This window comes from Eurypyga helias, unplaced genomic scaffold (assembly GCF_000690775.1).
Source record: "Eurypyga helias isolate BGI_N326 unplaced genomic scaffold, ASM69077v1 scaffold23457, whole genome shotgun sequence".
Lineage (NCBI taxonomy): Eukaryota > Metazoa > Chordata > Aves > Eurypygiformes > Eurypygidae > Eurypyga > Eurypyga helias.
This window is the reverse complement of record NW_010263998.1, coordinates 56,246-117,747: the sequence shown is the minus strand read 5'-3', so window position 1 is coordinate 117,747 and position 61,502 is coordinate 56,246. Positions and strand designations below refer to the sequence as shown.

At 41.2% G+C, this 61,502-nt stretch overlaps 1 protein-coding gene across 1 annotated transcript; it reads right to left on the bottom strand.

Moving 5' to 3' along the window:
- Positions 1-5,693: 5,693 nt before the first annotated feature.
- On the bottom strand, positions 5,694-37,432 carry PEAK1 (pseudopodium-enriched atypical kinase 1). Its single transcript, XM_010156255.1, has 4 exons — positions 34,278-37,432; positions 23,846-24,042; positions 13,967-14,715; positions 5,694-6,851 (listed from the first exon to the last, which is right to left on the bottom strand). The coding sequence occupies exons 1-4, from the start codon at positions 37,430-37,432 to the stop codon at positions 5,694-5,696; spliced, it is 5,259 nt and encodes a 1,752-aa protein (XP_010154557.1).
- Positions 37,433-61,502: the final 24,070 nt, after the last annotated feature.

Below are 61,502 nucleotides of genomic sequence, written 5' to 3'. Positions count from 1 at the left end.
ATATATATATTTTTTCAAGAAAAAAGGGGCAAAGAATGCTTTTGGGTTACAAAAATCCATATACATACATATATATATTAAAACATGCCCACATGCACTCATATATATATATGTATGCGTGTTTATATATGAACAAATATTTCCTCCATATAAAAAAAGTTCCAACCTCTTCCAAATCCCTGAAGTCTTCCCCTTGGATTTATGGAAAAAACCTAACCACCTTAAAAGTCTGAAGTACAAACCAAATTCTCAGATTCTGTAGAGTGGTAAAATGCTTATGTACAGGTACGTTGAGTATTTCATTTCTCACTGGCAACTGATCTGAAAGCATCCTGTGGTTTCCAACTAAACGCTGAGTGGAGCACCAACACAAGGGGACCGAAAGGAAATGATTTAAATTACATTCTACATCTATTCAACATCACCATCCTTCTAACACTGCATCCTGGTGAAGAATAAACCCCATACAGATGCCTACTAGAAATTCTCTGCAAGACAGCAGTGGGAAAGACTTGCTCCTCCTTTTGGAGTTGAGGGTGCCTTAAAGAAATTTCTCACCAGTATTTCACTTCAGAAGTATTTTTTGTGTATTCCTCCCTCGAGGTGTTTGCAATCCAGATGATTATTTACAAAATATTTCCACAGGTGTATTTTTATAGAGGTATTTAAAAATTCCATTCTGCACTTCTTGGATGTTACCTTACTGCGTAACTAAATCATCATCACATCTCTCCCTGCGTGGACCCAAGGGCTCTGATTGTGCTCTACGCTTTACAGGAGTTTTGGCAGAATCAACACTACCTCTGCAAAATCAGAGTAAAATAGACAGCCTAGTCCAAGCAGGGAGTAACGGTCATGTACTGTTTCTACAGAGAAACAACTTAATTCCTGTTTTGGGAAACGGGGAAGGAAAGTGCGTTAAAGGGTCTGATTCAGTTTCCATTATATCCCTCAGAAGAGTTACAATTCATTTAAATAAACCCAGGACTATTTAATTTATATTTACATATGAATTTAATTGCTATTACAAACAAACAAAAAAATTAATTTAGGTGGAGCATCTCAGCACAAGAGTTTAGAAACAGATACGCTTTACTTCAGCAGCAAATACTGTTTTTTACATGCTAAAGTTAAGGACCTACAGTGTGAAGCTGCCGAATAAATTCTCCAAGTAGCTGAACCCTAACACACAAGTGATTTATTTAAATAATATACTTTTATCTCTAATACGTGGGAATTCCCCTGTGTTAAAATGTCAAGATGATCCACTCATACCTTCTGGGTGCTGCTGGGATGTGTGGAACATAACAGATGTAAGGTGGAACACTGCTGTAAATGCTATGTGCATTCTTGTTTGTGGACCACTAACATAATACCCTCGCTTGCGTTATTGATTTCATCACGTCTGATTGTTGAAGTGAGACCAGGTTCCTATATTTGGACATTCCAGAGGCTCCAGAATAAAATTCTGGGCTCTCTCATTCCTGAAAATTTGTAAGCAAGTGTTTACTAGTAGATTCTCTTGATATTCACCTGCTTATGCATATTGACTGGGTCAGATATGAGGCTTGAAAGATCAGTGAGTACATAATTCCCATTTAAGAAATAGAAAACAAACCCATTTTCCATAACACCTCGTGAGTAGTTCTGCAGAACTCCTGTTTTAACAGAGGTTTGCATTTCGTACCGCGGAGTACGGTGCGCAGCAGATCCCCTGCCTACTGCAGGAGCACCACATCTTACCTTCACCGCTTCTTCCAGACTAATCAGATTCCTCATCTCCTAGAAGCTGAGTGTCTGCAGCAGATTGTCAAAGCAATAGGCTTCTTTTGGTGCTGTGGTCAGTCTCGACCAATTGACTTGTTATCCAGTACGAATCTTCCTGTGCAGAGCCCGAATTTGAAAGCCCACAGTTTGGTTACTTCATGTTTATGCTGTACTACAAGCAGCTTCAAAGCACTCATTCACGTAAGCTGCAAAACCAAATCTTATTGAATAGATCAACTCAGCATCATAGGAAGTACAGCATTTAATTCTGTCAAGTCTTTTGCATCTTAATGTAGGCAGTATTATTTCTAGGGCCATTATGAAAAGGATAAGATTTCTACCAACCGACCAGCTACATTTTAGTTTTTTGACAAGGCACTAAACATTGTGACTCCAATCACTGTGCTCTCTCTGTAAACTAGAGAGGTTTTTAATGGCTCTAATAGGATCAGAAACCACTCGCCACAGTTCTTCAAACAAGCATTTGATTTTTCCAGAAATTAGCTTCCACTGGAAAACCTTTAGAGTTCATGTTAAAAATATCTGAATGACAGCTTTTATTAATAGAAAAATATATATTTACAGTCAATACTGTTATCTTAGATTTGCAGCTCTTCCTATTTCTTGAGCTCAACTGAAAGTGCGACACTGCTAAAAAAAAAAAGGCAAGATCTGTGCACATATTTGAGTCAGTTATAACGTGCACAGCCAGGGGTTTTGTTCCTGTCACACACAGGATCCCAGTTACAAACAGAGTGGGTTTTTTTCCTTTTGCTTAGCAATTATGCTGTAGCATTCTTAGGATTTGTTTACAATCAGTTTAATGCATACATTCTTGGATATTTATGTGGCACAATCAGTTGCCGGGATGGAGAACCAAACACAGTTACAGTCATCAGTTATGGGCGTATCTGCAAAGTCAGCTTCAAGCGCCTCGAGGACAGCTCAGGTCCGATTGCGTTTGACTTCTTTGACCATTCTTTCTTTTTTAAAGAAAAAAAAACCACACAGCATCACAAATTGCTAAAGTTTACCCAGTGCTGCACAAGTAAGAGATTGGTAGTGAACATCTATCCATGCTTGATTATACTGCAGAGCTAGAATGAGCATTGGTTCATCACAAAGGATAAACTGAAATTAGAGATACAAAGGCTTTGGACCAGCTGCATTAAATATGTATGGTTGCAAACATTCAAAATTCAACTCTGCGTGTGCACGTTGACACGAAAGTGACACTGAGAACACGTGTCCGTAAACACGGAAACACCTACCGGCTTCAAGGAATGAGCCCACCGCAACGGCAAGTGGTCCAAGAATTGCTCATAGAGCCTATATGAGTTAGGCAAGAAGTTAGGTGCGCACGCGCGCTACGAAACAAACACAAAACCAGACCACAGGGGAGAAGAAGCCCTACTCGTAGCTCAAGGCGTTGTAACAGCTAGCAGATAGCATGCAAGTGACTTGTCATGCTCCGTGTACTGAAGCTATGCGAGCATTGCCCTCCTGTGTCCAGATAAAGCAGGGCTGCACTCAACGTGCGAGTCAGTAAAGGTTCGTCTGTAAAGAGCTGCTCAGCAGTAGTGCAGAAACTCTTTCCTGCTGTAGTGGAAGTACCTCAACTACATATATTGCGCTTGGGCTTCTAATGCGCTGCCCTCTTTGTCTGCATCCATGCTGCCATCCTAACCTTTCTGTCGAGAAAGAAAAAAAAAATATGGATCCCATTATATTATCCTTATCCTTGCCCGATTCTTCACTGATACAGGTGAATCAAACAAAAGAATAATAATCAGAAGTTTCAAAACCAAATCTTTAGAAAGGTCACAGAGTCTATACACTACGGCACAATTGATGTAGGCTTCCACACGCTATTCAGCTTAGCTCCGACAGGTGCCAGCGGAAGAGTAATAGACATTCAACCCTTCCAAACATACGGTGTGAATCCAGAGCTACTTTTGCTGACTTTAAGCCTGCAGGACTGTTCGTTCAGTTTCCATGCATCCGGTCCAAGCATGCATATGCTATATAAAGTGGCTATTTGTTTCAAGGCTGAAGTGAATTGATTCCTCACAGTTTTAACAATTAAAATGAAACATCAATCCATAAAAAGAATACACGGATATCTGTGCATTTATGTGCCAGGAAAGTAAAGTAAGGGGCTGCAGCTCTAGCATCAGGTAAAGGCTGGTGTGTAAAGTGAACACTGTAATGTACAGCTTTAAAAATACATACAAGAATTGCACATAGATCCATAGGGGGGAAGCACAGGCTCATAACTAGGGCTGTCTGCCTTCCATCACCCGGTCAGCATGTTCGGTATCACTTTTTCCCCTGCATCCAGATCAATTCTTCAGAGTGATTCAGGAAACAACTCCGAGCCTAGCAATGCTGAGCAAAGATACCGCCTGTACAACCACGGCGGTTCCATAGGAAACTACCGTTAGGTCAGGGAAGTCAGCCAGCAGTGGCCTCTCAAAGTGACAAGCTCCTTCAGGTCGAGTTCTTCAAAATTCTGTCTCTTTAATCCTCACTAATTCCCTCTGTACTCTAAAACTGTCTGCAATGCTCTCTGAGCTACGCTGGCAACATGCTGTTTTTAGGGTGTTGTCGATAGCAACATAGAAAACACTAGTTACAACAGACAGGAGAGATGCAGCCAAACACTGCTGTGGGAAAAGTGGATCATGGTACTGATAGCTGTGGCTGCCAAACTCAACAGCTCCCTCCATAATTAAACAACAGGGTTTTTGCCCCCTTGTTTTTACCCTTCAGAGAAGTGTGTCTGCAGCACAAGTGTCTCCATGTGGCCTGTTAGCTACACACAGACAAGCTCTAAACACTTCTATCTCCTGCCAACATACCAGCAGAGCCAGTTTCAGTCCCACTTTGCAATATGGCACAAGTGACAAGAGCAAACCAAAATAAAAAAAAGAGCTGGCTGTTATTTTCATCCCCCATTCATAGCAGTGATTGTCAGAGAAGGTTACATACGTCCTACCCATTTCAAGACAGGCTTTAGTGCCTTTTGCGGTGGAAGGGGCATTTCAGTTGCCCACCACGTGTTGTACGGTACCTGTACGAACGCGGTTACAGCTGCAGTCCAGCAGCACTCCAGGCTGGCACATGTCACGTAGGAAATGGGATAGACAAAGTGTGCATATTCTGCTTTCTAATGCAGAGGTCTTAAGCTAAGGGTGCCAGTCTGAGTAAGGCAGCCTTGCTGAAATCAGGGATCCGGGGTTAGAAAGGATATGGGTAGGCAGTGAGGCACGGGAGGGAAGAGGACTGAACACAGATGCTCACTGCCCGCTGACACTTGCCGCAGTCAGCAAGATAACCACTTCTGGGGAGGAAAAAACGGTGGTGTAAAGTGTAAGATCTGTTTGGTCGAGACCAAAGGAAAGGGGAGTCCAGCTCACTTGTAGGGGACTGACGGAGCCGAGACAAAACTTTGCGTGGTATGTGGAAAGGAAACAAGAGTGTTTTGTGGTGTGGTGGATCATTCATCTCACACGTACGACGAATCCATTTCTGCTTGTGGTCACTGCTATTCACTAACCAATGCTACACACGGAAATGACAGAAACTACCCAGAAGAGGAGGGCAACTTGTTTACTGCAGTGGTAGAAATAGTGGTATCAAACTTTGCTCTCCTTTTCAGCCAGATATTAATCAAGTTACACGCTGTCTGATCCAAATGCAGTCATGTATTTGTAATCAGTCCCTAACAGGCCTGGCAAAAAAGTAAAGTTTCTGTCACACTGTGTACAGGATGCAGTTTCTCCAAAGAGAACCCATTTGCTCAGAGTTGCTGGCTTTGATATCTAGGCTATTTTTTAACACGTGTACGAAGTGTGAGCCCTAGAGCAGGCTGGAATGAGGGTTGGGGTGGGGGGTGCTTCATGAAAAGCAACAAGCTTTACCAACTAGTGCTGCTGCATGATTCTCACGATGCGATGAAGTGAGTCTATAGTGGCAAAAGCCAGATATTGACAACAAAGCCAGTCTTCCAGAATAACTCCACAGTCCCTGTCCAAGGACTTTTCTGCAAACTTGATCATCAGCAGCGTCCTTTTGATATCCAGCCAGTTCTGAAGCACAGCATCTTTCCGGGCAGGGTTGGAAGATGTACTTAGCGCATGGAATAAGTCCTCACGTGGACCCCAAAGCAAACACTGCAGGATTCCCTTGGCTTCTGATATCAAGATCCTCTCTGAAGGGTTGGGATTCAGCAGGCAGCTGGCAAGTTGTTGAAGCCCTTGAGAGTAGAGGGAACGGCAAGGGATCTTGGGGAGATCGGCACGAGTATACTCCTTCTCCTTCAGCTCCGGATTCTCATCAAAGGGATTGGGCAAGTGCAACATTTCGTAGATGAGGATGCCAGTCTGGAACTCATCACACTTTTTGTACTGTGTTGCAGTGATGATTTCTGGAGCCAGGCGGGACTGATCCCGTAGGACCTCAGGATCCACCATATGGCTCTTCTGCTTGGCCTGTGAGAAATTGCTCACTATTAATCTAGCTGGGCAAGCCGTGCTGGGACTAGGCTCCATGGACTCAGAGCTCAGAGGGCTGCCTCCTGGTCTGGAATGAACCATCAGCAGGTTCTCTAACCGCAGATCACAGTGTGTGATATGATAGGGTTTCAGGTGCTCCAGGCCCAAACATAGCTGCAAAAGGAGTAGACAGACCTGCCTCTCGTATAAATCTGGGCTTTTTGCATGGCGGGGAGCAGATTCTCGCACAAAGTCAGCCACTGTTAAGTATGGGACCTCTCGCGTGATGACCACAACACGGCTGCGTGGCCTGCTGATGGTGCCCTGGTTGCTTGAGCTGTCTTTCTGTGAAGCCTCTGTATTGGAAGGAGTGTCTCTGTTCTTTTGCTCAGGCTCTTTCTCCTCTTCTTCCCTCTCTTCTTCTTCTACCTCTGGTGCATCAGCATCCTCCCATGGAAGGAGGCGAACTGGCACTTCAGCAAGGAAATGGCCACAGTCCTGCTGGATGTTGAAGTTGATAGCCAGACTCTGCCGGATAGACAGGCTGTGATAATACTGCTGGGATTCCTTGGCTTTGCTCTTACAAATCTGGAAGAAGAAAAGAAACAGAACAGACTCTTAAATTTGTAAAATATGTATCTATTTTTTAGTATGTACCTTGTCCATGGGTATTCACAAAGACAAGTACTGAAAACCTTTTTACTGACCTGACCTTGGCAGACCATCTGAAGGCACATGAACAGTTTCCATGGGGTAGTAAGCGACTGCAGACCAGTGTGTGTAGGCAGCTCTCCCTGTGCTTTCATTATTCAGTGGAAAACACAGTTCAGGCAGGTTGCAATTTTAGTCAGAATAGCAGCTGATACATGCTAAGTTCACAGTGAAGCTTACTTTACAGTTACTTGTTTATTCATATGCTTTTACTTCGTGTTCTCCTCTCAGCTTTGTGTGAAGCATGAACAAGAAAAATAATCAACAGCAGAAGGAGATACACGGAAACTTGCACAGAATGTTTGAGGATACGATCAAATGACCGCACGTGACTGAGTTAGCATGGCACAGCAAGTTACTACCTGTCAGTTAAGTGACCGATGCACGCTCCCTGCCCACTGTAACCAGAAAGTGAAATCTACCAGCTGTAGTTGTGTCAAGTGAACACATCCTGTCTGCAGCGAGGGGTCTATGTGTGCGTGGCAGGGGCTGTTGGCAAGCACACTTGCTGTGGCTCAGATGATGAATGGAAATTCATTAGAACATGGTACCTTAATTGCTTTCAATCATGTGTCAGATCGTGACTATATGCTTTTAATTTTCCATATACAGCTGTATTTAATTTCTGTCAAAAAAGATCTTGTTCATATGTACATTATCACCATAATAATTACCCTCATGGATTGTTTGCAGTGCATAACTGGCAGCTCCAACCCCCTTACAACAGCCACTGGACAACCCCTATGACAGCCTGTGTTCTAAGGCATTTACTGATTGAAATTACAGCCCTACAAAGAATCAGTCACATTGACCTTTGCATATTAGCCCTGGTTCTAGTAACTTCAGTGAGACTGTCCAAAGCGTGTAACCTCTGCAAGGTTAGAGCCCAAGTATTCAGCTGGCATCATGCACCAACAGGTCTTAACTGCAAAGCGCAGAGGAAGAACATTTCTCGCTGGAAAGAAGTTGCAGCTTCCCTTAGCCCATCTCTGAAAGCCAAATAACGAAGGTTAGTAAAAGCCAGCACTAGTTCTACACAGTCACAACCACCAAGGGGCTCAGATCTCATGCTAGCCCTAAATACAGGCATAAGGTGACTTGCATCCACCGTTCTCATTTTCCCCCTTCTCAGTAACTTAGGTAGGGCAAGTTACAAACTTAACTTTTCATTCAAAAAGATACTTAAATTCATCTCTTCCTTGCTTATGTGGTTAAACTCCACACAGTTTAAGGGGAGATTTAGTCTTTTATGCTTGCTGATCAGAAAAGTGCATTGTCAGATAATTATATGAAAGCAGACCCAAGTAGTAACAGTATAGTGATTGTCCTCCTGCCTTTGGTATTGTGCATGTTCCCATCCTTCGCAAGCATGTACATCTCCCTACGTACTATGTACACTACAGCTCAAACTGCCTGTTTATAACTGCCTTGCACAAACAAAACGCATTTGAAAAATGCATTTCTAGTCAATTTTCCGGGAGTGTTGGTAGTTACCCGCTCTACAGTGGCTCTTGCCAGTTTAAATGTATTTCAATTGTATCTTATAGTTAGAGGTGAAGTGAGTTATCAGTGGGATGTTCTCTCTCCCCTCTTCTCTCAAGGGTTACAGTACTAAAACAGCATTAATCTTTGCATTGTATATGACAAGCAAATGTCAGCTGATTGTCTTGGAGACTGCAGTGCCCAGATTTATTAAATACTTCATACTGCACAGAAGACAGAAGCAGGAAAGTGTTGTACAGACTCTACCAGCGTGTATCAAATCTGATTAGAACAACTATTAAGGAAAATGAGAATATTTTTTGTCTTTTATGCCCTTCAAGTCCACAACCTTTTTCTTGTACAGCTAGCCATGGGGATAATCAATTCCAACTGCAGAGAAGGTTCAAGTGGGTTGTAATCCAGCCTTTTGTTTTTAAAAATACTTAACTGACGTAATCCAAAATAGAAACACACTCTGAAAGAGTTTCATTTTAAGGTCAAGCCTACTTGCTGATAAGAAAAGTGCAAAAAAGCACTTACCCTTAGCTATTGTGCTGTATTTCGTGTTAGCCAGAGAGGATTTCTAATGCCACCTGCCAGCTAAAAATTATATTCTATTAGGAGTATATAATGCACAGAGTATTTGCTCTTAAAACAATTAATACACCTGAATTTGGTGAATACAAGTCCTTTTTTTTAAAGTACAAAAAATGAAAAGGAAGCGAGACTTATGCCACTGTCTGATTTTAGTCCTAGGCACAGTCTTTTTCCTACTTACTTCAGAAAAGGGCTCTCAAATTTATTACTGGAATTTCAATTAAAGTAATAGGAGGTAGGCTCTGCACCTCTCAAAATCAGCCTCGGTTCACTCATTTTAGACAATACTGCCAATCCTACAATTCTGACACTTCAACAGCACACTTTCATAGGCCTCCATGGATGTAGTAATGCTTCCTGCCAATTTGGAAATGACTGGCCATGCATGCCTGCACCAAAAGGCATTCAGCTATTAGGGCAGAGTATGCTGCCTTTGCCCCCATTCCCTCTTCTTCTGAGCCAGCAGAACTGGCCTGCAAGGCAAATCTGATTGGTATGTTGCCAGCTGGATCATTGTGAAGAAATGCCTTTCCAACCTATTAAAAACACCCCTAAAGAGTTGTCCTTCTCTATCTCCTCCTTTCTCTGTCTTCCTGCTTTCCAATACAAGTATATATTCAAAAATAAATTCAGGACAAAATAAGTTTTCTTACTGATATGTTCAAAGACAGTTTATAGAATGTAAATTTTATTTACTGACATATTTGTTGTACAATTTTATCATTTTTCTGAGCTGCAGCTTCTACTCAGAAATCTATTTTAATTACCAGTTTGCAACAGAGTAATGAATGCTGTTTAGTATCTTTAATGGGCAATAATGCTTACTCTAGCATTTTATATTGGAATAACTCCACTATCACCTATAACTATCATCCCAATGACCAAGATCTAAAATTTTCAAAATGGTTTTAGTTATAGGAAGTTATGCAACCAAAGCATATATTGAGATCTGAAAAGATGATTTAGACTGCTTGTGATGAATTGCTGAAGGAATGGATACCGAGCTTTTTTGTGTGTGACAGTTAATTCAATGTCAAAACTGTGAGTAAATATACAGCCCGGTTTTCTCTGCATGATTTTTAAGCTTTTGGCTGTTCCGGTCATCTGCTCCAAAAAATATGGAAATCCTGTTGCCTTTTACATATATAGTATGTTGAATTCCTAGTTTGGGGCAAAGGAGAAGAAAAAGGTGAAAATACTCTAAAACACTAACAGAAAGAGGGATCAATCAGTTATTTACCATTTGCTTTCATGAAACACAGTCAGCTCAGCTCTGAAGAGATGGTATGTGATAACAGCTGAAGGAAGGCTGTTGATAAGGGCTGGCAAGCCTTATTTCTAAAGCTGATAAAGTGCTGGTTGTTCAAAAGATGAAGCAATGTTGGTAAAAACCCCTTCCGCATCATGCAAGAAATAGGAAAAAAGGAGAGAGACAAGTAGGAAAGAACGGAAAGTTTCCATCTTCCACTGTGGTCATGTATGTTTTCTTTAGGGTATGCTGATGATACAAACTTCCATCACCTCTACAGGGGCAGGACAGGTTTCTTTTTATCCTGCTATTTCCATTTTCTACACACGTGCCCGCCCCCATCCCTAAGAAGCAAGACTTGAATGTTTCAGAGCTTCTAAAAATTGTTCTGCATTAGCTTTTGTTTTTCCTTTATGAGTCCAGAAGCCTACTGTGCCATCAGCTGACTTCCACTTTACCAGCAGGGAATCTTATTTCCCCTCTGTCCTATGCATTTTACAGGGCGTCAGTGAACTTAAAAGAAAGATGAATACTGTGGGAAACGAATTTACAAGTGCTGAAAATGAGAAACACAGAAGATCACAAAGACTGCACCATCTGTGCTACTTTGCTGAATTGCACAGAGGGACATTGCAAATGAAATTCTGTGTAGAATGAAAGCTGGCTAATCCCAAATTGATAGCTTGTTCTTGGCACAACCTTGTTTTCCAAGGAGGCCAGTTTGATCTCTGATTGACCTCATTTTCTTGATCTGGCCTTGGAATAGAGCTTTGACTTTTTAATGATGTGCCAAAAGGCAGAATTCTACGCTGCTATGACTGATCTCAGAATGGGCTAAAAGTTTAACGTACATAGCTTTCTTTTGATCTGAAGCATGAAGTTCTGGGATGACCCTTAACGCTTTGGCAAGAAGCTCCACTAGGAAACAGAATAACCAAAACCACACCTCAGCACACTGTGACAAACTAAGTAGAAAATGGTTGTCAACTGCTACTAGAAAACAGTCAGCCAAATTGTGGCCCAATAAGATTTACTTCTACATTACTCTATTTTTTACTTGGGACAGGAACCTTAGCAGAAATCCTACAGTTTTACTGCTACAAGAACTTCTGCTGCCCTGTAGCAACCAAAGCAATAAATCTTTCATTGTTCCTTTTGAGTTGTTTGCACCTTGGCAATTCCTGTTATCCCACCTGAACTGCATTGCAACACATGCCCGTGGCCAGAACGCACACGCTGCAGGCCATAACCCTGCTGGTTTTTACATCGGTCCTGCGCGGTGTGGACTCTGATTTCGGTGTGTCTGTGACACTGTTCGGTGACTTCCTTACGAGTTTAAGACTGAAAGTGGAAGTAGTTTCCTCCATGTCGCTGACAGTAAGTAATCTCTTCTGGACTAGTATTTGGAGATTGATCCTTGTCAGATCACTGCCTGACTCAGTCTGCCTGGGGATGCTTCTGAGCTGAACTCACCCAATCCAATCTGGTGTTCTCTGCTGCTTTTACTTTGGTGTAACCTTTCCACCACATACTTGGAATTACTGATAAAACAACTGTGGTTTCAGGGGAATGTTTATCTATATTGTCCCAGATCTACCAAGAGTTAGAAGGTGGTACTGCACTCAGCGAAGGAAAAAAGCCTCAGGGAACAGAATTTTATGGAAACCTTCCTTGTAAGGAAACTTCTGGTTTTTTCCATTCTAAAAAGTAGTTTTCTGATCACGACTTACTTACTGGTTTTATTTATGATATTTCAGTCAAAATAATTTCCACATGGCTTCCTGCAACTTGTTTTGCACAGGGTGTCTACTAGCAATAAGGTGAGAATGAAGCAGAAAGCACAGTACAATGATTTGAAACAACACACCCCTATAAACAATGTTTCCTCTAATATCCACACCAGCAGAACAAGCTGGGCTTGTTCTCAGCCAAATCTATCAGAGCATCATTTGCCGGTGATAGCCCCAGAAAGTAAAGGTGCCCTGGTACATTCATCTGCACAAAAGGTTCATTCTTCTGGATTTAATTCAGCAGTAGTCAGATAGTTAAAGCTTAAGTTTTAACAGCACTTTTGTAATTCTATTTTTGGAGGTACAACATTAGGATGCACACTTGTTTGACTTACTCGTGAAGACTCAGCACCGCTCGGGTGCTGTATCTGACACTGCTGCGTTCTTTCCTCTCCCTGGCTGTCTACAGGAGAGCTGTATCTAGGAGGACAATAGTTAAGAACAACTGTGTAGGTGTTGCCTCTCAAGAACTAATTTAAGGGTGTACTGACACCGTGCAAAGAGGAACGGCTTTACGGACAACCCAAAATACCACTTTGGGTCCTAGAAGCAACTATTTTTGCATCGTTGTATTAAGGCCAAAAAACCCAAACTAAGTAATGCCAGACTGTTGATTCTGTATCAGAGTGGATTGCCAAATGCATTCCTGGTCTGGTTCTTGGCTGTTTTGTACCGGATGTGGCATCCGTAAGACATCCATATTTCATTTCACATTTTTTCACAAAGAGGTCCATGATAACTAAAGAAATACAAACGGTTATGCCCACAAATCTGCCTAAAAAAGACGCCTTTTGAAGTTTCCGAAGAACGTATCCGTTGCAACAATCTTACCTTTTGGTTTTTTACATCTTTCTTATAAACAATCCTGCAGGAATGGTAACATCTTGTTCCTGTAAGGCACCACCCTTCTGAGAAAGTCAACTTGCTCTATAGGGAATAACCCATGAGGCCTCACACACCTGTCCTGGGTAATAAATGTTTTACCTCATTTCAGGACGGAGTCAGCAGTTCAGTGATTTGCTCAAGGTCACACAGGAAGCCTGACAGAGCTATGAGTCTCAGCCCCTTTCTCACTACTATCCTCCCAGATAAGCACGGAGAAGTTTAGAGACACAGTGCTCAGACAGAATTGCCTACATGCAAGTCCGTGAAGTAACAACATCTAGTGACACAGCTGCCAACCAGTCATTATTATGTTAGCAGTACAGCCAGCAAATCTTATTTCTGTTACGTGTTCGCTGAAATATAAACTAGACACAAATCACTCGTTTGGTTAGTAAAAGGCCACAAGACTAACACTGGCAAGTTTTTAGTAGATCTTACAAGGCAACATGGCTAGGCAGAGCTTTTGAAAGGCTGGTGAACCCTGGGGAAAATATGAGACCTGGTTTGGGAACATAAAGGTATATTAGCCTAGCATTTACATTTAGAACTACATGGCTCTGAACATCGAAAACTTTGAAATCTTTCCTAAGAGCGATGATTCAGTAACACCTGCATGCATGTGAATCAAACGACTGCTAGGGAAAGTTTTTTAGAAACTGCTGACACAAGTTATAATAATACAGCTTTTTCTTCAATATTTCATTAAGCAATGAGCATGGTAAAGAATGAGTGGTGTCGATTTTTGGTTTAATAATTTTGAAGCTGCAATAAAAAAAAGAAATGAAACAAACAGCAGATAACAGCGCGACACATGGTTCTTGACAGAAGGAAGACCCTTTATCTTGGGCATCTTAGTTTTCACACGGTGCTGCTGGAAGCAGCACACACATCTGTAGGACCTGTCTCTACTGGGTGTGTTGCAGATCATGGTTACTGTAGTTCATTTTGCCACTGATGTCTAGACTTACCCTTTTTCAAGCCCCTCTTACCTTGACTGCGTAATTGTTGAGAGGATCTTTTGCGTAAGAAGCTGGGTAGTAAACTGCATCGCCTGCCTCACAGCATGGCTTGTCACTGGTCAGCCTGAAGTCCGACCAGCTGTCCACCCCAAATCGCAGCTGGTCTTTTTGCCCGGCCATGAACAAGTCTTCACATCTAAGTGCCAGCTTCTTCAGCGAATCTGCGTGAAGGCTTCGGATTTTACCAACCACCTCTTCTCGGTTTTCAATTCCCCGATAAAGTGCTTGCCTCTGTGGCTTTTGGACACCTCTGCCCTGCTTAGTCTGCGAGATGCGTCTCCCTGTTAGAGACTCCATGCTGTTGGAACACCGGTCCTTAATACTGATAGTGGTTAGGCTGGAAACACTGTTAGTTGCTGAGGTGGTTGCCCTTAGTTTTTCTGTGGGCCTGTCCAAGGAATCTCCTGACTCGTTGTCCAGAACCTTGAGCTCCAGGCTGACGGAAGAGCAGGCGCTGCTTGCTTCCCAGTTGGTGTCAATATCATAGGTGGGATTGGCCACAAGGCACAGGTTGTTCTCCAGGGCCTGTTTCTGGAGATCTCTGGGAGTTGGCTCTGTGTTAGCTCTCAAAATGGTTTTCTTGGGCAGTGGAGGTGGTGTTGGCTGTAAGTTGCTCATTGTCTCCTGGTCTACTAGTCCTCCAAAGGCAATGGCATCATCCAAAGCTCCCTTCGCTTGCCTTGGCTGCTTTGGTGGTATCATGGCTGCTCTAGACTGTCCTGTGTAATAAGAACAGGAACAGATTAAAGAACTTGGCATCTGCTGCTCCTATTTGCGAAACAGAAAAAGCTAACTAGGATGCCCCCAACATGAAGAACATCTAAGTACATACCTGAAACAATGAACTAATTAGCCAGCAAAATGACCCAATCAGCATCACGTACGTACCATCACACACAGCCAGTCTTTATTTGGCCTACATATGAAAATCAGTTTAAGTGCTAGCAATGCTGGCATTTTCTGTCACATGGATTAAAAAGTGCAAGCAAAAAAATCAAACGTCAATTTTGGCACTCTGAGGAAATTCCAGTTTCAGTAATTATACCCCGCCTCCCGTAATTCCTTCTGCAGTCAATCACCTAGAACGTCATCCCTTACTTCCTACTCAAATGTGCTAAACTAGGTGGATGTTGCTAAGTGGCTTTGTGTGCTACTTCTCTTCGAGCTGCACTGCTCTGACAGGTGAGGTTATCGTCGTTACTACATCCCCATAGCAGCCTGTAAAGCACTACACACAAATACAACACACCGACAATACAAATGACCAGCGTGCTGCCCTGGAGCAATTAAACGGCTGTTACTCATATCAAAACGAAATTTTACCACTCTTAATAATCAACTGCTATTTTCAGAGATATTATTTTGTAAGTTCTCTACTACTCCTGTGAGGTTCTTGGCTGTAATGGTAAGGTGAGAAAGCATTTACAGTGGCAACACAGCAGACATGGAACGGATGCTCCGTACAAATGCAGCCGGGCGTCTTCTCCAGCAAGGAATCAGCAAGCAGAAAGACACTACAGCTATTTGGCTCTTTATAATATGTGTTGAATCCTTGTAAAGAGAGGACTGAACTGGAACACTGAACCAAACTGGGGGATCTCAGATTCAGATTTGAATTACATCAGTCTGGTCCGTAATTAATAATAAATGACTTTGCCATCTATGAAAAGATAGCTTCCTTTAGACTTTAAGATATGCTGTTACAGTTTTTATGAGCAGTCCAGAATCAAAGATCCTCTTGGCCAGGATGCACAAAACCCTGGAATGCTGGGTAAGAATGCTGAAAAGGACTTCCTAATTTCAGAAGATAAGAGGACTGTGTTTTTGAGTGTATCCGCAAACAGAATAGCCTTGGCTCTTGAATTCTTAACAATCATTCTCTTTTCCATCATTCCAAGGAGACAACATCACAAATGAAAGTTACATCTCTAGCTTTTCTTTAAGTTCAAGAAACCCTCAGAAGAACCTTATGAATTTTTTTATAAGACTGGATATCGCAATGTTTAAAAAAATGAATTTTGAGCAGGAAATTCTATTAGCTTTGTACTTGCCTGATCATCAAGGAAGATTTCACAGGACTACTCCCCCGGGTCATCACTTCCTAGCTACCACAAAATAAAAATCTTCAAAGGCTAGAAATAGCATGGGCTGTATCCAGAGAGAGCAGTGTGGCCAGCAGGTCGAGGGAGGGGATTCTCCCCCTCTGCTCTGCTGTTTTGAGACCCCACCTGGAATACTGCATCCAGTTGTGGGGCCCTCAACATAAGGAGGATACAGAGCGTGTGGAGCGAGTCCAGAGGAGGCCACGAAGATGCTCAGAGGGCTGGAGCCCCTCTGCTATGGGGACAGGCTGAGAGAGTTGGGCTTGTTCAGCCTGGAGGAGAGAAGGTTCCAGGGAGACCTTATAGCACCTTCCAGTACCTGAGGGGCTACAAGGAAGCTGGGGGGGACTTTTTACAAGGGCAGGGAGTGACAGGACAAGAGGTAACGGGTTTAAATTGAAAGCGGGGAGGTTTAGATTGGATATCAGAAAGAAGCTCTTCCCGATGAGGGTGGTGAGGCACCGGCACAGTTTGCCCAGAGAAGCTGTGGATGCCCCATCCCTGGATGTCTTCAAGGCCAGGCTGGACGAGGCTTGGAGCAACCTGGTCTAGTGGAAGGGGTCCCTGCCCATGGCAGGGGGGGTGGAACTAGATGGTCTTTAAGGTCCCTTCCCACCGAAATCATTCTGTGATTCTTGGATATTGGGCAATCCCTGAATACCTTTCTCAAATCATTGTCAAGGTTGCTTAAAAAAAAATTAACACAAGATTCTCTATTGCTCCATTCTGATCTCAGTATTGCAGTGAGCGAGGTCTACAACGGCAGCTCTCCCCATTTAATGTGCTGCAGCATATAACACTGGTGCCAGCTGAACAGAACAGGGACACTATCAGGTACATTTTGCAGAGACAGAGTGGCATGATTTCAACTCCAAAGCAGAACTGATGCCTGCATGCCAGACACACATCCAGATGCCACAGTCTCAGGGTTATGCAAAAGACAAGTTCATTTCTACTTCGTATCCAGTCTTCTTACTCATCCAAACATGTGCTGTCTTCCACAATTTCTTACTCTTACAAAATCTGTGACCTATGTACTTCTCCCCCGGCAACATTCTGTGTCAAAGATCACTTGCCTATTTTCTCATTCTTACCCTCTTCCCCACTGTGCTAAGTGGCCTAATGGCTGGGGTTTTGAGAAAGTGACTCTATTTCAGGAGGCAGTTTCCTAATATGCATTGCTTGTGGGATGTGCTAATCCAAGGACTGCACAGATGCTAGAGGGAAACAGCGAGCAAACAAATGAGAGCAAGATGCACATCTCAAGAAGTGGCAGCAGAAGCCCTCTGCAAGAAAGGTAAGATTCCTAACAGCATTTCTTCTTGAATCTCTTATTTTCTGTCTGCTTTAACAGCCCCGTCCTCCAAAAACCATTGATACAGAAGTGTTGCGACGGCAGCAGTGACTTTTGCTACTTGTTGCTTTTGCACAGCTATTGGAACTGTGACATCAAAATGTAATTGAAGGTTTTCATAACCTGAAGTTGTCTTTGCCGATGTCTGGTGGGGGTGGCAGGAGCCAGAGAACTGCACGTACAAGTCATTATGCAGTTACTTTCTCAAGTATTCTCAGCTAAGGAAAATGAGTTTGTAAAACATGTCATGCTACGGTATCGCTTCTCCCCACAAGATCAAATTTTCCATATTGACATGTATTCATCTATATTATGTGTTTGAAAAGCTTCATATTTGGACCTTTTATATGCTGAGTTCTTAACACTATACGTTTCCTTCATGCCCACTGGGCCAGCCTTTCCAGCTCGGCTGTCCCCAGGCACGGCATGATACTGCATGTTTCGGTTTTTTAAATTCATTGTCCAGCAAGAAAAAGGTTGTCTTAAATCTTGTTCCTGTTGAAGGCACAAGAACGCTCTTTTGCATATAAGTACTGGCAGAAAATTTGATTCTTTTTGTTGCGGATCATTTCCTCCCCCCCGCCCCATGCCTAAACCCCATCATTTCCTTACCTATGGCACAGACTCTCCAACATTACAAGGTTCTGCCTGAGCTACACTCTCGGGAGGAAAACGGAAAGGGGGAACAAGCACAGTACTAGGCTACCACTTAGAGAGGTCCTTGAAGTTCCTTCCAGACTGCTCAAAGATGGAAAAAAATTAACTCTTCATAGATAGCAGCTTCCTAGAGAGTTTTAAGTAATTCTACAGTTAATAACATCTTCCATTATAGAACCTCACTAAACTATTAATACTTAAGTCTACAGATACCACGCAGAGTTTTGAAACTCTAAATGAGCCCTAAAAACCAGCATTTAAATTATATTTCTCCAAGTAATTGATTTATCATTAGACTTTGCATCGCAACCTGTTTATTATGTTAGCTCATGAAACTATCACATCTGACACACTCAGCTCCAGTTTAATCCAAATTTATATTCCAAAAGCATGGTTTTCTGAGAGTAATGACATGCATAATTCTTGTTTAGATTTCTTGATAGTCCATGTACCTTTCCTTTTTGTTTAGGCCATACCAGCAATTTACATTTTCAAGAGATTTCAGAACTGTGAAGGAAAAAGCTTCTTTAGTTGGGAAAAAACCTAACGGTGAACGAGGCAAGCCAAGCGAGTGACAGGCTGCATCCTTCCACAGAACTATTTCTGAGACTATGGGGCTCTACAGTACATAACATACCCTAACCTAACCCTAACCAGTACACCCGTGACAGCAGGCTGCCTCCGTGCTTTCTCCAAACTCACCTGACTCCTGACACAGTAATCCAGCCTATGCTCTCCTTCATTCTCAAAAGTGTTTTTTCTGATAGTATGCCATTACCATCTCTCATCCAAGGATAATGTTCCTTGTGGGAAGATGTGAATTGGTAAACAGAGCTGAAAACAATATGCTAGCATGCAATAGCCTAGTCACTAATGTGAAATAATTACCAACTCTGCTCTCAGTGTCAGTGACCACTACAGTACTCCTTAATCTCTAATCCCCTAGTGCAGGGATTTAGATGAATGAGCAAGACCCAAAGGGCTAAAGTGGCCAAGTGACTCTCATGTCTGCTGTTCTCCAACTTAGCACATCAGTCTGACAAATAATTTCACATTCTGCATTGCCAAGAACAGCAAAAATTACTAATCATGCATGTACAGCATGGGTAACCAAACTCTCAAGACCACATCTATCAAAACCCCAAGAGAAAATCAAAACAGTGGACTCCCTACAGTGGAGACCAGCAAGGAAGAGGAATTTTGAGTGGCTCTTACGTGCCCCTCTCTTTTCTGCAAGACAGGGCTGGGCTGATCACACAGCTGGATCTTGGAGCCATCCAACTGCACTGGCTTTGGCAGCCTCTGCTGAGCTGTTTCTGCCCACTGCCAGGAATGGAGTCAGACATCCCAGAAATTCTCATGTCAGTACATTCCCATTTCATGTTACAAAGTCCACTTACAAAGGTCTATTAAGGTATTCATGAAGTAAAATGCATGGTCTGGTGACCTCCACTGTATAAATTCCCCCTCTCTACCCTTGTCGAAGTACCTTTTCCCCTCTTTGTACTCGGATATTGATCATTCTTTGCCATCTGTGTTTTTATTATGATACAGAGTCTGGAAAAGATTTCTCTGTTTAAGAGATCAGCTGTACTGATCTTTACTACCAGTACAAAATACATCATGCCCTAATAAACTCTTCCCCGACTCATAAAAAGAACCAAACCATGAAAAAACCCACAAATGCGTAAAAGTATCTTCCAGCCACTACAAAAGCAGCAGTGTGCTTCACAGCCTCGGTTCCAACAAACACAGCACAGGTACAACACTTCTATAAAACTCATCAGCACACACACTTACATAGTTACTGTCGTTAATCCTGTATTACACTCAGTTGTTTGCATGTTTATCCTTAATGTAACACAGTCTTACCAGAATGCTAATGAATGTAACAGAAGGGAAAGCTGACATCTGTAACTAGCATTAGTGATGCTCCCTCCGTTTCTCACCACCAGTTTGAGGCTGTACACAGAACTACAGTAAGATGGGCTGCAAGTACTAGACAAATAAAAATTTCAGATGCAACAGCTCATCTGCCCTGGTGACGTGTCTTGCTACCCGCCCTCCATTACACCCTGTTCAGGGTATTACCTGTACTAATTATACATTATACAAAATACAATGCATCAGGCTGATACTATAATCCCTGTCTGTCACTGAACTGTCCGTTTTAGTCAACAATGATTTCATTACCTTATTTATAGCCTGGCTAAAGCACACTGCCCTGGTCTAACTTACGGACTGAGCCGTATTCCACGGCAGATGCTGTGATTGGGATTTTTTCCAATGCCTGAAATCATAAAACCTAGAAATTTAGCCTCAATTTTTTCACCTTTTCTTTAAGTGTAAGGAGGAAAAGAGCTGATAATAAAATAACCCTTTTTAAATGAGAGAAATACTACCCTGAGTATATTGAGAATATCTTAATCTACTTAGAGCATGAAAATTCAATCAAGTCAATTTCCCCAACAAATTCAGACAAAGATAGAAAAATTTAAATAGATAAAAGGAAAGGATTTTAATCATCTAGTCTACTGTCTTCCTTACAATAAGCTACATGATTTACCTGAATTGGCTTGTTAGAATAAGGGCACATCTTAAAAGGAAGGAAAAAAAAAAGAAAAAAAGAAAAAAAAAGAGAGACACCCAGGCCCTACCTTACACATCTGAAGCTTTGTTTGTGCATCTACATTGAACTGGCAGCCCCTGGATTTTCTGAAATCCATTGGTTGTTGATACCAGAGGTAGCCCTCATCACGTGAGCATCCACACCGTGATCAAGCCAGACTCTCTTTCTTTGATCAGCTGAACAGATTCAGCTTCTTGAGTGAGCACCTTTGAAGTGCCTGCCACAAAACTAAACAAAGCTTTTTTTTTTTAAAACCTGCACATTTGTTTTTTAAACACTGTCCTTAAACTGTGGCCACCAGGGCTTGGCTATGACCGTAACAGTTGCACACTAAAAAAAGCTATACATAACCTTTCCACTCCTACTGAAGTTTCCTCCTGTTTATCCACCCAGGAACATTCTGGGCTCTTTTATCCTATCGTCATGGTGGGACCTCAGGTCTCCTCTCTGTGACAGCGACACACACTTGCAGTTTTTGTGGGCAGGACCGTAAACTGATGATGGGACAACTCTTGTGGGAGCAGGGAAAGCCAAAACCCAAGTCTATGTGTGCACTATGCCTGACATAAACCACTATCTGACTGTAGATGAAACTTTACCAAAGCTGGCCGTTATTTCTGTTCTTAAAATTTCATGTGACATCTCACAACTGAGGATTAGAGAGTTAAAGAGTATTATCTGCTTTTCAATAAAAAACATAGAATATGTATTACGTTAGTATTTAAAAAGTGAATATTGTGCATTATGCTGCAACTTGTAACGTTCACATGATGTATTTTACAAATTACAAACTGTTGTACGTAGCTATCAAAAGGTAACTGTACACACAAGTGCAGCTGAAGAAGTCAAGTGTCATGTAACTTAATTATATTACATATCCTTTCTTTCTGTTAAACACACCAGTATTTGTTAATTCTACAAAATTCTAGGATTTTCCTGCTCAGGTGATGCAAGATGTGAAAACACACAGGAATTATTGTATACCCCTACCCAGTCATCTCTTGAGAGCTATCTGAATCAGAAACTGAGGCTGCTCGAATAAACCAGAAGAAAGTCTGAACGGCAGCCAGAGAACTCCGTGCCATTTAGGGTAGCATTACTCTTAACAACAAGCAGCAAGCTTGCCAAGACAGACCAAGTCAAGCCTAAAAGTCACTTTAACTCTTTTCTTACCTAAAATTCACTTTGGTGACAGCAAATCTGTAAGTGACCCAAGGAGGAGGAGAAGATTTTGCATAAACTGCTGAGAGGTTCAGTTTTAGGTGGTTTTACATAGGAGCATTCACCCGACGGAACAACATGGACAAAAATGAGCTCTGATGGTCATCACCACAGAACCATTTAGGTTGGAAGGGACCCCTTGAGATGGGCAAGTCCAACCTTCTCTGCTCAAGCAGGGTCAGCTGGAGCAGGTTGTCCAGGACCATGTCCAGTCGTGTTCTGTGTGTCTCCACACACGAAGACTACACAGCTTCTCTGGGCAACCTGTTCCAGTCTTAAACGGCATTTTATTACATTTCCCAGGAGTTTACTACTCCCAGTATGTAAGCTGCTGTGTGAAGAATGGAGCTCTACAGACAGAAGCACATCTAACTCTGTACAGGGAGGAAGATGCCATCAGGTGTAACATCCTGCATAGGAAAATTGAGCTAAACTGAGCAAAAATTTAAACAGAAGATTCACGATGTCATTACTTTGGCCATGAAATGTAAGTAATCCCTTGACTGTGTGAGCACCCTGGCTAAACACCAGCCATCTCACCCTGAAGAATAAGTGATATTTCATAAATTAAGTGACACCTTTACTTCATCCTTTTACATGTCAATCTGGTTCGGAAAATGGGCTAACCATGCTATAAATAGTTTTGATGTAGATAGATCTACTGCCTGGATTCTATCTGTAATGTACCTTTGTACTAAACACAGGAAATATGTATGTGTACAGAAAAGAATTCATTAGATCTTTGAATAATTCCACCCTAAAAATACAATTTCAGTTTACCTCCTTGAAGTTACAATTTTTTGGTAGATGTTAGCACCACTCTTGAGCAGGATATTTTTTCTTTTCAAGCCTTATAAACAATACCTAATCAATTCCGTTAATTTCATTAACAGAACACACTAATAAGTTCACCACTAATTCACATTTACGTCAAGAAATGCAACAAATATCACCAAATGTCTCAGGAATGTATGCACCTGAGGGTTTAATATTTAGTCCTTGATCCCTCCAACCTGTGTGGACATGCCAAATCCCTGTATTTGTGAGCCATCTCAACGCAATCAGTTTACTCTTGTCCAAATGCTTAATAAATTGGTATGTTTACAGGATGGGAGCCTTACTGAAAAATATGTAGTCAGATATTCTTGAACATAAATAAATGCAACATTTTTATTCTTCTAGAAAATTTGGCTGTAGGCATTCCTAAATTTGCATTCAAATTTGAAATCAAAATGCTTTAGAAATCTAGGCTGATAATATTGATACAATGTATCACGAGATGCTTCCAGAGAAGGCCTGCATACAAATATCTTTTTAGTATGAGTCAGCAATGAAGTGATCATTGAAGAGACTGTGCAGTGCCTTCAGGACAGTCAGGACAGCCTTAAACTTTTCTAAAGGAGCGTAAGTAAACTCTCAGACTAGGATAAGAAAGGTTTTAGTCACTAAAAGATGACGACAGATATCTTAGCAGTTGTTGATGCTCTAAAATAAAAAGTCCCATCTTTTCTTGAAGTTTGGAAAAATTTTGAAATCTACTTATTTTAAAAAAAATAGGTGATTTGGTCTTTATTTTAAACCTTTTGGATAAAAAGAATCTTCCAAATAGATAATGTGTCTCATGAAAGTATTTGAGATGTTTACAATTAAGGGAAATTAAAACATAGTATTATAATCATAGGACAGAAAACCTTTGAGTTGGTTGAATCTTCACTTTCAAGGATGTGTCTCTCAGAATGAGAAAATATTTTCTATAAATTGTTTGTTTTTAAAAACTAACTGTATGCAAGTGTATTGAGCTGTTCAGAAGACAAGGTTCTACACAGCCTGGAAAGGTACCCAAAATCTGGTCTAACTTAAGTTTTTGCCTACAAGAATACACCTACCTAAATTGCTGTATGTAGCACTGCAAGGATTTACATCAGGAGAATTTGAGGCTTCTTCCTTTTCTTCCTCCCCTTGCGGGAGACGGAGGGATGACACTGGTATGACTGAAGCACTGCCGCCATTGTCCTGCTTCACAAACACGGCTCTAGGAACGCGAGGGGAGAAATCCTCCAGTGTCGTGTCGTCGGGCACTTGACTGAAACAAACAAGACAAAATCACGTGGAGACCAAAGCTACTAGATCCTACTGGCAAAATACCAGATTAGGAATTAAATAGCTTCAGGAAAGGGAATAAACTGGTAAAGTAATAAATTCCTTTCAGCCTTTTTTTTTTTTTAATATCAACTTCCTACAATATTTATTTTCCTTAATAAGGAGAAACAACTTTTGACTGGAAGAGTAACATGTTCATGCCTTTCCTATAAAAGGGCTAATTAAAATGTTTTACTGCTGACTACAGTCAACATACATACGTGTATATATGCAGGCATGATTCTGCATAAAACATGCAGGGCTTGGGACAGCAGCAGTTTAAGACCCTTTTTACCAATCAGTACAATTTTGCTTTAATAAATGATACCAAGGTATTGTAAGAGGGCTGTTAAGCTTTAATAAATGCATAAAACTTTAATCATAAACTGGTAGGATTTTGGGAATAGACACTTTGGGAAACAGGCAAGTAGCACATCTAAGCCAGTAATCTATTTCCCATATAAAATTCTCCAGGATTAAAATCCATCTGCAATAGGCCAGTTGCAAAAGGCCATGAAGATATTCCTCTCTGCTTGCTCTCAGCTGTTAAGTTTTTAATCAAACGGTGATGACTTAGAGAACAAAACTGAAAACCATGGATTCGCTCAGTTTCCATGGATATAGTTACTGCAGCGTGATTTAAAAATTACATATGTTATAATTATTTGAAAAATGTTCAGGTTTATTAAAAACCCCCAATCCTACTGAAAACAGATCAGCAATTGCCAATAATGTGCCACATAAAACATGTCAGAGCAAAAATATTTCTGTGCCTTTATGGTCTCTCACTGACAGAAACAAATACTCCTTATAGGCCAAATCCCAAGAGCATTGTCCTGTTCACTACATCTCACTGCCTGATCAAATAGAACTGCAAGAAGTTTTAGTTCTTGTGACTTCCATAAAGGACAGGAGTAACACGCTTCCTCCAAAGGTTATCACATCATGTATCTGTACAGGTGTTCGATTTCTGTGGTAAAGCTTTCAAGTTAACGTAACTTCTGATGAACACTAACAAAAATTACACATTTTTAAATCGGCAGAAGAGCTGAGTTCTCATAACACAAATCATTAGAGTGCAAAGAGGTATTATATATCCTTAAAGAGTTAAGGCCTATGTCTCTCTATGCCAAAGCCAAAATACTGAAAATCATGATACACAGTCTCAAACTACAAAGGTTAAAACATGCCAATACTTTGCATAACACAAGACCCCATCTACGGTGCAGCGCGCACATGCTGTTTCTACTCAGACTCGTGAATTTTAACTGCAGGCTGATACAAACAGAACTCATTAGAACTTGTTAGTAAAAGAGAAAAAATGGCATAGGTTCAAAAAGATGTAATCTTTAATCAGCATAATATTTTTTGTTCATTTTTAGTACCATGCATAGGAATGGTGCGAAGAACATTCGATGTGTCGTAAATATATCCACATTAAAGAGTTCACCTAATATAATTTCAGAGTAAAGCGTACATGAAATTAAAGCAGTAACAAGGCTCTCAAGATTATAAGAAATGAAAGACTTGCAGCTGCTGTAAATCACAGACATACCTGCATTCCTCAGTGAGAAAGTTTTCTCTAAGAAGTAGTTTCTAGCAGCTTTACAGTTCTGTCATTGCCACAAACCAGGGATTACCACATCTGAGAGCAATTTTTTAGTATCGATCGGTGAAGGTACAGAACAGACTCATTCTCCAAACCAGACACATGCAAGCACATACACTAAACCTAAGCTCAGAAGCATTTTGGCAAAGGAAACCAACAGCTAGAAGGGAAGAAAGAAAAAAATACCAACTCACCCACTGTACTCACTCACACAATTCCCCATTAAAGGAAATTCTTTCAGGGCCTTCTTGAGTCTTTTAATCATGTCTTGAAACTCTGGCGAGCCATTGATTCCACAGTGTTCTGATGTGCTACAAGTTGTGCAAGCTGTAAGCAACAGGGCTGAACTCTGCACAGAGTGATACACCTACTGCACCTTAATGTTTACCTTAGGGGGTTGGTCCCGGGGACTTGCCAGAGCGCCCCAGGAAACCAGTTAGTTACAGCCCTGCCTTCTTAACTCCTCCACTGCCTTCGTGGGTGAAAAAACAGTTCAGTCTACTACATCACTCTTGTGGTATGACAACTATGGTCTTAGTCATGTTAATTAGTTAAGGAAAAGCAGGTTCAAATTTCAAGGAGAGTTAAGAACTAACCTACTCTCAAAAGCGAGTGACTATCTCAATTCTGTGTTCCAACCGGTTTTAGTGTCCGAATCCAACACATTTTATATCACAGCATTTAGATGTCAGGCCTCGAGGTCCATAACCGTACAGAGGGAGAGCTCAAGCTCACGTACGCAGTGCACCGACTCCACGAGCGAAATGTCAGCTCCTCATCGGCTCCGACATAACACAGAAAGGAACAACAGGGAAAAACATCCTCAGGCAGTAAGCTATAAGAATCGAATTCCCAGTTGCTTTTGGTTCCTGGAATAGGCTAAACAGTTAAAACCACTACTTTGCGAGAAAAGCAGAGCAGCTGATAAAGACACAATTGCTGAGATTAGAACCATTACAGCCCGATAACTTTGTGTCTGCTTGTTGACAGCAAGCGATCCTCAAAGCTAACTCCTTATTTGGGGTATTTATGGATGTTTTGCCAGGATGGATTCTTTGATGCCTTGCAAAAGAGCACATTTAGCTTTTACCATAGTGGGTGCAGCCTCCTTGGTCCAAGTTTTTTGGTTTTTCCCTTTTTGATTTCAAAACCAAACTTCATAGGAAATACAATCACCTTAGAGAACTCTGCTCTACAGGCACATGTGACTGAAACTAAACTCAGTTAATGGAGGGAGCAGCCCCCTGCACACAGACAACACACTGGTTTTCCTAAGAACCTGAGATTATGCGCAGCAAAAAAAAACGAGTAAAAATGACTGCCCTTGAGAAAACATCCCAGTGAATTCACAGACCTGTCACTCACAGGCGCACCAGCTCAGAATCGGTTTAAGTGTTTGTTTCTGCAGAGGCACATACCCCTAACTCCCTCCCTCCGGCTCTCCCCCTTCACAGTTGCTGGAGGATAGCCAAAAGATGACGTGGTCTAACTTGCCTGGGTCTTCTGGGAGTAGTAACAACCCAGAAAGCAGCCTGCGCAGGGTGTTAGTTTTTGTAAGGACAGTGGAACCACAGCTGTAGTGAAACCTTCGTTTCCCTCTATTCAGAGCACGCCTTCTCCATGAGAGTGATTAATAAACAGCAATGAAAACGAGTCAGATAAAGTGGAATACTTCTGAGAAGTGATTCTGAGAGTGCATTCCTGAACGAGGGTCAGATCCAGAGGTCAAGCTGACGGCGTGCAGCGCTGTGCAAGGCAGCACATAAACCCAAGTGGCAGAAACAGAGAAACGCTGATGTGGCCTTAGATGCAACTGAGACTGGTCTCTGCCCTGACTGGACATCAGCAAAGCAGTAATGCACGGCAGGTGTACAGGTTGAGATGACAGAGCCTGACAAGGATGATGACGTAGTTTTACACACACACACAAGCCAACCCCAAAACAAACCCACCAAACCCCCAAAGAACTGTGTAACTTTTGACACACGTCTTTCAAAGAGATCTCCGAGATCCCCTCAGGCCCTACACTTTAAAGCTAATAAAGCTAATACAAAGCCCAAAATGAGTGAATAATGCTTGAGGAAAAATGCAGAGAAATTACTGGATTGAGGGTAGTCAGAGGCCACCTTACCCTGGATCCTCCACTCAGAGCACAGACAGCTTGATTTCCGCAAAACACCAAGCAAGGGTGACAAGTGCCCAGATCTCAAGCAGAGTACCTGACAGGGACAGAAGACCCTTGCCAGTGGCTGACGCAGTTCAGTTCCTCCTCACCGCTCTCAGCCAGAGTCACTTAAGAGGACACTGAAAACAACTTCTCAAATGACAATCTCAAATAACTAAACCATAATAAAGTTTATTCCTAATCCTTATTATTCAGCAGCTGGCTCAGTCCTGAAGCATGAGAATTTATACTCTTTTTTTAAATCTTGTATAATGCGATGTTTGCAGGATAATGGGAATACATTTGATAATCCAGTAAAGACATCCGGCTAAGGTCTTTAGTGCCAGTGACATTTAATGGCAATGAGTTCCACAGATTAACTGTGCATTACATAAAAAACCATTCTCGACACATTTTAAGTTCTGTCTTTCCATTTTACAGACTCTATTAGAGAAATTAAGAACAATAATACATGATTTACCATTTCTGAATCTAAATTTATAAAATAATCAATGGTAACATCCCTTCTACTTGATTCTTTAATAGACCTCAGTGTTTACAAATCTTCACATAAAATTTTACCTAACTTTTTGCTTAACAAACATGCATTATTTCCAATTCTGTTAGTATATAGATATTCTAAAGAAAAATCTCACAAAAGTTTTTCTTTGATGAAACAGGGTAAGATCATAGAATCATAGAATGGTTTGGGTTGGAAGGGACCTTAAAGATCATCTAGTTCCAACTCCCCTGCCATGGGCAGGGACACCATGGATGGATAGTTAATGCTCTTAAAAGCATTGTTGAGCACTGCTGAGTAAGGTAAATAAACCTGGCTGATATCTAGAAGAAAGCAAATCAAGACAGATTTGGGGAGAAGGGGGAGTTGATAACCTGAACTTTTCATGTGAGAATTTCTCCCATTTCAGTCGACTTGCTCAAGCAAGAATTTTCTTTTCAGCTGTTTGAAGCTGTTTCTTGAATTCTCCTCACCAATTTATGCAAGCTACATGTAAAAGGATTTGGATTCAGGTGAGAACCTTTCCTTAAGAGTTACACAATAGGTCCTCTAAACTAGAAAGGACTTTATTTCAAACAAAGCCCTACTGTGATTTAAAATATTTTGTTCTCAAGTAGTTTCTGAAGCAACTGTGGGATCTGCAGGATTGGATCAACAGCCATGACAAAGTGGAATGTGGTAGTGGTAGTTATTCCTGCTTGTCTCTGGATGTGATCCTCATCTTAATATATGACTACATTTTTGGAGAACAATGATTCCCGTTGTTCTTCCTGAGTCATCTATTACAACATTCATGTTCTCTAGATACAGATTATTCCGAGTAAGTTCATGGCTCCTGTCCTACTGAATCAAGACACCCTACATGTAAGCTCCATTCTCTACGCCGTTCAGGTTCTCAAGGTCCAGGCTATAGATGGTGTGCACTGTGACACACTCCTAGCTGCAGTCACCCGTATTTTTTTCCTTAAATAAGAGTTAGTGGCATAAGAGAAATCAGTGAAAAAACCCCACAAACTGAAGAGAGAACACATGTGAGGCCTTTTAATTCCTGGTGCCCTCAATCACCTCACTGGAGTTACCTTCCTGCATCGCCTGTTTCGACTTCTAACTCAGATTGTTGAAATAATGTTTGGCTTAATTTAAATGTAACAGTGTAAACAGTTGTCCGCAAACTCAAGGCGATCGGTAAACAAAAAGCTTTTGAGGAACACTTACACTACTGAAATGCTTCCATGGCAAGCAGGAACCATGCAAGCCTTTGGCCAGTTCTCTCAAAGATTCTCATCTGTCACTGACATTTATGTTCATTTCAGGAGCAGCAAAGTGGCTGGAAGTTACTCAAGGTGAACTGTTTGTAGAATGAGAGTGGCACTGGGGTAAGATCTGAAGGATAACAAGACATTTTCAAAACCTTTGATACCTATGTCCTCTGATAAGTAGAGACCATGAAAGTGCCCAGTGAAATACGCAGGGGCTATTTAAACAAAAAATTGTCTTACAAGGACCTGAATTGCTGATGTAGTGTGTAACTGTAATGAAGAGGCATGCTTTTTAAGAAAAACGTTCAAAACAAACCTATAAAACATGTATATACACACACACACACTTAATAAGCACCTCATGCCTTTTGGAAGCAAGGTTTAACAACAGGATGGCAATCTTCCGTTGCTATGGAACAACAGAACTCATATGTATCGATTACCAGCTTAGTTTCAAATCCTTCTGATAAAGTTATTTTAGAAATGAGACTGGTAATCCCAAGTTTGGCTATGAAGAAATGCTTTCTTATCTAAACCAGAACAGAGTGAGTATACAGACCTCACTACTTGAAGGCAGTATTGACGTAAATACACAGTTTTATCTTTAGATCATCCAAGCCTGGCCCAAAGATCCTATAAAGGAAAGCTAAAGCTGTGGAAGGAAACCATTCAGTTTAATGCCTAACAGAAATGGAAATGGCTGGGCACAAATCAGTTGTACCTTGATTTACAAAGGCACTGCCATCCGAAACAGTGCTGAAAGAGGTTTTAGTTTACCTCTGATGTGGTTTATGGAGAAATGAAAGGAAGAATCAGAAGGCTGCGCTGCCGTTTTCTTTTAGGCAATGTCTCATGTAAAAAGCAGCTACTGGGTCTAAGCAGTGATCTCTCAATGAAGGAGAAGAGAAACCTTTGTCTTGTGAGACTCCAGTAGTGTCAGTCTGATCCACTAGATAAAAAACCTTTGAAGAATCTTTTTTTCAATCCCTCTGTGTGGATTCGACACTGTGCTGTACCACCTTCATCAGTTACAGTGGCTTAGGCCAGAAATAGCCCCATGTTATCTTGAGAGAGGTCAGTTTTAAGTCTTGCCTGAGAACTGCTGCATCATGAACTACCCGTGTTCTAAGAAGACTGATTTTCATTCCAGTTACTGATAAAGATGACGTGACTGCTGATTTTTAGCAAAAATTCATGTATCTATGAATTTCTGGTAGGTTTATTATTTGCTAGCTCCTTTTAAACCACCATATGTGCATCCTGGCATCAAACAGAAAGAAACAACCACATGGATAAACCAAAACCAAGTTCTTCAGTATAACAGAGTTTTCACCTTTCCAAAGAACGGAGTATTTTGCAAGTGCTGTTCACAGGGAAAAACTGGCCTTTCTAGTGATAACTTTAAATACTTAGCTCTGTTTTGTGGTTATGTTATTAATCTTTAGCAGCTTTGTAATCCATTGCAAAGTAAGGAAATATTGCATCTTCATTTGATATGCTTTCAAGACCCCTAATAATTTGACATTTTTAAAGCTTATCCTATTTTCCGGGTAATCAGTTTGGTTTTCCAGTGAGCTTAGTGTTGTTGGCATTCTGAGTGAGTTAGGAAAGTGCCACGTTCATTGACTGCTATCTTGTCTTCTGTTTTCCTCTAAGCTTAACTGCAAGTTTAACTGAAGATTTTAAACATCTTTTCCACACACAGATTTTAGCCTGAATTAAAACTAACCTCTTACTATTACCTGAAGAGTTAACACAAAACAAGTACAGCATCTTGTCTGCTACATCTCTTGCTTGTGCAGAAATGGAAGTTGACAATCCTGATTCTCACCTACTGAGATACTAAAAACAAAAGCCAAAACCCTTAAACAAAAGAAATCAACTTCAGTTTTTTGGCACTAAAAATTAACTAAAAAAACCCAAATAACTTAAGGCACCAAATTGCATCAAGGTAACTGAATATAACAACTGAAGGATAAAGATATCCACTGTCCCGTGTCCCCACAACATGCTTCTCAGCACCTCAGTATATTTTCTTTGAAATTTATAGAAACCATAGAACAATTTTGTTAGAAAGAAGAAATCTCAATCCCAACATTTGAAAATTCCAATTTTCACCAGGGAGAATTGTGGCATATGGCTTTAGCCAACAGCATCATGACTTGCAGGATAATAAAGGGCAAATACACCTTTTGGAATAAGTGAATGAGACGGGACAGAATGACCAAGTGCCCTCAGCAGAAAGGGCCGAAGGTGTTCCAGTAACAGTACAAAAATACAAAACAGAACAGCACCATCTCTAGGGTAATCTGAGAACATGTGCCAGCTAGGACCGCAGCCATTAGCCTGTTAGTGCCCTTTTACCACCGAGATAAGCAGCTGCTCCTTCCTGACTGGTCTCCCTGTCAGATCAGCGAGTTGATCTCACTGAAAAGTAACTGCACAGTGATTTTTCCCCTCCCCAGTCTGGTTCACCACAGGTGACCACGTCAACTGCTTGCCGGCACAAGAGCAGGGCACCGAGGAGGTGGGAGCAAGTGAACCTCCTGATGGCGAAGTATTTGGTAATGGTGCTTAAAAAACTATGTTGGTACAACCTCATTTTCTCTAGGTTCCCCTGGAGATAACAGAAAAAATGGGTTCCTCCAAAAACTTGCTCTCCAAAGCTGCCTACGTTTCCCCATTCAATTTAGGGTAACAGAGAGACTCGACTCCTCTCAGAGGTTATTCTAGCCCTGGGTACATTCCCCACTGTCTTCAGCCTCAAACTGTGCCGTGCACTGTAAATACAGGGACACCCCCTTTTGTCTTCGCTCACACCCCTCTGCTGTCTTGCAGAGATGCTGAATGCTTACAGCTCCTACTGACTTCAACAGCTTGTGAAAGTGCTTAATGTGTCTGAAACTCACACCCACAATTTGCACTCTTTTTTAAACCTTATTTGTTAATTTTAATGTACTTTCCTTTTTTTTTTTTTTGGTAAAAAAAAAAAAATCCAATTCTTGCACCTGAGATTGCAGTTCATCCAAGTCTGCAGAAACAGACAGTACACTAAGGTTTGGAGACCATCCATTTGGGTCAATCACTTAAAAAGTAAGTCTACAGAAACCAGCTTTACATCATAATACGATAAACCCTACCACCACCCTACTTTAAAACCCAAAGCTGTCCGTGTCTGACAAAAGGCAAACAGGCTGAAAAGTAGCCCCGATCTTCATGAGAGTGTTCTATCCATGTTCCCAAGATGTGAGATCAAAGTGATTTAATTACACCTGGTGCAAACAGTCCCTACTCTTGGTTACTTTAAGACATACTTATTTTCCTTTAAGACAAGCAGCAGTCAGTTTATGGTAAACTCAAACTACGCTCACGCAGAGATTTCTATTTGTTATAGTCATGGTTAAAACCACTTTAACTAAAATAAAATTCACTGCAACCCGTAGACAAGGGAGAAGGAAAACCAAAGAACGCTGCCGCGATAGATTTTCTGAAGACTCGCTCATAGCGCGAAGTTGACAAAATCTTTAGTTTCCTATCACGAGGTTATTGTTATAATGAAGAAAATGATGCAAGCTTGAGCTGTTTTGCAATTGGTTTGTATAACAACATGGGAAGACACAGTCTCACACATCCACAGCCGTGTGTGGCCTGTACTTGGTGAAACGCATGCTACGCCCACGTGACTGGCTGCAACCAGTGTCTCTAGCGCTCTCAGGGCACGCAGCCTCATGAGCTGTAGGAACTCAGTGGTACACTGAAAACAACGCGTCGCTGGAAATGAACGCAATTCTTTGTGCTGAGAGAACCAAGAAAGCACGTGTGCCCTCGATAAGGGAACGCACAGACCTTTAAACCAACACAGATCTAAACCGTTCAGCTACCACGAACTTACCGGAGTAAAATAAATACCTACTGGCCAAATACTTTCACAGAAATTGAAATAATGCATCGTTTCAGTAAATTCTAATTTTAAAAAAATATAAAAACTGAAATCACTGAACAAAATCTTCAGGCAGAAATGGAGCAACCAGCTCTACTGAACCCAATAGTGTTAGAGGACAAAGTATATCCATTGCTACAGGCCTCGCAAAAGAGAGATAGCTTATTTTATAGATAACCTAGTTCTATTATTACTCTTTTATGTGGTTTATTTCGGGAGTGCTGCAGTGATGTTGCAGTGTAGCATCAAGTTAATTAGCATTTCTTGCATTCTTGGGTATGTGAGATAAACTTAGCACACCACCTTTTATGAGTCACAGATCTTTTAATTTCTATTATTTTGCCTTCTGTTTCTGCAGAGAAATTCTGCAGTTTCCTGTAACATAGGAACACTTTCTTAAACTAGAAATTCAGGAAAAGGTATCTGATTAAATGTAACACTGGGACATTTTAGTGAACCTGCAATACAAACTCAAAATATCGGGTACTGTTTCTAGTAACTGTTTTCTCATCTTTTTTGATATTCAACATAACACAAGGATCTTAAAAATATACTTCAAATTACTTAAAATATACTTTGAAAAAAATACACTTCATGCAAGAGAACCCCTTAGTTTCTCCCCTTTTCAGCAGTATATACAGGATAGTTCACAACTTAATAAGTAACTAAAAATGATGAGCAGGTTACCTGGGGATTTTCTTGGGAACCTGAGGTGGTGACGAATGGCTCGCCATTTTCTGTTCAGAGCTCTCTGGAGACTTTTCCTGCATTTCTCCCTTCTCTTTTGCTAGTGCATCTGCGATAGCAGACTCCACTCCACCCTTGCTCTGATGATCAGCCTTTGGTTCAGCTTGGGCTGGTTCGCATCTGTACATGAAGACAATTGACGGCTTCTCGCTGGCCTCTGACTTTGCCTCGCTAAACCAGTGATGACGCTGAACGGGAGGAGGGGGCAGCATATGTATAACAGTTCCGTCAAGACCCACCAATTTTCCTTTCTCTCTTTCTTTCTCTTTGTCTTCCTCATCGTCAGTTTTCCTGCGGCGGAAGAAGCTCTTAAACGATATCCAGCGTTTGGGTTTCGCATCAGCGGCTCGCCGACCTTCCGAATGAAGGATTGACTCAGCCTCTGTCGACCTGGTGGGACTGTTTGGTTTGGCCCAATTGCTGAAATGTCTTTGCAACAAGTTACTTGCATGATAGGGTGAAGAAGTGGACCGCGGAGGAGGAAACGGTGGTGCTTGCTCTGTTGTGGGACTTGCTGTATTTGGGGTGGCTCTCACTGGCTTTGGAGAGTGAGCAGCACCTGGCTGTGACAGTGAATCTTTCTGAATGGCTTTGCTTTCTCCCATCTTGGATGACTCTATTTCAGACTGTGACGTAAACAGAGATTTGGGTCGTACCAGGGTGTTTGTAGTGGCATCTGCGTCAGGAGGTAAGGAATACAGTTCTTCTACGCTACAAGACTTGGGTCCAGACTGAGGTGTTTCTGGAGGAGACTGCGGAGGCTGGATAGAAGCCACAATTTGTGAAAGCACCGTGCTTGCGTTCTCTCTAATGCTGCTGCTGCCAACAGAAGCCTCTGGTGTCACGTCTGTTTTTGCTGCAGGCTCTTGTGTCGTCTTTTGAACTCTTGATGGCGAGCTTTGGTCCGAACTGTGACTTCTCTGTGGTGATATCTGACTTTTACTGAGACAGCTATTAAACTCTTGGACCTTCTGAGCCACAGAACCCAGCCTGCATTCAGAGCTATTAGTCACCCCTTTCGCTTGGGAAAGCTCAGTGGGTTTACTTCCTACGGATTCCATCATTTTGCTTTCTGTTTCTATTTCTTCATATGTGTGGCTTATGACACTAGTTGTTTTATCTTTGACGGACAGCTCTCCGCTGGTCCCTAGGAAACTTTTATAGATAGCCAGGTTATCATAGGCGTTTGGATTGATTACAATAGGAACTTTAACCGCATTTTTGGAACTCTTAGCATAAGTAGGCTCATCATGAATGATAATAGGAAAAGGTGGCATGCCAGCATTATTGTAGCTATTGAATTTAATCTCTGATAAATTGGGAGACTTAACCGGGATAGTTTTTGAAGAAACGTTTGTAGCTGTAGGTGAAGTAGGAGCTGACTTGTGGCTTGTCTTCCTGGGAGGAACCGAAGGTCCTGAGCTGTTAGCAATTAACTCCACTTTAGGTATCTTCTGCCTTGGACTAGTACTAGAAGTCCACACTTCTTGATATCTGATTGCACTGGATTTTTTCAGATTAGCATTTACTCGTGCAGGTGATGCTGCAGAGGATGCAACAGGGTTGCCTGGAGTTACTGGTGAGCTTGGGTTAGATGATGTATTTTTGGTTTCTGAGACTTCAGTCTGATTCTCCTTACATTCATTGGTCATGGCAGCTGATACATCTACTATGGTATATGGCTTGCAAACTGGCTGTTCCATATTCACCACCCGGTAAGGTTTAGCTTGCTCTTCCACAGGCACCAAATTTATAGTTACAGCTTGACCAGCAACATCTGAAGAACTTTTATTCTCTTGCTTATCAGCTTGCACAGCAATTTTGCCATCCTTCTCTTCCAGTCGAAGCGCAAGGACTGCCTTGTGAGTTTCTAGACTTTTCGGAACAATTCTGGAAGCTTTTGACACATCCTTTACTTCCTGATTATCACAAAGACTTTCATATTCCGGTTCAATCAATTTGAGGTCCTGAGGAGTACTAGGAGATAACCCTCCATTACAGAGCTTCTGTGAAGAACTGCTGGTTGTCCCAGAACGAGACTCTTCTGTCAAAGAAGAGTCCGGAGATGTAGAATCAGAAGATACCATGCTCTGCAGGCTCTCTTGCCCATAAAGAATCACGGCCTCTTCCCCATAACCATTTAAAATTTCATCGTAGCTGTCGTCATAATCTACTGCACATATCCGCTGGAGAGACTTGTTTCTGAGGGGCACAGTATTCCATTTCTTGTCAACACAGAACTGCACAGGAGATAGGGTGTTAGCTCTAAAATTAGCAAAGCGAGGTTGGCCCCTCATACGAATTTCCATTGCTAGCAACTCTTCATCACTTTCATCCCAGCTCTCATGCTCTTCTTGCATGCTGCCAAAAAACGTGTCATCCTCACTCTCCTCTCCACTAGAGAACTCTGGGTAACAGAAACGTCCACCTTCGTTACTTATTACTTCAGTGCTTCCACTCAGAATGACGTGCTTGCTGTGCGAGTCCTTCATTCCACCCATCATGCAGCTTGGAGGGATCTTTCTTTCTAGTGATCGTTTGTAACAATTATTTATCCTGCCCAAGAAGGTTTCTCTCGAGTTCATTTCATTTCCAGTCAGCTGAGGTGTGGTATCCAAACCCGCAATCTCCTTCAAAACTTCGGTCAGTCCATTATTATTGTTATTTGGTACCTTACCTACCCCATCATTGTTGCCGTAGGGCCTGTGAACATGGCTATAGCCTTCAATTTCATCTTCGTTATTATTGTTCAGTGGTTTGTTGTTCAAGACAGCTTTGTTTCGGTTCCAACCTGCAGGCACTGCTTTATTCTCACAATGATCGGGTGTGCTGATTTCGCCCATACACTGCCCATCCACCACCATCATGGTGGGTTTCACGGCTATGGTGGGTTTCTTTGCCACAGGTGGTCGGAAGTTTCCTGTATTTCTCCCACGATGGCTGTTGCTTTGGTTTGCATTGGTTTTCAGATTTCCATGTGAGAGGGGTTTTTTTTCCGATACTGGGGGTAACTGATGCAAGCTTTTGGGCTTGAAGCAATTCTTACATTCACCAGGTTTCCAGACGTGTTCAGTGAAAGTGTTGCAAGCAGACATTTTCCCAGAGCTCTGCGCTTGATGCCGTGCTGCTCAGTGCATGGTAACAACCTCATCCATATGTTTCCGCTCCGCTCGCTCAGTACGGCTACTGTTTTGGGCAGTGATCATTCTGAAACACAAGAGAATCAGAGGATAAGAATGGGGAAAAACCATGTTGATAAATCTACTTGCAATCCCAACACTGTGAACCACTCGGAATAGGCAAGCAGTCCTTTGCTGATGTCTCAGCGCTTTTTATGTAAATTTAGAAAACTATGTAACTGAAGTGCAAAAAAGATTGCAGATATCATTCTTCTCATACATAAAGAACTAAAACTTCATCAGCAAAGTCCTGTATTAGTGAAAGTAGAGAATGAGACAGAAATGGCAATGACTAAGAATTCAGAGTAATCCTTTTACCAGTTCAGGACCATTAACCTTTAATTTTGACCAATAAAACAAACGGTAGGAAGAAGATATAAACCCCAAGATTAGTGCACATTGGTTTCAACACAACTATTTAAACATGAGACAGGAGAGTCAGAGCATGTTTACTCTCCTAACTGCAACTGAGATGATTTGTTTTAGCTCTGAATGGGAACGAGCTCAGCTTAAGTGACAAAATATGTTCAGGCATTCCAAACTCTGCCATTTTAGAGCTTTTTTCATCCGAGTCAAATTTTAACTGGACAGGAACTTTGGTTGAAGGGACAAGCTGGACTGCAATCCTGGAAATGCTGGGGAAACCCTTCTAGAAAGTCACAGTTTCTTTTCCTTTAAGGTTACAATAGCGGCCAATAAAGTGTTCTTATATCCTCAAAACAAAGCTACAGATTTTCAGGCCCTGATTTGTTTCACATACAGCTTTTCTACCTACGCCCTCCCCCCAGTAACAATTGAAAAAGAATTGAAAATCTCTTTGAAGTGAGCTTTCTTATTTCCTGAAACGATCAGCCTAAACTAAAAACCAAACATGAATCTGCTGTGCTTTATAGTCATTGGAGTATGCAGGATGAATTAATGCCTGAAGATTTTAAGCCTTCTAAGCCAAATCCACAAGTCTGGTCTGTTCATCATTGTTGTGTAACTGCAACTATTGGAGACATTCTACTGAGGTCAAAGAATCTCTGTGTCCACCGCGACTTCTGTAAACACCAGCACTGAAAATCAATCATTTCATATTCTTACAGGCTTTGGGTAAAAAAACCCGTGCTGATCACACAGGTACACTGAAAGGGTAACTAATAAACCCATTCAGTCAAAGACGCAGCTCTCCACAGAGCCCATGGCTAGTAACTCAGCAGCAGGATGGCCGTGCTGGAATTCACAACGGGCACAACCGGTTTTCATCAGCGTGGCACACAATAGAGACCATTAGTCAAACCGAATCTGTCAGTCTCCTCCTGTACCGCTCTGTGTTTTGGCAAAGCGTTGTCCTGTGCTGGAAAAGTCTAACATAGCAATCCTGTTCCAACACCAGATGGGGCTGAAGTCTAACTCTATTAGTGTGTCTTCAGATGCATTTGTGGTACCAGGGCTATCATATTTCATACACTCACTAAATATGTTTCCAGACAAAGCTTTTTGGCAAAAAGTCAGTGCCAAAATCTCTCTGTATGACCTAAGAGATAGAAAGTCTGCCAGATACAGATCTGTCCAAACTTTCAGCCTTTGTTTTATATATACAGAGTAAAATGCCTTTTTTTATCTCTGCCAAGATATGTTGCTTCAACACTTTGCACGCTCATATACTGTAAGCAGAAAAATTATATTAAGAAATAATTCTCCTAAAACCGAAGAGAGAGAACGAGCACACATACTACAATTCTATACCCTGGTTAGCTCCTTCCTTTTATGTATTTAACAAATAAAGGGAGTAAAATTACACTAATGGGAACCTAAACTAAATGTTTCCTTGGAAAATATATTTATCCATTACATAAAACGTCTGAACAAACAATTTAAACAGAAGGGTTAATGCGTATGTGTGTGGTTTTTAAGATTTAACAGGGTGACAGTATTTCTCTGAAATTGCATAAACTGCACTTGCTCTAGAATCCTATCACAAACCAGAGCGCTTTATGGCCTTTCAGGCTAAGCATTTTCTGCTAATAACGTTGGGGCAGAAATGAGAAATCAGGCTATGGCACACCTTCATACGACTATGTTTTATGTTTTGCCGCTGGCCGTACTCACTCCCATTTGCTCAGATAAACGGATAATAATCAGTTTTCCTCTAACTCAAATGAGTGCTAGGCTCAACACAGGAATGCAAACTACAGGAAACCTGGCACAACCACAACACAGTGCTCCAGTTGGAGCGAAAAACTACAGCACGGCTGTAGTCCTGTGCAAGTGTACGTTCCACGTCCCAGGACTACCACCTGCAGCAATTCGGCTTAAAAATAACACACGTGTTGACATGTCTGTATAAATGCAGACATGTAACTGGTACACAGAAAATACGTAGGACACGGATAGGTATCTTGCTCTTCAGCCCCTAAAGGAAATGGTCTAAACAACCTCCCTCTCCAACATGATTTTTGACAGAACCCGTCAAGCAGACAGGAAGCTGCTGACTTCTCAGGTTTATAAACTACATCTGGGTCTCCAATTGGCCTCAGCCATGCAGGATGAGCAGTTCCTGGAGCAGGCCTTGTCACTGCCTGCAGCTGTAACAAAGAGGAAATTTGCACCTTCAAGCAAGAGGAAATGTATCTTAAGAAAAAAACCAAAAGCTAAACCACGACAAATTCCAACATCATGCTACGTTCATACGTTGAAATCAGAAGCACTCCTATGCTATTACAAACTAAATTCATAGTGACTTTTCTATGTCTAAAGAAGTATTTGCTTTCTCAAAAAAACTTCAGGCAGTTTCTTAACTGCTGTACACAAAAAGATTTTTCTGATGTTTTCCTCTCCCTTCTAAGAAAATACATTTACTGTTTCAACTACAGATTATGACTGATAATTATAGTGAGTGATTACAGGCAAGAACAGAAATGAAATCATCTTTCAACATTAAAAAATGTGAAACATTTTTCACGCGTTCAGGCTATGGCTTCCACAGTGGCTGCAACCTGGTAGGGGGCAGCAGAGACCACTGAAGGGAGTGAAAATGCACACAAATCCAACAAGAAAAAAATACTCCCACGTTGTTCAGTTCTAGGTTCTTACCCTACTCTTCAAAACAAAGAAGGTCAACAAGAGATCCAGGCAGGCACACATCAGATCTCATGCTCCTATAGTGACTTGGTATCTTCTCTTCCGTAACAACCCTGCTTCCATGACAGCCCATTTAACTGCTAAGGAACAGGAATGTGTACTCTGCACTCCTCTGAAATGAGTCGGTCAGATGACAGAATTTACTTGAGGATACTCAACCTCTGCAAAACCAAGGCAACAACCACCTCAAACATTAAAGACAGAACAGCGTGAGGCTTCTAAAGAAAGTATTAACAGTATGTGCTATCAACATGGTGCATTTCATCCCTGTATCTCAAAGCATTTTATGTAAGTTGATAAACATAACTATTCACAATTTATACACAGAAACACTGCAGTGCAGTGATGCTAAGTAACTAAAATTGACCAAGTGAGTCAGTGAGGGGCACAAGTACAGACAGACAAGTTCTGCTCCTGATGCGGTGCTGCAAGCAGCAGATCGTGATACTTCATTCACTAAATGGTTGAGTCAGCACAGATAAGTTTATCACCTTTAAAGGCCAAATCGCTCCGTGCAAATGAGAATAATGCTCCTCATTTCAGCAGATACACAACTACACAGGAAGGCTCAGTCTGGCTCTGTTAAATTTATATGAAACAAGCGCAAAAGCGCATTTCACTTGCCAGGTCAGAGGGAGAAGATGACGTATTCAGAGCTGCGGAGCAAAGATGAAGTCATAAGCTGAGGTAGCCTCATGTCAGCAAAGTGAACCTTGCGTAGAAATGCAGAATTATTTTTGTGGCTCTTATATGTGGACATTATCTTTGTTGAGTGCACAAAGATAGCAATAAACATACATTTCAGGCATTTTCCCTTTGTCACAAGTCATTTTAGGCTGGTGGGTCTCCCTTAGATACATGCCGGCTGAATCACAATGAAGGTCTTCTCCAGTAATACTTTATACTAACATAATCCAATTGAAAAGAACTTAATTGGTGTGCAACATTCTCTACAATTTCAACATTTTAAAAATGAATAGTCTTAGTAAGTACCAGATGGTGACACGCACTAATTAATCAGGCCTGCTCAATGAATGAGCATATTAAAATGAATGTACCTATTAGACATGTGTTTTCAATGTTGTATGCTGCAAAAAAACTCCCCTTAAATGAATGCCTCTTCTATTACTGAGCAATACGCACAAGTGTGCATTTCATCATCTGTAATTGTAACTCCATCACTCTTTGATCTCTCTGTAGACCACTAGACACTTGGTGCAGATTTCTTTTTGTTTTCCTCCTCCAGGCAAAAAGGCATTTAGCTTTAGCATTGCTATTCAGGAAAGTGGTCCTGCAACTTTTACACTGCAGAATAAACTGCATTGTTCAGCCTCCTTATCAGACAACAACAAACAACAGTCCAATAAATGGCTACCATGTGATCCACCAACTTCCCACGATTGACGGGCACATCCTCAGACTGAAAAGCTGCGCAACGGGAACCCAACCTAGGTTTCCTATACAGGAGTGTTCAAACACCACAAAACCACTATGGCTTTGTTGTTTTGTCCGAATCACTTACAGGGATCTGGACAGTCACCGATCACCATAAACCATACTGTAGTAAGAATAACGTGATGGTTGCCAGTATCTGCTTTCTGTTTCTTTCAAGCTTTGTGACTCAGGGACATCGAACCATCTAGCACAGATCATCAGGTGTTTTTCTGGTTTTTTTGTTCATACAAAAAAAAAAAAGGCTTTCTTAAACTTTACATCCTTTGTCCAACTTCAAAGGAAAGCAAAACCCCAAGTGAAGCTAAGTGCAACATCTGTTAGATAGGTGCAACAGAACGCAGAGAGCGCTTCACAGACAGAGAAGTCGTAGTCCCAATTTGAAGGCATATTGAGAAACACGCCTGTCTACATTTAGTATCCAGAAGCACTGCACCCTGAATAATCCTGCAGCATTTATAAGAAAAAGAGAAGGAAAAAAGATGAGAGGAGGAAAGACGCTATATGGTGCCACAGCAGGTTGGAAATAAAAGCTAAAGTATCAATACTTAAAAATGTGAGAAGTACACTCGCAGATCTCCCAGCACTTCCCAAAGGTGAATGACTGTTTCATCATACAGATTTTTTTTGTGGAGAGGAATAGTGACCCACAGTTTGGTGAAAGAAAAGAAACAGACCCAGACTCTTAGGCGCGATGCCCTGTTCAGTCACCCACTTCACACGAGGTAAGCCAGGAAAAATCCCTGAAACTAAGGAACAGCATTGTGGACTGCCACACTTATTCCCAAAGCGGGCTGCTATTCACCAAGCACTGGATCATTGTTACAAGCCAGAACTGTGACTGTGGCAGATAGCGCAGATGGAAACGTCTACAAATGCTAAGCATTATCATTTTTGTTAAAAAAGAAAAGTTCTATCTTGTTGCAGATAGGGGTTTTTTTCCTTCCAGTCAGAACCAAGTGTCCTGGTAACTGTCCAAGGCCGTAGGACGACAGCTCTGCAGAAAACGCAATGAATCTGCAGCAGTTATTGAGGAGGCAGTGACCTAGACTGCAAAGTTGGCAACTTACTCCAGAAGCTCTCTGCAGCACCCTGGTACACTGCTGCTGAGATATAAGGGGTATGATGGATGGAGAGGACAACAGAATCACTGTCACCCAAAGTCCTGAAAAAAACCGAGTTGCAGCCTTGCTGCAATACAATATGAAGCAATCAGGACAAGAACCTCAAACTATTTCTCCCACGCTATATTTTCTCTCCTTTAAAGAGCTTAAATTGCATACATATTTCAGAAAACCAAGTGAGTGAAGGAAACCCTTGAATGTTTTCTCTACCTAAAACCTGCAACAATAAAACACGATAGGAATATCCGACAAACTGGAACAAAAACCTGCTTAGGGCTAGACAATCTGCAATGCTTCAGAAGAAAACAGGCATTTCTTGACAATTTACCTAACCCAAACCGATAACACCACAGAGCAGGGAAAACGCAAGGAACATCTTCAGGATCTGCCCAGGTAATCTGATTAGACTCTGCATCATCACACTGAGAACATAAAAAACAACAGCAAGGACAAGCTCTCACAGTTGGCACTGAGGTCCAACAGGCAAGTCAAGGCATGTATCTGAACACTTCTGAATTCCAGCAATAAGAAAAGATTCTTAACTGGACAAAACTATTAAAAATAGTTTCCCTTTTGAGAAAAAAAAATTAGCATTAATAAAACTTCAATATATAATGACCTTTCAGGCATATATGTATATTATAATAATCATTCATGCAATGCTGCACAGTATATTCTTCAGGGATACTTTCCACTTGCCCAGAAAATAAGCTTTCACTTTTTAAAAGAAAAACCCAGTAAGATAAGCCAAACTTATAAATAGTTTGTTTACCTTGTTTCCTAAAAAGAGCTGTGTACAACATAACAAGATCTAGCAGCAAATTAAGGGTAAACACATCAGTGGACAGGAGCAAGCATGATAATGATAACTGAAAAAACATCCTCAATTTCAGTGCATTTAAGTTTGTCCCAACTCCATTTAAGCAAAATTATGAGAAGTCCTCCACAACATATTAAAAATGCACCAGTATGACTACAACTTGACCAATTATCTTTGATTTACCTTTCTGGGCCTCACTTGAAACCCTGCCCTTTGATCTTTTTTGCCTGTTGTTAAGCACATGAAAATATCTAGAGGAATAAACTTTACCTCTCCAGAATGTAATCACAATAAACAACAACGAAATACCTGAAAAACATTTTACTGCTTCTATAGTTACAAACCCCAGTAATGGTTGTGGTTATCCTTCTGCTGAGCGCAGCTTGCGAATGAAAACAGTGTGTATCATCACTGTATTATTGAATCCATCAATTCTGCAACTTCAATTTACTTAAAACTCTCTCCCTTGGACTACTGCAACCTCTGGCTCCAAAGATCTCTACAACGAACCCCTGACGCAGCAAAACCCACAATTGCCAAAAATATATCAATTTCAGTTTAGCAAAGTAGCTTGTGGATAGCAAAATACAAAGCAGTACTAGGATCTTACTAAAAAGTAGCCACAGACAAAGCAAGCACTGTAGTAGTGGGAGCAGCTAACCTTAGAAGAGAACTAGTGGATTGCAGCCAGCGCAGGAATTCAGCCAGAGCACAGAAGATAAAACACTGCAGAGTAGCCAGATGAGTACTCTCCATCAGTCTCACCCCCCCGCCCTAAGAGCCTTATGAGTTATTCAATAAAGACTTGAGAGACCATCAGCCATCATAAAAAATTAGATACTAAAAATACCGATCAATTAAGAGCATCAGCACAGCAGGGCTGGACTGTTTAAAGCCAAGAACTGTGGAGAAGCTTGAGAAACAAGTGGCTGAGCCACACAAAGTCTTGTGGCCCTTTATCATCAGTGCTGTAGCAAGGAGCTCAGCACCAGGGGAATGGAACGCGGTTTCTATCATGTCTTCTGCGAAGGAAGCTTGCTCTTCTTCCTACCAAACACTGAAATAATGGGAAAAAGAAATGGCACAATTCTATTTGCAGTTCTTAAGAATTTCTCACAAATTACTAACTGCAGGACATGTAAATGGTGCAACAGAATATGCAAGGCAGCCAGCATATTACATGCTTTCTGCATAAGCAAATCGACGACATGATTTACCAAATATTATATTCAGTTCTATTTATGACACCTCGGGAAGAAATGCAGCATAAAATGACCACACAATATTTTAAGGGATGAAAAGCTTTCCATATTAAGTGAAACAAAAAGATTAGGATAGTTTAGTTCAGAATAAGACAAATAATATTACATTAAATGATCCATCACATAAAGATGATAGACTGGGTGTTCCCATTTAGTGTCTATCTCAAAAAGAGAGTAACAAATCCAATGCAGCGTGTTTAAATCAGTAAAAAGAAAATAATTCTCTATCAAAAGCTCCCTGAAACAAGCTGGCAGTGAGATCAAGAGGTCAGCTGCATTCAGAAGACGATTAGACATTTACACATAGGATGAGATGCCGACAGTTGTATAAGGTGAGGCAAATCCAAAGCTTCCCATTTCAGTACTTAGACAAAGCATTAACTATTTGAGTTGAGAAGAAAATTTGCTCATTAGGCAATCTGGGCAGAGTGAAGGACAGGGCCACTGCTGGAGTCCAGGTGCCAGACCGCCGCCAGCACTGCCTCACAGCAGTACGCCTCCTGGTGCTACGGGCAAGGTACCCGTCTCATGAAATCACAGACCAGTTGCCAGTCTCTTTGCACTCGCAGATCCTGGTCTCCCACTTCACCAGATCTGATGACCACAGAATGTAAGATATTGTCTTAAAGATTCCTGTCTCTGCTTTTCCATCCAACCTGCCCTACATATCCCTTCCACTGGCATGCCATGTGCTTTTTGTTAAGGATTTTACCTACATAAGCCTTCCTTTGGCAAGACCAGAGAAAAATCAACCTCCTTGGTAACAACACGCTTCAGATTTTTCCTTTTCATCAGAGCCTACGCTTTACTTTCAGTTTTATTTCATTTAATGTAGCAAAACAACTAAATGATGGAACAATACTAATATCCCATTATCGCCCAGTGGCAAGGCCTTTCTCTTCTCCCACACTTTGTCACTCTTGTGCGAGACTTATGCCCCAGACCTGAACACATTTAGTGTTTCCACTTTTTTTGACTACAGGATCGTGTTTGATACTGGGCAACCGGGACCTCAGGCTATGAACCTCCCGGGCCAAGTGACTGCGTGTTACACTAGCCTGTGTCTTGCAACGATCCGTCCAAATCCATAGCAAGGCCCAAGTAACATGATGGCAATAGCAAACGTAAGGAAGGCCAGATGGGTGTCTTATAAAAGATCAGTCCTGTTGTCATACTACCGGAGAGAAAAACCAGGATAAGAAGCATGACATAAAAAAGTGGATTTGCTCTATAACTAACCCAAATTTAACCTCTGAAGACACATGCAGTTTGTGATGGAAAACATAGATAAAAATAAGCCACATAGTGCTATCTCATTAACTACTTGGTGGAACAAGTGCCTGGAAAGGGCTTGAATCTTTGTAACACTCCTTCAGTTTGCCATTCCATGGCAAGCATCTCCTCCCACTGCCTTTCACTTGGTGCAGTCCTTTCGCCTTGTTCCTCGCATCTACGATCAAAGACAGACATTCTGATCTGAAGATCTGTTTGATAATCTCAGGAAACTAGCTACAGGTAATTTTTTTGGCCATCAAGGCTAGTTCAAGCAGCTTATTCTCACTCAGACTATTCTTCTAATTAGTATGTCAATTATTCATCCCAATGAGCTACTTTGCCAGGCATGATATAAATGCCAGAAATTTTAATCTGCAGTCATAAGCCACAACAATGAAATGAACGATGAGCTGTAAGTCAGGTGGTTAATGATATTATTGTTTACTAGTGTTGAAGTTAAAAAGAAAACAACAATGACCATTACAACAGATATTTTTCGGTACTCCTTATGCTTTGCCTAGAATCCATCCTCATAAAATGGGAAGCCACTGCTGATGAGAACGCTGTTAGTGACAAAAAGCACCAACATAGGTGAAATTTTTTTTCAGAAAAGAATTAGCAGATACTGAAATTGTGCTTTTAGCATTCATAATAAACAAGAACTGATTTTTTTACTTATTCTGATGATTAAGTGTTGTGTCTGACCATCTTTTAGGATAACACACCCCCAATACCAGGACCGCGTTCTCTGGTTTCTCTAGGCATTACCTTGCACAGACTTCCACTACACAATCCTGCTTGCAAGGCAGATCAGTCAGAGGTAAGACACTACTCTGTGTGCGCACAGGTTCTCATGGAGAACTCGGCTGTACAGACAAAACAAGGCTTCTGTTTCTTTTTACCATTTGGTACCAAAGTGGATTTACCGTAACGGTATCAAATACAACTACCTTCATTAGCAATGGTTCACCAAGTATAAAATCCTAGTATGCCTGTAACAGCAGTGCAGAAACAGACTCAAAAGCCAAGAACATCAATACCTTACTTCATTCTAAACACTGTGTTGTGGACTGCTGAGGAGAACCCAGTAGCTTTCCTGCTCTTCAGCCTGATTGACAAGTTAGCAATATCACAGACCCTGGAAAAATCAAGTCCACAACACACCAGTGTTCCAGGCACCATGGGAAGGGCTCCGTGATGCAGCTGAATCCCTCCATGCTGACAGAAAAGGACTGGCAGCAAAACACAGGGCATCTAATAGTCAGTAACCATCTTTTTAGGCTACTAAAAAAGACAGGATGTAGGGCAGGGGGGAGAACACAACCAGTAATGTATTTTAGTCCACAAAATATGATTCCAGACTCTAAAATAATCCATACATGGAGGAGCTATGCAATGAAGACATCATTAAATATAATCAAGGACAGATTCAGAAAAGAAATGCAATAGAAATTCTGTATTAGTTTTTATCTTTCAGTTCAATGACTGTTCGTGGCAGCTAGGGAATTTGCTCAATTTACTTTGTGAGAGAAGAAATCGCCTTCGTTTTCAAAGACAGATGTTTAAACCCATCAAGTATGTAAACCACTGTAGTGTTTGCCCCAGTGCTGTGAGACAGGGAAGGAAAAGAGGGCATCACTTGCTGCTTCTGAGAAGGCTGATTTTCTGCTGTGTGGGCAGCAGGAGCATCCAGCTGCATCCAGCCACTTAAAAACAGGGATGGTTTATCACAAAGAGCAACAGCATTCAGAGTCAAGCCTGGCAAACACCCCACCGCTCCCGCAGCCTCTTCTGCTCCGAGCACTCCTGTGAGCCCAGGGTGCCACAAAGCTCTTCCTTCCACCTATGTCAGCCGTGCTGTCAGAGTACTCAGATAGTAATTAAGAGGCTGCTAATCATACTTGAAAATAACTAGCTTGAAACCTAGCCAGTGCTCATTCATGGGTCAGGACACAGTAGGAAACAACCAAACTGAAGCACTGTAAACAAGCTCTAGCAAAGGAAAGAAAATCAACACAAACTTTTGTTCTCAAAAACTGTACTCAAATCCTTCCTTTAGTTCTTCTTTACAGATAAAAATGTTTTCCTAAAGCAGCTGATTGCCAAACAAATTTTGCTGCTTGTGCCTGACAGATGCCTAAAAATGCAAAGCCTTTTCTGTCAGAAAAAACGCAATGTGAACTTTATAGCCTCATACGACTAAGATGACTCAGTACTAGTCTACAGGGATCCGAAGGTAAAAGCAGAATCACGCTCATCTGAATTCTTTACCTTTCAAAGAAGGGTTTTCTGACAGCATACCTTATTGACACGCAGGACCACTACGAGACCACCGTTGTGCAGGGACAGATTTCACAGAAACCACACTAAGCCCAGGGCGATTACACTCTGTCACTGCCAACCCTAGTGAAATAGGAAAGGCTGCTATTACCTGCCCTCATGGAGGGTCTAGAGGTAGGTTTTATTTCTGCCACGTGCAATACTGCCAGTTTGAACTCAACTGGTAACAATACTAAGAACCAGCCCAAGAGAAACCGAGAGACCAAGGCCTACTCCCCCATCCATGTGAGAGCACTGAGCTACAAGGCAGTAGCAATACTCTTCCCACTGCTAGCTGTTGATGTCCTGGACTCAGTGTCTCTAGGCAGGTCAGGAGACAAAACAAACACTCTAAACGAAGAAAATAGCTCAGGAATCTCAATCATGCTTCCCCAATATTGCTTCATCAACACTATGCATGAGCAAGCGATGTATATGCCATGTCTCCCAAGTATGGTCTGCAGAGGAGACTACATGCTCTCTGTAGTAGTACATCTTGCAATTTACACAGAAAAAAAATAATCTGTACAGCAGATTTCAAGGTCATGGGCTCAAACTTGGCTTAATAACATATGGTGGCATTTATTATAGTTATATAAACATTAAACGGGATCCCAACTGTTAGTCAAATGGTGAATTGTGATGGTAATTGCAACAGCTATGCAACACAGTGTTACTCATTTATTTTGCCCTCATAGTTAAGAGGTACCACTGGTTCTACTTTGCCTTTTTTTAATTAAGAAATGAGCAAATTTAGCTCGTAAATCTCCTCCATGAAACAAGCTGCTCAAACCTCTAATCGCTACTGACTTTTGTGAACTGTTATTAGCACCCTTGGACTGTTGCTCTCCAAGACAACACATCATTCCTGGAGCTTTATATTGGTGACAAACAATGTAAACAAACCCTTCCTATTCTTGAAAGAGATTCCTCTGCATGTGGAGTCCAGCCACCGTCCTTGTATGCCCAGACTGTTATCCAGACCTCAGGATAATGCCGTGGTCGTGACTTCCACGAGGGTCCTGAGGGTCTTCGCTTCTCTCAGTGGAGTCAGGCAAGCCTGGTTTGCACTCTTCATTCCCAGTTTACAACTGCACGTTACAAATACAAATTATCTGCTCGAGCCTTTTACATGCGTTCAGTGAGTATCTCTGCTTTCAAGTTCCGGCTCTCCCTATTTACATATTCTTTCAGACTACTCAAAAAATCCTTGACAAATTTTAGGATACAGAAGAATACGTAGCATCCCATGCCAACTCAGTAACAACCTCCTCCTTACAATCAGTTTCAGACCCATCACCTATAGTCAGGCCCAAACCACGTAACACATACTGCATTTCTATCCTTTTAGTTTCTTAACAACAATATAGCAAAACATGACATTAAAACATACTATATTTAGAATTTAGTCTTTTGTATACTCGTTAACAAAGATACATATTCATAGCTCACTAAAACTCAATATCTGGAAAGACTATGTGCAGAGGCACGAGGAAGAGAGGACATGATTTTGCAAATGCAATGAATTTGTGTTTCATTTTAAATAGCAACCCTTTTGATTTGCAGTAGTATCAGGCATTTATTCAACAAATCCAGTTGGAGCAAGTCCAGAGGAGGCCATGAAGATGCTCAGAGGACTGGAGCCCCTCTGCTATGGGGACAGGCTGAGAGAGTTGGGCTTGTTCAGCCTGGAGAAGAGAAGGCTCCGGGGAGACCTTATAGCAACTTCCAGTACCTGAAGGGGCTACAAGGAAGCTGGGGGGGACTTTTTACAAGGGCCTGTAGTGACAGGACACGGGGTAACAGGGGTAAATTGAAAGCGGGGAGGGTTAGATTAGATATTGGGAAGAAGTTCTTCACAGAGAGGGTGGTGAAGGACTGGAACAGGTTGCCCCAAGAAGCTGTGGATGCCCCATCCCTGGAAGTGTCCAAGGCCAGGCTGGACGAGGCTTGGAGCAACCTGGTCTAGTGGAAGGTGACCCTGCCCATGGCAGGGGGGTTGGAACTAGATGATCTTTAAAGTCCCTTCCAACGCAGACCATTCTATGATTCTGTGAAAAAAAGTGAGCAATTTTGCATAAAGATCCAAGGTTTAATTTCTCAGATTTCCACAGAGATTTGTAGAAATATATTTTAGCATAACCAGAAAATTAATCCCTACTAACTTCACCCTCGATGGCTGTTCTAAGCACACGCTACTCAAATCACTTCTCATATACCAATCACCCGGAAAAGTATCAGTTTTGAAGTCAGCTGTTTTAAAAAGCCTTTTGTTGAAACCAAGTATGTTAACAGTGATCTCAAACCTTAATTTTGATGGAAGCTGCAATATGTCAAAAAAACCCTAGAAAATTCAATAATAGGACATTTATCAGCTGGTTATCACGTCTGTACGGAGTTGGAGGTGGCCCCTGTGTTGCTTTATACAAGTATGCTGAGAAACTGAGGCAGATTAGCTCTGCACTGCACAGTTTTCTCAATACATATTAATACAAACATTTTTGCTACATATAAGTAATTTTTTCTCCTTTTTTTCCTGTAGAGAGCAAAATAATTTCCTTTCATATGGTACTGCAGGGACAAGATGACTAAAGAGGAAAGACAAAGCTGGAAGCATTTCTTCAAATACACTGTTTATAAAGAGGAGCTTCATTTACGCTCATTTTCGTTCTGCCGAAGCAAGACACGGCCTTGACAGGGCAGTGTTCAGCAGACACCGGTGCGGGAGAGCCGACCCGCGCTGCTGCAACGCCGAGCGTCTCCCGGCTGGTGTCGGGAGCAGGTGCACAGCCAGTTACACCCGCCCCGCTTCGGCGGTGCCTCTGCTCTGCGCCAGTTGGCTGCTGCTCCGCTGCCAACCCCGCCGCGTTTTGCCAAATGCAATTCCGCACCAACATACTGTACTTGGGCTCCAGCAGAGAATTCTTCCAAGCCTGATATAATTCAACATGATTAACAAAAGGACAGTTTCATAATGCTAATTAGCATTTTGTCATCAGAAGATAAGACTGCAGGCCTACATCTCTAATGTCCTATGTTAAATCTGTTCTCTAGGCATAAAAGACTGGTACATTAACTATGTCTTATTTTCACATTTTTCTTTTCAGAGACGCCTGGATGAATGGTATTGCACACAGATAGTCTGCAACACGCAGCAGATGACTTCGCTTAAATCCCAAGTAAGACAAACTAGATGAGATCTTCAATCACTGCCTTGGGAAGTGTGGGCGATGTATTACATTTTACACGTAACAACATTTGGAATAACTGAGTTTTCACTCTTCAGCCACTGTACTCTTAATTACACGCTAAAACTTGGAGAAATAAGAACTGAAAGGAAAAGAGCAGAAGAGACTTCACAGAGATAATGAGATGGCTGCTTGCTGAAAGTAGGCAGCAGCATCTTTAATTTCTGCAGTGCTGAGCTAAAGGATAAAAGCAAATTCCTCATACTGCCCCTGCATTCCCTATTAGCAAAGGGACCATTCTGTAGTAACTGGTTTTAAGATATGAAGCTCTATCAGCAAGTTCACTGCTCGTGTGAGGGTGTTTATTTTAAAGGGTGTGATGGAAGAACTAGTTTGAGGCTACGTAACAGTAATAAAAAATTCTGCCTCAACTCTCTGGGAACCTTTAATATGCCAGAACCCATAGACAAATGAAAGTCTCAAAAGATCTCCAGAATCTTACTTCTTGGTACATCTATTCATTTCCTGGTACACACTTTATTTTTACTCTCTTAAAAATAACTATTAAAGAAAGACATTATGAAAAAATATCAATCTAATTTTTTTTTGGAAGCCAATTTCAATCTTCGCTAAGGAAGCATGTGATGCAAGAACTCTTATAGTTATTCTTGTCCTAGGATTGCAATTTTTTTAAGCTGTTTGGATGGATTTGATAAGTTATCCCACAACAATTTGGACAACACCTTTATTTTTTTGTAGATGTGAACGTTGGATTGTTACACCAAGATTCAGCACTACTACTGCTGAACATACTCAAGCAAATCTCAGGTAAATACACGCTTTTCTCACAGCGGTAAGCAAGCTGTGAGAAATGTTCAAAGGCCACACAACAGTGGCTGGCATAAAAGTTTTGGAAACAGAACTAAAGCACAACTGAGAGTATTATTTTCCTTCAATATAATTATTGTAATACATGGGGACAAATGCAATACTACAAGTACACAACTTTAATTGAAATTTAAACTGCTCATTCATATTGCCTCCTTCCATTCACCTTTTTTAATCACAAAAGTGGTTCTAAGAATTGCTGTGCCCAAAACATTTGGTAAAAAGACTGAGTTCACTATCTGAAAGTTAAGTATAGTAGTATGTTAGGGTTGAAGTCCCACAAAGAGTGCCTTCTTTAAAAAACACACCTGTACTGTTTGTATACTGTAGTAGCAGAGAAGTATGTATTACACATTTATAAACACACATACACAAACCAGAAGACAGAAGTATGAAATACATTGGTATTTTTCTGAAGACACCTGCATGAAACACACACATCACAAGCAAAAACCTAAAATAGGTGTGACCAGATAAAAGAGAACTTAAAAGTGAGAAGATATGACTAAAATCAAGAAAAAAGTATACTAGTAACCAATCACAGCAAAAAAAGTTTTTTTGACAGGCAGCTTATCCCAGTGAAAGATGTAACCCTTCTCAGTGTTTAACACATCTCTGTAGAAACCTGTCTGTCAGAATGCAGTTAGCAACGATATACTAAAACCCAGACAGACACTTCTGGATACCTACTGCAGCTGCCTCCGTGGGAGACTATATGGCTTTGCCCACAGCAATGGTTTTTGGAACCATTCCCACAGCTGCCTTTGCAGTGGGTCTGCTGTACCAACACTGACATGGGGAACGTCACACCACCACACCATTTGCATGTTCCAAGGAAAATTGTGGTCCACGGTGAGTGGACCACTGATGGCTGTTTGCTGTAGCACTTGAGCTGGTGCAGGTGGCGGAAGTTCTTTTATGTGTAGCATTTACCAAAATACACATATTCATACAGACCTACAAAACACATTTACAAAGTTCCAATAAATAACTTACAATACAGAAACTACAATTCAGCTTTCAAATAAGCCCTGTAAATCTTCAATTAATACAGTAACTTTACGGACACAAGCACATGCCATTTATGGCAATTTATTTATTTTCAAGAGGAGGAGAGAGGTTAGAACATATGTTATCAGCAAGGAACTTCCAAACCCCATTCTAAAATTATCTTTGGCTTCGATGCATCAACGGACTCTAGTGCCCTCTCCTTTCTGCTTATTTCTAAAGTCTTTCTTCTTTCTCCTCTCCTTAGACTGCTCACGTGCTTAATCTGATAAAAATTCTTGAAGGACGTCAAGGGGATAAATACTGCTATTAACAGTGACCAGCTTCCATTTGCCTTCCAGAAACGGGCGCATTACACTGAAGCATTATATACACTATTAGGTATTCACAGGATGCACAATTACCAAGAGACAACAGGCAGAGGAGGAAGTGGAGACTAATACATTTTTTGCATCAACAGGAAGATCCTCCGAGTGGTTCGTGGAGCGTGCTCCAGGGCCATCCCATTTTTCTACAGCGTTTGCATTTCAAGCAAGAGATATTTAACTCTGTTTCTTCCAGGACCAAAGTATAAGGGCAGGGAATTGGGTATTTATTCAATACAGGTAACATGTTTCTACATAGCAATTTTCTGTGAGTTAAACTGACATGATGCATCAAAAATGTATTCTTATCAAATGATAAACACAAGCATTTTAACAAAAAAGGAACACAGCAATGATTTCTGTGTTGTCATCACCACCAACTGCAGCCCTACAGCCCCAAGGAGCCTACAGTTCCTACCAATCTGTGATCAAATTAATACAGAGCAAGTGCAGCTTCAAAGAAATTATGGGTACTTTATTATGTGCATTCAGAAAGAGACAGCCATGAAGCACTGCCTTGCTAAATGTTATAAAAGTTCTTATAAATATTCATGTGCAGCATTTGTACTCTAAGCATTTAATCATTTCTTCACAAAAAAGGAACGGGTGGAAGGGGAGAGAACGAAATTACTATTTCCTCAGTTCCAAAGAGTTCAAAGCAACCGAGAAGACAAACTTGTGCACAAGTGCTCTATTAATTAGCACCAAACCCAAGAACTTACAAACAAGAAATTTTTTTCAGGTTAATATTTTTTTTTGAAATCGCATCTGAAGTTTAAAATAGTTTGCAGGTACTAAACTATCATTTGAATTTCTATGTCATTAGCTTTTGAAAAGCAGGAGCGATCTGTTGCTTCTGACATTTGTATGAAGACAGATTGAGTGGGCTGTACTTCCCCGCATCTTCAAAACCTCACTGTCAGAGATGAATCTGACATCACTGCACCAGGCAAATATGGCTGCTTTGCAATGGCCAGGCACTGGGCAACTCGGAAATTCAATCCATTGATATACAGCTGCTGTGAGCTAAAATAGTGAAACTGAAAATCCTGCCATCAGCCCTTGAAAACGCCACAGTTCTATGGCATGCCGCCTCTTGATGAAGCCTCCCTGACTTGAAGCTTATCAATACTGCTGTGAATTAACATAGATTACTGTCATACACGCTGACAATACAGAAGCCTGTTCACAAGTGGCTTGTGCACAGAAGAGAAAAAGCTATTGCAAACCAGTGTTCAGGTAAATTTACAAACCTAATATAAAAGCTAATCTTTATGTAGAGCAGCAGCATCTGAGCTCCTCAGAAATCCCACAAGCAGAGATAGCAGTGATACCTGCACTGCTGTATTCCAGCCTCCGAGCCAGACTGAAATAACTCACTCTGTCTCTAGACACTCTTTTACCTACCCTTTAGTACCAGGAATGTCATGTCTTGTGCAAGACAGGTTACACTACAGCTTTGGGTATGAATCTTTGCACTATTTTTACAGATACAACACTTTGGACATACCACCCCATTAAAGATGCTACACATAGCTAGAGGAAAAAAATTATCTGAGGAGATGATTATTAATGTAGATGCAACTCCTTCACACGTACCTTAGTTGGCAAGTAGACCTAGTGTTGGCTGAACAGGATGGCAAAGCAACACTCATAGCAGAGAGGCTTATTGCCATGGCAATTTTGGTTCCCTCTTCTATCAGTCAAGTGAAATCGCTGTCAGATGTACCTGACTCTGCTCTCAGGTGTATCGGACAAGTCTCAGCAGACTTATTCCAAGCATACACCATTTTTAGAAATACCAAGCAAAATGAAAAGTGGTGCTGCCTTTTACTTCCCTCAGGAAAACTGCCTCTTGCACATGGTTTTATCATTTTCATTATATCCTGTTTGATTTGCTTTACCATCTTGACTGGAACAATAGCTTAGACATAATAAAAAAAGATTTTTCCACAGGCTGGTTCTAATTACATTAAATCTCAAGTGAGATAGGACATTTAAATAAGAAACAACAACTGGAGAGTCTGAGATAATAGCATACCAAGATACTTGGCTTTTTGAGAGTGCTGTTAAAATGACTGCGTAAAACACTAGTGTACTCCAATCACGTTTCAACACGAAAGCCATTTCTTCTGTGGCACACCACTGCAGAAAGAGGGTTAGCAGTTATTGCAATCAATGTTCAGCTCCAAACAATTATGAAACATTATTCCTCGTGCTCGAAGTTACAAAGATCCTTAACACAAACTTTGAGAAACATGCTTAACCTTCTGCATGAGGTGAGGCAGCTGGGAAGGCAGCATCACCATAAAATTAATCACCTCATGAACCACAATGCAGCACTGAGGAAGTTTCAAAGACCTCCTGGATTTTGTTGCAAGTTGTACCTTTAACATTTTGTTGTGACAACTGAATTATATTTTAACGTGCTTGAAAAACGTATTGCTGAAAACCACTGAAATATAAACATGCTGTGGCCATGTACTCTATAAACACAGTGAAACCTGCTACAGTTCTATAGCTGGTGTGTTTAATGTCATAAGGCACTGTGCAGCTCTGCCTCCAGGATGGGTGCTGATGGGACCCTGCAGCAAATTACCCTGCTGGAGGCCAGCACTGAAAAAGGGAACTCACATGAGGAGGAAGGCAATGGAATTACTTACACCCACCCCTTCCCTTTGGCCAACTGCTAGCCTTGGGGGAAGGAGAAGGACTGGCTTGTGGAAATGAGGGGAGAACAGCTCATCAATTCCCTTTGCTTGCAGACAGTTACTAGACTGATTTAACTACCATCAAACCATGTATAAGCGAGCCTACAGTGTCATTTACTTGTGTATGGCTAGAGCAGAAACAATTACATACATACAGATTGGACAATTCGTACATACAGATTTGGACATCAGTTACTCATCTCTTCATCTCATAGTAAAGTTTCAAGGAAATTATCTAGGTACTGAGGATTAAGAGACTTTCAGTCAATAAACTGAATCTGTGATTCTGAATGCTGTGCTTCGAGAATATAAACTTGCACAGCAGCAGCAGTTCAGTAAGTAAAGTACTCGTCTAAATAGCAAAATGTATGCTAATTCTCTATTAAAAATATAAACAAGCACACAACAGAAAATTGAAAAAAGTTTATTTCAGCACACAAAATTTATTTTCTTGTGTGTATATTCTGGGCTTCAGACTTGCAACACAGAGGGCTCCTACGCACCATTACCTATGCTTGCCTAGTGAACAAGGCCATGGCACTGAAGAATGACTGCTCACATGCAGAAAGTTGGGTAGTAACACTTCTATAACCACACTGCAAAAACATTTTCTAAAGGCAGCTCAGAGATATCTGCACAGCCACTGCTGGATATGCCTCTCTGAGTAGATGTAAACCTGAAAACAAAATGCAGGCAGTAGATAGACACACGCAAATATTACAAACTATGAAAACATGTAATTTGCATTTAATGAAGAAGGAATTTATCTTGTACACCTTTATCAGCTACTGGTTCCGTTAACCTCCTTTAGGCTCTTGTGCTTATGACATCTGCAAACTAAAATTAGTTGAGGATGCTCACCTTTATGTACTCTCACCAGCTCTCTTGCACTGGCTCAGCTGTTCTCCTGCCACCTCTGAACCAACTCAGCTTTCAAACTGCAGCAAATCAGCCTGTGGATGGGGAGGAAGAACTGTTTTCCCTCAGGTCAGCAAGTTGAAAGGGCTCATGAAGATCAGCAATAAGTACAGAACATTCAGCCACAGAGGGCTGTGTGGCTGGTACCCTCTGCACCCCAAGAAGTAGTGGTCAGTAGAGACTTCAGCAGATGAACAGTAGCAAGTTTTATGTAGGCACCATGGCAAGACAGACACTGTTCTGAAGCTCTTGGGCTCACACTGACTTGCATAAAACCTTTCCATTCTGCTCAAGTATATCTTCAAAGAATACTTCAGTCATTCAGAATTACCAGAGCAGTCTGTCACAACCTGTGCTGCAAGGGCCACAGCAGCACCAGTCTTCTGTCCAGCAGATTCCCTAGGGCCAAATGTTCTCCTTGGGAACTGTGAGCGGATCAGGTAAATGACAAAAGACATGGCCTTGTTTTACCTGCTCTCAGGATACAGAATAGTGTACTTCACATGGGGCTATGGACTGCTATAACCTATTTACAGATGCTCCTAAAATAATCATGTTAATTACCTTTTTTATTTGCACAGTTCCTGGCATATCCATTCCATATTGGATATCACTGAAATACCAAGGCGTAATTTTACATACAAATTAAACAAAAGGCTATTTCTTCCCCAAAGAGAGTAATAACTTAATAACCTGCTAGTCTTGATCACAAGTTGAAATAAAGGCTGATAGCAACAGGGGCTGCACGGAGTCAGCCCGAGTCATGATGACCCGAGTACTGAAGACAGTAGGTAAGAGGAGTGTTTCCTGAAGCTAGGGCATCCGTAAAAGCGAATGCCAGTACTTCAGTGCTAGTAATTCAACAGCTTAAGGACCAAAAAAAAAAAAAAGATGACTGACTTCAACAAATTGGATGTGATATATTGCACTTTTAGTGCCGTATCCCATGGCTTCCGAATTACTGACTGTTTTACATCACATGCGCTCCCGATTTGCTACCCGAGCCTTCTTGCTACACAGGCTGGTGGCCTCTCATTAAGAGATTCACAGCGCACGGATTTCAGTTTTTATAGAACCCACTGTACTTTCTAAAGATCCACCTTTTCTTCTAATCAACTGAAATAACACTTTTTGGCTATGATCCTGGTGGGTTTTTTACGTTTTTTTTTTTTTTTAAACTGAAAGTTGCAATGCATATTTCTGTCAGACCTCTAAGGATGTTAGTAAGTCACCCGTAACAGCCTCTCCCACTATTTGCCCCCCCTTTAATTCTTTGACATACAAGTACTTTTATGTTAGAGGAAACGAGGACAGAAAGCTGCAGATCCCATGAATGTAAAAATTGTCTTGAAGGCATGGAACAATCCAACCCCTAATTACAGCCAGCTGGAGTCTGCTCTCTTTGCAGTGATACTTAGATAATTAACCAAATACTGACTGAAGCAAGACTCAAGTATGTCACTACCACTGAGATATTAAAGGTTAATTTTCATATCCATCACTGAAGTCAAGCTTAATGGATATTGTCAGTTAAAGAAAATCAGTGACAAAGACTTACAGCTCAGCAAGGATTATTTTTCTTTCAATGAGCTTGGTGCTATCTTTCTTTAGCTACTTAAGAAATGTCTTTGCAATTAAAAAGGCAAACTCCTAAGTTTTGATTAATTTAACGTCCCTTTAATACCCATGAATTCACCCAGCCTAAGCCTAAACTTAAATACATGGAAGTCACAACACTGATGTAATAAAATAAACACAAAAATGTTTCAATAGGCATTACTGAAGTAATGCACATTTATTTCTTACTGTATGCCATCTTTAAATTTGTGGGTTTGTGTTTCTTCCTAAGTAAGCTTTATACGGGTGCTGACACCAAACAGCACTACACCAGAAGTCAAACATACAGATCTGACTGCCAATACTTGTACTCTGAAACTATTACACAGGAGGATGGCAAAGACAGTGCTCAAGAAGTCTGAAATGTTTGGAAAGCAAAATTGCTAACACATCCCTTCTGCTTGTGATGAAATACATTTTCAAGTTGTTATTAATTGTATTTGCATCAAAAAACAAGCCTGGAACAGGAAGTCAGTACAAACAAGAGAAAGTTGTTTTCCTCAATTCTATTTTCAGCAGTCTTCCCTTGAAAATAGGAATTTTTAGACAGATTCAATCTCTCTGGCTGGCTACACAGCGAGTTAGTGCTGCACTCATCAGGAGAAAACATTTTGTCACTGCTTTTTATCAAGTGGTAGCTCCTGCATTTTTTTTTTTCTAGTTATTAACGCAAGAAATCAGCTGTGAAAAATGTGAAATACTTAAACCTGGTAAAGATGTTGGTAAAACCAGTAACACACCACAAAAGTTCCTGGTGAAGACAGTGCAATGAGAAACATAACTAACGAATAATTGTTAGGTGTTGGACAGGGCTATGAAGAAAACCTTCACACAACCCAGTAGCATACTTGCAGTGTACTTAGAAAAATCTGGGTGGGGAGGCAAGAATCTAAAGAATCTGGAATAGGGATTCTTTTCATTTTGTATTTTATTTGTCCTCACACCTTATCTAGCACTGAAAAATAAACAAATCTCATTTACGTTTGCACACTGCCTAGCATATTCCTTCCGTAGGAAAAGTCTGCATTTTGTTAAATATCTCTGGAATGCCACTGTAACACAAATCACAGAGCATCACAACACTGCAAGTGAAACTGTAATCTGCAGTTCTTCTCTTGGGAATACACAGGATTTTTATTACCAGAAATGGAAAGTAACGGAATAAAAATAAAAGCTTAGCAAAAATCACGTTAACTCATAAATAATGACATGCAAGACACGGCTGAAAAACAAAAAGCAAGACAGGTATTTTTGGAATTCTTTAGAAGCCTATTAAAACCCCTACACCCTATTCACCTATGGAGCATTTTTGCTTAAAATATATATATGTATGCAAATGTTCATATTTAATACAGCGATGATTGGGCTTTGTATAGAACAAAGGAAGAGACTATGCATCAGCAGCAGCTGCTTCTGAAAGCATTTTCAGAGTTACCCTGAAGAGAGTTAAGGAAATTCCTGTTTGAAAGGAAAAGCTGCATTGTGGATAAATTGCTAAGAAACCCTTTGAATCCAAGAGGCCTCCAATATTGCTATTATTTGGTGCTGAAAGGTGAGATGAGATGTTGCCGAAGCAACCCACTGTACGAGGTGGAGGCTGTCCGGGGGACAACTGAGTGCCCAGAGCCCAGGACAGCGGGACTGTCACACCAGCAGCTTCCAGCGTTTCAAACATACCTAGGTGACTGCAGCCCTGTGAGAAGTGGAGACAACATCCTCTCTCAACATCCCGTGCAGCACTGCTATCTTAGGTCTACTTCTCAGGTGTATTTTTAGACACGGCTGCTTTCTGTTCTCTCCTTCCCTCACTCTGCTCTTAATATTACAGACAGGCCACAAGCATGATATTTACATAATCACCTACATGCCATCTCCTAATTGGGAGAGCATGGAGCTAATGTAACCACTTCGAT

Bases quoted from the DNA above. Each gene is read 5' to 3' on its own strand.
- PEAK1 (XM_010156255.1), bottom strand. From the start codon at position 37,432: ATGTCTGCTTGCAACACTTTCACTGAACACGTCTGGAAACCTGGTGAA. The intron at 24,043-34,277 runs GTAACCTGCTCA...TGTTTGTTTCAG, and splicing joins GTTCCCAAGAAAATCCCCAG to TCAAGTGCCCGACGACACGA. The intron at 14,716-23,845 runs GTAGGTGTATTC...CTTATTACACAG, and splicing joins TGCTACATACAGCAATTTAG to GACAGTCTAGAGCAGCCATG.